Genomic DNA, 63,971 nt, shown 5'->3' on the forward strand with positions numbered 1-63,971 from the left:
AGTCTATGTGCCAGGTACTGTGTTCTGAATTAATGGTACAAAGATGAAAGGTAATGGAGAAGGCTCTTTGCAAATTACCTCTTTATCTCCTGCTTGGCAGAACCACCAGAAACAAGTCACACACAATATACCACGGAATACAAGCTTTAGGATTTGCATTCATAAAAGACCAGGAAAAGTAGATCCAAATGCATATTTGACAACAACTCAAAGGAATTCCTTTCTTCTGAATTTTTTCTCCCCTAAAATCTCCAGAAACTATCAGTCTTTAAACTCCTAATTTGTTAAACTAAGGATTTTTTTTTTTTGCTCCCTCTTCCTCTTGGTTCTTCCTCTCTTCATTTTCGTCCACACCACATGCTCCTGAACCTTCCTCAAGATTGTAACTACCTCAGAGATGTCATCTTTCACATCCATGACATTTTTCCAAATCAGCCAGTTGATTTTATCCTTCCATATCTACATCTGCTCTCCTGACTTGGAGTCACAAACAACTAAAATATTTTTTTGGAAATGTTAGAACCCCTTTGGGAGGTGATGAAGGCAATGAGGTTAAGTGAGCACAGCTAAAATCCTCTTCAAGGTAAACTAAAGGAAAAGGCTGAGAATACTTACACAATTTGAACAATTATAATTAAATATTAACTGAAATTTTAAACATTTACTACATGCAGAGACCTAGGTGGAGTACTTTTTTAAGGATTTACTTATTTATTTGAAAGTCAGAGTTACACAGAGAGAAATAGAGGTAGAGAGAGATCTTCCATCTGCTGGTTTACTCCCCAGATGGCAGCAACAGCTCTCAGTGGGCCAGGCCAGAGACAGGAATTTCTTCCAGGTCACCCATGTGGGTGGCAAGGACCCATGTACTTGGGCTATCTTCCACTGCTTTTCCTAGGCCATCAACAGGGAGCAGGATCAGAATTAGAGCAGCTGGAACATGAACTGGTGTCCACATGGTATGCTGGCAATGCAGGCACTGGCTTTACCTACTATGCCATAATGCCAGCCCTTGCAGAGTACTCTTACAAGGATTCTTTTCATTTATTGAAGTAGCCTTTTTGAGATAATTATTATTTGTATTGTAGCTAGAAAGTAGATGAGGTGTAGAAATTAAACATTGCCCCAGATTGCAAAACCAGAAAGATGTGAAGCCAGAACTAGGATCCAAATCTGCCTGACTTGGGAATCGTTAACCTTCTCACAGATTTATTAGTCCATGACAACCATAACTTGCCTATTTCTTCCTATTATCCTCCAAAATATATCCTAATGTTTCTGAATTTTTTCTAGTTAGAAAATATCAGGAAACTTAAAGCACTTAGAACATCACGGTGTACAAAAGCACATACATGGTGTCAGCACACTGTCACCACTTGTCCATCTGACTTATGTCTATGGCAGTACCATTTAAATTGTTTAAGCCTTCCAGTGGATTCCCACTGTCTGTAGTTCACATTCTTTTTAATTATCTGGCCCCTAAATCTCTAACACAATATTCTACTAACTCCCTATAACCAAGAATCAGCTCCAAACTTCTATACTTATTAGTCCCTGGATATACATTTACATTCCTTACTCGTAAGTGAAATATGAACAGCCTTTAAAATATAAAATGGCCTCATCCTTATTCACTAATTCACTATTTATAATGTATCTAAAATTATGATATATTAATCAAAACAATGAAATCCATTTTATAATTAGATGTAGTTAAAAGATGAATAACATTCACTGTTAGTAAGCTTAAGGGAAAATAGGCACTGTCCTCCACTGACAACCATGTGGGAGACTTCAACCAAGTTCTGGGCTCATAGCTTTGACCTGGTCTGGCTATTATGGGCAGCTGGAGAGTGAACCAGAAGATGTAAGACCAGAAGATGGACAATTCTCTCTCTCTCTCTCTCATTCTTTGTCACTCTGCCTTTCAAGTATATGCGAAAAACATTTTAAAAATTTCTGACATTTAAAAAATACATAGGATATTCTATATTCACAGAAAATGCAACATAATATATAAGTGTAAAGACTATGAAACTCTTACTAGAGGGGCCGGTGCTGTGGCGCAGCAGGTTAATGCCCTGGCCTGCAGTGCCAGCATCCCATATGAGCGCCGGTTAGAGACCCGGCTGCTCCACTTCTGATCCAGCTCTCTGGTATGGCTTTGGAAAGCAATAGAAGATGGCCCAAGTCCTTGGGCCCCTGCACCCACATGGAAGACCCGGAAGACGCTCCTGGCTGCAGGCTTCAGATCGACGAAAATCCGGCCATTGCAGCCAATTGGGGAGTGGACCATTGGATGAAAGACCTCTCTCTCTCTCGCTCTCTCTCTCTCTCTCTGCCTGTCCTCTCTCTAATTCTGACTTTCAAATAAATAAATACATCTTTTAAAAAAAAAGGAACTTACTAGAATAGTAACTTAAAGATTGTTAATTCTTTAAAGGGGGTACAGAGCCTATATACAGGGGGTTAGAATTGCTCCAACAGGTGGCATAATCAATCTTTTAAATATTACTGTAAGTCACAGTAATAAAAAGAACAAGCTGTGGAAAACATGTATGGTTATATCTAATTTACATAAAATATATAAATATTTATTACTTAGAATATTCACATGTAATTTTAACAGTTATCTCTAGGAAATGTAACAGGGAGAGCTAACGTCTGTGTTTTAAAATTGATCAGGAGGATAATGAGGAGAAAGAAAGAAAGTAGGAGAGTAATAAAAGGGGAAGGAGTTTCCTCCACTGAGATTTTATCCATTCCATTTCTTCATGACTTGGTTTAAGGTTTTCTTTCCAGTGGGAGATTCAATGTATTTGGCTCTTAGCAAAATCATTCTTGAAATTTTAGACCCTGGAATGGCAGGTTTTGCAGATGTGTTTATCATGATATATATTCTATTTACTGAAAGATTAACTATTCAAAAGTATCAGCATCACATTATTCACCATTACAAAGAGACGCTTAAAGAAGATGCTATTTTGAGAAACACAAACTTTATTTGAGTACCACAGTCTTTTTTTAAAGATTTATTTTTATTTGAAAGTCAGAGTTATACAGAGAAGGAGAGAGAGAGAGAGAAAAAGAGAGAGAGAGAGAGATATTCCATCCGTTGGTTCACTCCCCAATTGGCTGCAATAGCCAGAGCTGCACCGATCCAAAACCAGGAGCCAGGTGCTTCTCCCGGGTCTCCCTCATGGCTGCAGGGGCTCAAGGACTTGGGCCATTTTCTACTGTTTTCCTAGGCCATAGTAGAGAGCTGGATTGGAAGTGGAGCAGCCAGGTCTCGAACCAGCACCCATACAAGATGCTGGCACTGCAGGCAGCAGCTTTACCCACTATACCACAGCGCCGGCCCCTCCGCCTTTCAAATAAATAAATCAACCTTCAAAAACAACAACATTCAGATTGAATAACTGAAGACTTTCGTGTTATTTGAAAATAGTTACTTCTTTCAGGAAACAAAGCTCCGTTGTAAAACTTGATAAAATTCTCATTTTAACATCTAAAAAGTGATTCTATCCAGCAACATTAGTCCAGAACCCCCTCATCCACTGCTATATTATTTCCTGGGAAAAAAAAAAAAAAAAGCTGCCCTGCACTCTTGTGGTAGCCTCTGTCCTGAGTAGCAAACAATCTTAACAGTATAAAGATGATCTAAAATGTATTTGCCACTACATTCAGACTTCCTGTACTTTTCCTCGATGTTTGGGAAAGAAAGGGTATTGTTTCATGTATATGAAAAGTATACCTCCTAGTGCTAACCAGAAGGACTTGAATAAGGGTGTATTTTCCATTCTGCATTCATAGTTGTATAGTTGATGATGGTCTTAACACAGAAATGGCTCTGACATGTGCCAAACATTTTCTTCATTGAGAACTAAGAATTAATAATATTAATTTAGTATAATAAATTTATAATAACATTAAGAAAACTTAGATTTATATTTTATTAGACTTCAGGCAACTACTATATACATTCCAGCATCTCTAAGATAAAACATTATGTCTCAATTATTAAATTATTGTGGATAGATTGGAGGTTTGGTTTCTTTCTAATTCAGAATAAAATATATAAAGGCTTTAGGGGTTGTCCATTGATTTTCTAGTATAACTGTGCCTTGTGCACCACCTAGAGGTAATCTGTAAAAATCTTATTATATTGAATACAAATACTTGTATTGGTTACAGAGACAAATTGCACAATCGCACCACGAGAGTGATAAAGTAGAAATTATTCCATTTGCCTAAAATGATTTTCATATATTCCTACTGGAATATGGCTGCCAGTCATATATAGATGAAGTCAGATATTCCATGGACTCCAACATAAATACCTAACAGTTGCAATTACTTAAAAATTTTACTGGAATATAATTTAACCTCTATTTTCCATTAGTAGCTTGAAGAGCCGTCAATTAGATTTCTTCTATCACTAAACTATAACATTATTTAAAATTAATTTATAACATTTGTGTTTTTAATAAATAGCTTAAACAATAAGAAAAACTTTTCATTCCCTTGTTTTCCATATAAAAAACAAAGGCTATGTTACTGAGAAAAAAACTGAAACATAGATTAGAAAAACTTCCAAGACACCAGTGTCGTGGCTTAGCAGGTTAAGCTATTACCTGCAACTTTAGCATCCTATATGGGTGCTGGCTCAAATACCGCTACATCACTTCCAATCCAGCTCCTTGCTAATGCTCCTGGGTAGGGAGCAGAAGATGGCTCAACTATTTGGTTCCCTGCCACACACATGGGTGAGAGAGAGGGAAAGAAAGAGAGATCTCTCATCTTCTGGTTCACTTCCCAAATCCCACAGTAGCTGGAACTGGGCCAAGCAGAAGCCAGGAGCCTGGAATTCAGTCAGGGTCTCCCATGTGTGTGGCAAGATCCCAACTACCTGAGCTGTCATCTACTGTCTCTCAGTGAGAATGTTAATAAAAAACTGGAAACAGGAACAAACCTGGGACTTGAAGCCAGACACTGCTATATGGGATACAGGTATCCTAAGTGGTACCTTATCCACTATGCCAAAAACCTGATTTAAGACCTTTCTTTTGAATAAGATTAATTACTATGAGAAAGAATATAATGAGAAAAGATAAATATAAACAAATAAAATAAACTTAACTCTGATTAAGTGCTTTCAATAGAGCATAGGAAACAGTAAAAAGCCTCATCTTTCAAAAATTATGCTAGCGGCCCAACACCATGGCTCAGTTGGCTGGTCTTCCACCTGCGGAGCTGGAACCCTGGGTTCTAGTCCCAGTTGGGACGCCGGATGCTAGTCCCGGTTGCTCATCTTCCAGTCCAGCTTTCTGCTGTGGCCCAGGAGGGCAGCAGAGGATGGCCCAGGTGCTTAGATCCCTGTACCCACATGGGAGACCGGGAGGAGGTACCTGGCTCCTGGCTTCGGATCCAGCGCAGCGCCGGCCGGCCGTGGTGGGCATTGGGGGAGTGAACCAGTGGAAGGAAGACCTTTCTCTCTCTCTCTCTCTCTGTCTAACTCTGCCTCTGCCTGTCAAAAAAAAAAAAATGCTAGAAAGTAATAAAAAGTATTATTAGAAAGTTGAATATCTGCCATAAAGACAAAATTTCATTTGAAAATTTTTTTCACAGAAGGTAGTAAACCATTACTTTAACCCACTTAATTAGATACATGCCATGAAACCAAGAAAGATATTTGGAAAAAAAAAATCTAGTGATGAAGATCAATTCCTTTCTTGTCCCTTTTTTTGCCTTTTTTTTTTTTTTGTTGTTGTTGTTGTTGTTGTTAATTAAACATTTTGGTTTGGAAGATTTCCTTTTTTTTTTTTTTTGAGGTTTATTTATTTTATTTCAAAGGCAGAGTTAGAGAGAGAGAAAGAGAGAGGGAAAGAGAGAGAAGTCTTCCACCTGCAGATTCACTCCCCAAATAGCCACAATGTCTAGGGCTGGGCCAGACACATGGGTAGCAGGGGTCCAAGCACTAGGGCCATCTTCTGCTCTCCCAGGTACATTAGCAGTGAGTCATACTGGAAGAGGAGCAGCCAGGACTCAAAGTGGTGCCCATATGAGATGGGCTTAAACCCTCTGTGCCATCGCACCAGCCCTTTTATTGTCCACTTTCTGTCTCTTGCTGTTCTGGTGTCCGATGTCATCCTGGGATGCACGTCACTGCTCTTCCGAGGAGAACCAGTATTTTCTGATATTTTCCTTTTCCTTGGTTTATTCTTTCGTTTTGCTGGAATATATCTGAAAAGAGTTTCACTTGAAAGTATTGTGGTAGCAAAACTTTCTGATTGCTTACATGCTTGATGTGACTTATTTTTTCTGCCCTCACATTTGATGGATGACTTATTGTATATAGATTTCTAGGTGGAAAAAAGTTCCCCTAGATTTTTAACAACATTATTCCACTCTTTCTCATCATCTGGTCCTACTGATCATTTTGATGATAGTGTATGGGTTTTTTTTTTTAATTTGTTTTTATCTCTACACTGGAAAATTTAAATATGTTCTCTATATTTGTTATTTTGAGGTTTTATAATGACACGTCCAGTGTATGTTTTTATTTTATTCATTGAGCCAGACATACCATGGGCTCTCTCAACCTGCAGACATGCATGAAGAAGTACTTCAGCTGTAGAAGATGTCTTCCAATATTTACTTACTGCTGTCACTTCTCTTTTATTATCTCTACTCTCTTTTGATGTTGGACATCTTGAAGTAATTTTCCGTGTCTCATTTTCTCTTGTATTTTTCATTACTTCTTTTATAATTATATTATTCTGAGTTAGTTTTTAGTATTCACATTTTAATTTCCAAGAACACATTTGCTTTCTGGTTTTACTTTTTTATAGCATCCTGTTCTTTTGCCCTTGTTTATTTTAAGTATTCAATATATATCTTCTCAAATATCTCTGAGAATACAATAAGATATATTTTTAAAAGATTATCTATTTGAAAGAGTTACAGAGAGAAGAGAGAGAGGGAGGGGGAGAGGGAGAGGGAAAAAGAGAGAGAGAGGGAGAGAGAGAGAGAGTGAGAAAGAGATATCTTCCTTGTGTTGGTTTACTGCAAGGGCCAGGGGTGGGCCAGGCTGAAGCCAATAGCCAGGAGCTTCTTCCGGGTCTCCCACGTGGGTGCAGGGGCCCAACCTCTTGGGCCATCTTCACTGCCTTTCCAGGCATATTGGAAGGAGCTGGAGAAGTGGAGTAGCCAGGACTCAAACTGGCACCCATATGGGATGCTGGCATTGCAGGCAGTTGCTTAACCCACTATGCCACAACCCTAGCCCCTAGATACTGTTTTTTAAAAGATCACTTTGTTGATGAATTAACTCTATTTTTAGTGAGTTTCTGTAACATGAAGTTATTGCACTGGCAAGTTTTGTTTTAAAGTGTGTGGGTAGGGAGTTAAATGTTATAATTTTGGACCTTAAATGTCAGAGTTCCAACTCCCACACAAGCTGCCCTACTTTTCTAAAGAATTTAAACTTTATAGAGAAGAATGGCTGCCTATCCTTCTTTCCTTTCCTCCTTCCCTCCCTTCCTACCTCTTCCCCCTGGGTTGGGATGGGGATAATTACTAGTGATTGGATCTTTTGAGAAAGTGGTTGGCTGAGGGAGGTGAATGGAGGAGGATGCAACATATGTTGTCTGAAATTTTTAATTAATCTCTCCTTTTTTAGCTTGTACCTAATTTCCAGTCTTCCTTGTCGTTGGCACTTCAAAGTTCTCAATCCTTCGGATTCTGCCAGGCAGACTAGCTTTCTACTTCTGCCCTTTCTGTGTGTGTATTTTATGGCATCTTCCTTTGTCGTACTTTATCAATCGCTAATTTATCATGTTTTCACTTTTCTAAAAATTTGCTGACATCATTTCTTGAGCCTCTTTCTGTCGAGACCTTTCTGTTCTGTTTTTATTGTTGGTTTATACCACTTTTGTGTATACCTCCATTGTCATTTTCCTTGGTAATGGGGAAAGAGAGGAGACTGACACTCTCTTTCATCTACAATTTTTTTCTTGGGATAAAGATTACAAATATCTTTTTTCATTCTTATACATACTGATCTCTTCATTCATTCAAGAAATGTTTATGTCCTTAGCTCTACACCACGCACAGAGAATATACTTAAGAGAAAAAAATGGAATGTTTCTATTCATGAGGATTCCCATAGGGAAGATAAGAAAAGGGACAGACTAATCTCAGGTGATGGGCTGAGAAAATGAATTTGATATGACATCTAAAGAAAAACCAAAAAGTCTGTTAGTGAGTGACATAGGTGAAAGTGGGAAAAGGAGCTATAAATCTCTTAATTTTCATTCTTTACCCTTCTTATAATTGTATTTGTTAAACAATGGATAAGTATGGCTTTGAAAACAAAATATTGCTTATTTAAAATAACTTTAAAATATCAATTCTAAATCTTAGAGATATCACACTTAAATGTATACAATAAAATGTTAAGGCCTGGCATGAAGCTCAGAAAATCCATATCAAATCTAATTGAGTTAAAGGATTAAAAGTGAGTTCTGTTCAGCCAAATTTTTATCCCTCTTTTATAATCCAAACAAAAATGTTTAGATATTCTATATGCTCTTATCTACTGTGTTCCTTTGTTTTTCTCCTTCAATTTTCATTTACCTCCTTTCCTTTTCCTTGTCCATTGTCTTCTCTAACTCTATACTTGCAGCCTTTGCTTGTCCATGTTGGAGTCAGGTAATACTCAATGTATTGGTGACCACGGAAGTAGAATTTCAGAAATGTATATAAGATAATCATTGTAAATAATTGTAAGTTATTAGTACTAAAACAGTATTTTTACACTTTGTGTTTCTGTGTGGGTGCAAACTGATGAAATCTTTACTTAGTATATACTGAATCGATCTTCTGTATATAAAGATAATTGAAAATGAAAAAAAAACTTGGTGTTAAATTGGAAATTGCATAGAAAATTAATCAATTTTTTAAAAATATCATGTCTTTAATGTGCTGTACACTGTTATTTAGTGCTATAACTAGTACTCCAACAGTATTTTTTCACTTTGTGTTGCTATGTGGGGGCAAACTCTTGAAATCTTTACTTAATATATACTAAACTGATCTTCTGTATATAAAGAGAATTGAAAATGAATCTTGATGTGAATGGAAGGGAAGAGGGAGTGGGAAAGGGGATGGTTGCGGGTGGGAGGGAAGTTATGGGGGGGGGAGCCATTGTAATCCATAAACTGTACTTTGGAAATTTATATTCATTAAATAAAAGTTTAAAAAAATTGTAAGTTATTAACTTTATATTATAATGCTGCATGTATTTCCTAATATCTCATTGGACTCTTAAGATTGCATTTTTTTAATTTAGTGAAATAATTTTTTAAAATATTTAAGTAAATGTGAATCATACTTTATGAATATTCCAGAATCCTATCACCCTGATGAATCACTGAAATAACTGAGATAAATAATGTACCTTTAACATCATTCACATACTTTTTTAAAAACCATAACTTTCAATAGAAGCACTTATTGTGTATTCATGTTTTATTATTAATTAAAACACATTGATATTAACAAAGGGGAGAAAAGCAGAGCCTAGGGAATCCAACTCTCTGAATTAAATTTAGTGATGTAATTTCCCTAAGAACTAGAAATCATAATACTAGGAAAGCGGAACAAAGGAAATTAATCATATTAAATTCCATTTTGAGCCCTCTGAATACCAGATTCAGATTCTTTAGTATAAATTTCTCTAAGAAGGTCTTTTTCTACATGCATTTGCACTTCCCAGCAATAACTGGCATGAACAGCAGAGGGAGCTGCAGGCACAGGCAAAATTATTTCAGTGCCATCTAACCAAGCTTGGGCTTACTCGCATGCATACATGAAACTCCTTACAGTGAGGGTGCAGCAAAGCATATTGATTTAAATAATTGGGATCTTTCTTTATTCTAAAAAGTTCTATGAAAACGTCAAAATATATTCTAAGCGGCCATTCTTTTTTTTTGTTGTTGTTGTTTTTGACAGGCAGAGTGGATAGTGAGAGAGAGACAGAGAGAAAGGTCTTCCTTTGCCATTGTTTCACCCTCCAATGGCCGCCGCGGCCGGCATACCGCGCTAATCCGAAGCCAGGAGCCAGGTGCTTCTCCTAGTCTCCCATGGGGTGCAGGGCCCAAGCACCAGCCGCGACGGCCATTGGAGGGTGAACCAACGGCAAAGGAAGACCTTTCTCTCTATCTCTCTCTCTCTCTCACTATCCACTGCCTGTCAAAAATAAAAATAATTAATTACTTAATTAATAAAAAAAAAAAAAACAATGCAGAGAACTGGTTAAGCCACTATGGAAGTCAGTCTGGAGATTCCTCAGAAACCTGTATAACCCTACCATTCAACCCAGCCATCCCACTCCTTGGAATTTACCCAAAGGAAATTAAATTGGCAAACAAAAAAGCGGCCTGCACCTTAATGTTTATTGCTGCTCAATTCACAATAGCTAAGACCTGGAATCAACCTAAATGCCCATCAACAGTAGACTGGATAAAGAAATTATGGGATATGTACTCTATAGAATACTATACAGCAGTAAAAAACAATGAAATTCAGTCATTTGCAACAAAATGGAGGAATCTGGAAAGCATTATACTCAGTGAAATAAGCCAGTCCCAAAGGGACAAATATCATATATTCTCCCTGATCGGTGATAACTAACTGAGCACCAAAAAGGAAATCTGTTCAAGTGAAATGGACACTATGAGAAACGGTGACTTGATCAGCCCTTGCCCTGACTGTTGATGAACAACTTAATACATTATCCTTCTTAGTATTTTTTTTGTCTGTTCTACTTAATACTATTGGTTTAATTCTGTAATTAATACAGTTATTCTTAAGTATTGAAACTTAACTGAAAAGTGATCCCTGTTAAATATAAGAGTGGGAATAAGAGAGGGAAGAGATGTACAATTTAGGACATGCTCAAGCTGACTTGACCCAAATGGTAGAGTTAGAAACATACCAGAGGATTCCAATTCAATCCCATCAAGGTTGCATGTACCAATGCCATCTTACTAGTCCATTTGATCAATTTCTGTTCACAATTGATCATAATTATAGGACTAAGAATCAAAGGGATCACATAAACAAGACTAGTGTCTGAAAATACTAACCGATAGAATAAAAAAGGGAGAGAACGATCCAACATGGGAAGTGGGATACACAGCAGACTCATAGAATGGCGGATGTCCTAAACAGCACTCTGGCCTCAGAATCAGCCCTTAAGGCATTCAGATCCAGCTGAAAAGCCCATGAGAGTATTTTAGGCATGGAAACCCAAGACACTCTGGCAAAAAAAAAAAAAAAAAAAAAAAAAAAAAAAAAAAAAAAAAAAAACAAAACCTAAATGAAAGATCTCTGTGAGTGAGATCCCAGTGGAAAGAACAGGTCATCAAAGGAGGTACCTTTCTCTGAAGGGAGGAGAGAACTTCCACTTTGACTATGACCTTGTCTAAATATGATAAGAGTCGGTGAACTCAAAAGGTTTCCATAGCTTTGGCAACTCATGACAAGAGCCTAGGGTGATTACTGATGCCATAAACAAGAGTGTCAATTTGTTAAGTCAACAACAAGAGTCACTGTGCACTTACTCCTCATGTAGGATCTCTGTCCTTAATGTGCTGTACATTGTGATTTAATGCTATAACTAGTACTCAAACAGTATTTTTCACTTTGTGATTCTGTGTTGGTGCAAACTGTTGAAATCTTTACTTAATATATACTAAATCAATCTTCTGTATATAAAGAGAATTGAAAATGAATCTTGATGTGAATGGAAGGGGAGAGAGAGTAGGAAAGGGGGTGGTTGCAGGTGGGAGGGAAGTTATGGGGGGGGGGAGCCATTGTAATCCATAAGCTGTACTTTGGAAATTTATATGCATTAAATAAAAGTTAAAAAAAATGCAGAGAAGGTTCCTAAGGGAGTTAAGAGTGAATCAAGACGTGAGCCATTCAGATGTTGTTGCAGTTACTGCCTAGATCATGGATGGGATCCATCAGCAAATGCTAGGATAGGAATGGATTACAACAAAGAGTCAATTTAAGCATAATCTCTATTTTACTGTTCTTGCTAGTAATTTTATACAGTAGAACACTATGCTAAGATAGTCTTGTATACCAATAATTTTGATGACCTATGATATTAGTTGTAAGTGTCTTTGTCTTCCTACCTTGGTACCAGTGATTTATATGGAATCTATAGTTTGAATATATTTTAATGACTTTCAATATCAGTTCTTTTTGACTTCCTGGTTTGACCCAGAGAAATACCAATAAGTTTCACGTACTCCCATGTGTTTCAAAAGACTAAAGGCAGTGAGATGAAACTCAGCACCAAAAGCTATGCAAAGTGACTTGTGGGAAAGGAATGTAAAGAAAACACTGGATGTTTTGTCTAGAGCATAATAATTAGGACAGATAATTAAAGTTCTGGTTTTCAAATGTTTGAATTGCAAAAAAAGGAAATTTTGATGTGCTGTTTCAATTTTCAGTAGTAGATAAACATGTATATAGAACTAATTAAAATTGACCTATTTGGGTTTTTAAAAAATAATAATATATGTACAAGATTGAGGTCATATTCAGTTCTGTGATTTTTTTGTTGTTGTTGCTGTGGTTGTTACTATGAGGGTAAAGGGGCAAATCAAATATCCTAAGTTCTTTTTATGGAGAGTTTTATAATCACTGCAGCCTACTCTGATCTTTCATTTTGCACTGTTCCCACTAATATTTACTCATTTTCTAATTATTTTGAATATATTTATATCAAGCCTTCATTAAATAATAAGGTCCCTTTAGTAGGGACCACAAATATTGTACATTTGTTTTATTTGTCCATGGGACTTATATGATTGAGGATACCAAGAAGGCACTCAAAGAACCAACCCAACAACGTATTCCATATCTCAGAAGTGAAGATGTGAGGAGCCAGATGAAACCACTACCTGTGGTGCTGGTGACCCATATGGCGCTGCTCTGCTTCTGATACAGCTCTCTGCTGTGGCCTGGGAAGGCAGTGGAAGGTGGCCCAAATCCTTGGGCCCCTGTACCCACGTAGGAGACCCAGAGGAGGCTCTTGTCTCCTGGCTTCAGATTGGCTCAGCTTCAGCCATTGTGGCCATCTGGGGAGTGAACCAACGAATGCAAGACTTCTCCCTCTCTCTGCCTCTGTCTCTAACTCCACCTTTCAAATAAATAAATAAATCTTGGGGGGGGGGGGGGAATAGAAGAAGTGAAGATGCGAACAGCATGAAATGTAAGCCTCGCACATTAGTTAATGGACAGTGAAAATTACAAACAAGGCTCAGAAGATATCTGAGAACTGTTTAAATAAACATTATTTTACTGTTTCAGTTATTTAATAATACCAGGGAACATTTATTGGACATGTGCTTTTTTTTTAAGATTTTATTTATTCATTTGAGAAGCAGTCAGAGACAGGGACAGGGAGAGCCAGAGAGAAAGGTCTTCCATCTGCTGGTTCACACCCTAAATGTCGCAACAGCCAGACTTGGGCTGATTTGAAGCCAGGAGCCAGGAGCTTCCTCTGGGTCTCCCACAAGGGTACAGTGGCCCAAGCATTTGGGGCATCTTCCACTGCTTTTCCAGGCCATAAGCAGACAGTTGGATCAGAAGAGGAGCAGCCAGAACATGAACTGGCGCCCATACAGGATGCTGGTGCTGCAGGCGAAGACTTATTCTGCTAAGCCAAGTGCCAGCCCCAGACATCTACTATTACATAACTATTTAGTCACAATAAATTCTTATTTAAAATTTTACAACAATCTTATGAAGTATTATAAATGAGGAGGCTCACAAAGACCCACAGCACACTGTTGTATGTGTGTGCGTGTGTGTGTTAAGATTTATTAATTTGAATGGCAGAGTGATAGAGAGATGAGAGACAGACAAAAAAAGAGATCTTTCATCTACTAGTTTACTCCCCAAACGGCTCTAATGGCCATGCCTGATGTAGGCCAAAATCAGGATCCAGGAATTACAACCTGGTCTCCCATGTGGGTGGCAGGGGCCCAAGCTGGGACACCCTCCACTGTCTTCTTCAGCATATTAGCAAGAAGCTCCCTTAGTAGCAGAGTAGCTGGGACTCAAACCAATCTTCCAACATGGGATGAAGACATCACAAACAGTGATTACACCTGCTGTGCCACAGTGCCAGCCCAGACAATCCACTGTTACTAATAATAGGGCCACTGTTCAAATATTTCTCTGTCAAACTACAAGCTCTTCTATTATATTTTCCACCAATATCAATATAGATACAATTTTCATTTTTAGGTTAAATATGTGTATTATATAAACAGAAAAATTACACAAACACAAATACAGTAAGAATAAGAAAAAACAAAATACACATTAGTATTAGCTAAGCCAATCTAGGATGACCTATTAAATCTCAAAAATAAGTTGATTTAAAAGTTTGGAATTCTGCAAATTTATTTTAAAGTCCCAAAACATTAACACTGACCTTTTTCAATGGAGAAACAAAAGCTTTTTTATAGGTGGTATGGAAATTATTGGACAAGTGTTTATTATTGAGGAAATCAAAGTTCATAATAACAAAGTACTTTCATTTCTATTACATGTTCTTGTTATTCAAACATTTATTTATTTATTTAAAAGTGTTACAGATAGAGAGGGAGAAAGAGAAGTTTTCCATCTGCTGGTTCACCCCCTGATGGCCACAGTAGCCAATGCTGAGCCAGGCCAAAGCCAGGAGCCAGGAGCTTTATCCAGTTCTCCCATGTGGGTACCAGGGCCCTAGCACCCGGGCCATCTTCCGCTTCTTTTCCCAGGCCAGTAGCAAGAAGTTGGATTGGAAGTAGAGCAGCCAGGACTCAAACTGGCACTCATATGGGTTGCTGGTGTCGCAGGCTGCAGCTTAGTGTGCTATGCCACAACACCAGCATCAGAATGTTTTTTTTCTCTTCTTACTAATCGACTCAGGAGTTAAGACTAGGGTACTTGGGTATTAAAAAAAAAGACTAGGGTACTTAATTAAGGTCCATTTTCTCAAAATAGCATCTTCTTTACGCTTCTTACAGTAATGGTGGATAATGTGATGCTGATACTTTTTGAATAGTCCATCTTTTAGTAAACAGAATATATATATATATCATGATAAACACATTTGGAGAACCTACTATTCCAGGGTCCAGTATTCTGAGGATGATTTTACTAAATCCCAAATACATAGTGTTAAATAATGAATAAAATACCTTTAGAGTTCAGCATACTATTGAGATCTCCCATTGGAAAGAAATCCTTAAACCAAGTCATAAAGAAACGGAATGGATGAAAACTCAGAGGAGGAAACTCCTTCTCCTTTTATTTATTTCCCCCTTTGTTTCTTTCTCCACATTATCCTCCTTATCAGTTTTAAATTTTTTTAAGAAATACATACTAACACAAGCATTAGCTGTCCCTGTCACACTTACATGTTCTTAAGGATTGTCCTACATCCTTTCTTGACACCTGTAAGAAATCATTTCTGTGCTAACTTAGGAGCATGCATTTATGTCAAATCCAGTAGTGAGCTCTGGTTATTAACTTAGTTATCAGAGTGTTATATTAAAATCTACTCATTTTATTCATTTTTTGAAAAATATTTACTGAGCTCCTGTAATACTCCAAGTTCATATCTAGAATTTTGAGTTACATCAGTGAAAAAATAAAGATCCCTGCCTCTGATCTAAAAACAGAAAAGGGATTGGAGGTGCCCCACTGCATTTACATAATCAAATTTTAAATAGGCTCATTGGTGGAGCTGGTGTTGTGCCACAGTGAGAGCTGGATGGAGTTTCTGGCTTCAGCCTGGTCCAGCCTCAGCTGTTGTGGCCATTTGGGGAGTGAACCAGTGGATGCAAGATCTCTTTCTCTCTCTGTTACTATGTCTCTCAAATAAATAAGATAAAAAATCTTTAAAAAATTATACTCGTTAGTTTAGTCTCATAGAAGACATTTGAATAAAGACTTAGAAAAGTTATCTCTGAGAAGACAGGCAAAGAGCATCCCAGGTAGAGGAGGTGTCAGTGCAAAGGCCTTATAGCAAAGTGTTCTTGACTACAGCAAGAAGTCCAGTACATCTAGAAAGAAATGACAGTGATAAGAGATGAGCTGAGGTGAGAGGTGGGTGTAGGGGGTTGGGAGACAGGTTACACTTATAGGCATTGAAAGGACTTTTGATTTTACTTGGTAGGAGATGGGGACACTTTATAGGGTTTGGAAAATAGGGATGACATTTTCTGATGTATATTTGCGATTAAAAGCAAACAGCATAAAACCATGCAATTATCTATTAAATGATCATTTAAAATCAACCATCTGCAAAGGGGAAAATATGGTTTAGCATTCAAAACATCAACGTTCAGTTTTTTTTTTTTTTCCTTTAGGTATCAAATGCATATTGCATGTGTGACAAACATCACATGGATAACCTTAGTTTTATATACAGAAATAATTATCTATTCACCTAGGCTTAGAATAATGCCTAATATCTTCTCTTTAATTTTTGGTTATTAAAGTAACTGGTACTAATAGTCACTAAAATGTGTTTATAAGTTTACCCAATCATTATAAATCAACCAGATTTGTGAACAATTTTGATTATAACTGCTTTATTCTGCAGAGCACTTGAACTTTTTGGATGACCAGCAGTTTTGGTTCAGTAGAAGGTCATGAAGTTCCTGCAATGGGTATGTTAGGAGTATCAGCTTCAGGGCCTCCAGTAGTACCAGTGTGCAAAACAGAAAGTGTGACTAGCTTGACCCAGGGCTAGGAGAAGGAGTCTGACTTCAGATTAGATGGGAGTGGCCAGCAGATTCACTTGCTGCAGGTCTATCCAGCCTAATACTGATATCCAAAAAAGGGCAGCTAAGGAACCCATAGGCTCACCTAGTCTATCACTTTGCAAAGGCTGTCATGACATAATATAACTGGTTGCCTTAAACAAGTTTATTTGCTCGCATTTCTGGAGTCTAGAAGTTCAAGACCAAGGAGCCAGTAGGTCTGCTTTCTTCAGAGGCCTTTGTCAACAACTTGCAGATAGCTGCCTTCTGCCCATTTCCTCACACTCTAACCCCTCAGCCTGTGTGTTTCCCTGACCTAATCTCTTCTTAGAAGAATGCCAGTCATACTAAATAGGTCACCCCACAATCTCATTTCATCTCAATTACATCCTAAAAGTCCTTATCTCCAGATACAGTCACATTCTCAGGTACTGAGGGGGGCTTGTGATTTTAATATAAGAATTCTGAGGGAACACAAATCATCCGATAACAACTAGCATCAAAATCCAAATGATCTATCTGGTGAAACAAGATTCAGCACCAGAATATGCAGTTACCTAACTCAGCAGTAGGCAAAGCAGGGGAACCAAAATGTGTTTGTGTTTGTGTGTGTTTTTATTATGGATTTTGAAATTTTAAAATAATATTAAAAGGGTAATTATGGGAAAGGCATATTGAACTTTAGTACTGAGCTTTCTTATGATAACAGAATCTTAATTTTTAACTGACCTCTTGCCTACCTGGGGAGACCCTAGGTAAAAGCTTGGGAGCAGCACATCCAAGTGGGTTGGTATCAGAGGCAGGGCTCTACACTAGTATGCAAACTGGAGTACAAATCAGAAAAGTATGACTGCAGGCTAGCTTTAGATTCGAGAGCACTAAAGAGAGACAGAAGAGGAGGCTGCCTCTTAAGACTGGGATGCCACGCACTCATTAGAGGCATCAGATACAAGAGACTTGGAATGCCAGATTTGACTTATTTAGGGTTATCACAGAGTGGGTTGAAAGACATAGTCTTCCATGTGGAGAAGTTTCTGAATTAAAACTATGAATCTACGAGAATGTAATCAAACGTCTTTGGGTCTGGATTTCAACTGATATTTTTGTAAACTGTAGGTCCTTTCTCACAGCTGCGTAGGACCAGAGATAGGCGCTGATAACATTAATTCAGTGAAAAATAAATTAGAACTAAAGTAGTCCAAAAGCTTCACATAACGTATTTTCAGTCATAATGCTCAAAAAGTCACATATAGTAAAATATAGTCTTCTGGCTTTGCATTAATGTGCTATGAATATACCAAAGAATAAATACATATCCTTTCATTTCTATCCAGGAGTCAAATCTTCCTTGAAAACTAAATATTAGATTATTTTCTGTCAAGCTTAAACATTTGCCATTGTCATAGAAGCATGATGTTGACATTTCTGGTTGCTAGGAGACTCATGGTGTTGGATACATATACAATAGCATTCTGTTAGCTCAAGCATGGTGCTTTTTAATCCGCAGCACTCTCCTTTTATATTCTGGTAAAATAACGAAAAGTACAGACTTAGCATGCAAATTATATATGAAAATCTGAATTTAGTGATACAGAAAAATAAAACCACTACTGTTTAAGAATATGTACCTAAAGATTTTCTGTAGCAGCTTTCAGAATAAAAATAAAGCCTTGAAACAAACTGGATGCCCACCTGTACCAGAATGATTGAATATATCATACTGCATAAATATATATTTACAAATATATATAAAACATGGAATGCCATGGGTTCATTAAAAAGGAATAAATTATATCTATGCCAGTTGACTTGAAAGAATTTTCACATGTTGTCTAGTACAGAAAGCAAAATGCATAAAATCCTGTATATGTACCAGTGTTCATAACAGCATTGTTTACAGTAACCAGAGGTTGCTGCAAGTGTCCACTGACAGATGAATGGATAAACAAAATGTGGTATATATGTAAATATATATGTACATACATACATACACAAAAACATGTTATTGAGCTATAAAAAGGAAGGACAGGGGCTGGCACTGTGGTTCAGAGGGTTAAAACCCCAGCCTGAGGTGCCAGTATCCTGTATGGGTGCTGGTTTAAGTCCCGGCTGCTCCACTTCCAATCCAGCTCCCTGCTAATGCACCTGGGAAAGCAGCGATAATGGCCCAATCCTTGGGCCCTGCATCTATCCAGAAGAAGTTCCTGGCTCCTGGCTTTGGATCAACTCAGCTCTGGTCACTGCAGCAATTACAGGATTGACACAGCATATAGAAGACCTCTCTATCTCAACCTCTCTTTGTAACTCTATCTTTCAAATAAATAAAATAAATCTTTTTTTAAAAAGTAAGGATATTATGGCACATGTGAGACCATAGATGAACCTTAAAGAAATTATACTAATTGAAATAAGTCAGTTATGAAAAAACAAATCCTGTGTGATCCTACACATATGAGTTACCTAAAGTAGTTAAATTCATAAAGACATAAAGTAAAATGATGGTTGCCAGGATCTGGGGAAGACATAAATGAGTAGTTTTTGTTTAATGAGTATGGAGTATCATATTTGCAAGATGAAAAGAGTACCAAAGATTGGCTGCATAAAAAACATTGTAACTGTACTTAACTTGACTAAACTGTATCCTCAAAAATGGTTAAGATGATAAACTTTATGTTATGTATATTTTACCGCAATTAAAAATACCTTTTTAAAATTGGGAAAATATATAAAAACAAAAATATGCCAATAAACCTTTTATATTTATATTTGTATAGGATTATCAGTTATGGACAAAATTTGGAAGGCTGTCATCAGGTTATCAAATGGTTTACTTTGTATAAACATGCAATGGAAGGATGGTAGGTGGTTCAAGTAGATCAAGAACATAAATGATACACATCCTATGTGGAAGCAATGGGAGCTCTGCACAAGCAATGCTGGAATATCTTTATTAGCCATAGTTGTTATCAAATATATTGAAGTATATCACTACTTACTAATGCCAGTAAGGTCATATAAAATATGTATATTATATTATAATATACAAGGTCATATATAAGAATCTACAACATAGCACTGAAACTAAATTCACAGTTCAATGACAACATCTATTTTGTTGTATCGATTTCAAGAATTTGGCCGGATTTATACTCTTGAGAACTAATCTGATTACTTACCATGATCAAATTATTTTGGTAGCTTCAAAGAGCTAGGTGACCATCATGTTGTCTCTCTCCACACCTCATCTCCAGGTAGAATACTACAATGAACATAAATCTCAGGTGAAATTCTATCATAGATACAAACTTATATTAGGAAAGAAGCACAAAAGTTGTTTTCCTGCTCTATAAGTCTGATGAAGTATGTTGCCAAGATGTCCCCGCATTTTAAGAGCAGGTTTCAGCTAACTTTCAAGGTAGTAAGTTGACAAAATCTGGCAGTACTAACTTATACTCTAGAAAAAAATGGGTCTCTGCTTTAAGCCCAGCATTTTAGAGAGGCTTGAGTAACATAAACATACATTTTTAAAGATAAATGTATTATGGAACAAATTGGCACCTGTGTCACTTGTGATCCAACACTCTGTGTTGGCGCAGTACAACCCTAAACGTCACTCAAGTGACTAAGGGCTTTAGGAAAATGTTTCTCTTGCACCCTTGAAACACAAAGTTTATGGGTTGTGGTACTTTCTACCTATGTCAGAAATAGAAACTGCTTCAGAGTAAGAGTTTTCTTAAAATACTTACTATAATTGGATTACATATTTAAAGTATATAATTTGATTGTATTTTCAAAATATTAAATTCAAATGTAAAACATGTACATAATTTTAAATTTATAATGCTTTGTACTGATTTTTAATTTTATGACAATTATGAATATCATATTACTTAAAATATGTGAATATTAAATTTTCAATGTTTAACATTACTTTTAAATAACATTTTAGAAAATATAATCAAATTTGGTTTTTAATTTGAAACATTTTTAATACTTATATAATTATCAACAGACAGCAACTATGCGACAGTCTTGATGATGACAATCTATTAAATTTGCTGATATAAGAGCAAGAAAAAATGCTACAGAATAAACATGACTTGTTAATTATGTATTTTATTAGTCATTTAAAACATCACTGCTCCTAATTAAATCTGATTTTCTCCAATATTTTGTCAACCTGGTGTCTTATGAAAATCGTGCTTTTATAAATATCTTTTAACATCGTTATGATGAACACATATTTGTCAAGGAAGCAGAATAGCCTATATTACATTTAAGAATTTGTCAACTTGATTGCTGATCTTTAAAAGAAATAAAATGGTATGTAGGTCTCCATTCCTTATGTTTCCCCTGAAAATTCCCTGAACACAAGATCTTTGAAAATCCTGAGATTAGGGTATCTTCTGAAGGGAACAGGCTCCAGGTCAGGATAGAGTAATTACTTCAGTAATAATGTAGAAAGCCAACATACCGTTTTAGTCAACACATATATCTTTAATTTTTTTCAATTCACCAAGGAAAAATCATTTTGACGTCCACTTATTAACAAAACTTTTAGTGTTGGCACAAAAAAAGAAAAATTAAGATAAGGTCTTCAAAGGTTATACCTTTGATAGTCTTTCAAATGCTAACTCATCACCCCTGGAATATGCATTCTTAACAAAAGAATTTCAAATGTTAACAAACTACACTTATGGTGCAAATTACAACCAATTATCACACAATATAAAGTTGCTTCAATAGTACTATGTTAAAGGAAATTATGGCAAATGTAACAATCACCATATGAAAGACCTTTACAAATCCAGAGTTCTATTAATAACAAGTAATTTTTAATGTATCCTAGTAAGGCCAACTTTGATCTGAAAGATGAGAAACCATTCAGCACTATCCTAGAAACAAATTTCAAGGAAATGGCAGTTATACCTTATATTTGACTTCTACTGTCCTCATTGCACTGTGAGCCCACACAGAAAAGTCATCATTTCTCTGTATAGCTGGCACCTAGATGCTCCTTACAGTACTTGGAAAAACTTTAAAGAGGTTGGAGATGCTGCAGCCCTTGCTACCACTCCCTATGTCCCCCTCAGGTCATGACACATCAATGGCAATGCCTACCTCCTGAAGCCAATATCTCCAATCTAATATTCAAGATATGGGTAGAATTCTACAGTCAAACCATATAATTCAGCTCATTTAATCTCTGAGGTGGCTCTAAAATATTCCTGTTATCAGATGATTCAACTAAAATGATCTTTTAAACACCATTCTCTCAAAAGATGAACTCCAAACACTCGTATCTTGACTAATACCTCCATGTTAGAACAAGACCAATCCCAGGGGGATGGAAATTAGAGCCCTAACACAATTTTAGTCTAGTGGAAGTAAAAGAAGGCTTATATTGCAGGCCATTTTTGCTAATCTATTACACTTTTCTAATGCTTTTAGCTCTTTTCAAGCCTTGAGGTTTTTTTCTTATCAACAACCCTCTGCAAGCATCAGGGCCTTCACCAGGACCTTGAGCTGTGGAATATACACACTTCAATTTATCAGCCAGCTGCTGGAGGGCCTATTCTCTGCTTCCAGAAAGGCTAAAAAACTACATTAAATGTTTTAGAAAACTCAGGTACATTAGCTGCTATAGAAAAATCTTGCTTAGTTTCAAAAAGCTCTACTTCCTGTCCAATGTCAATACTTAGAAGAGGCTGGAGCTAAGAGTGACTAATCATCCTGGTTGGCCTAGGGCTGACAGAGTACCTGGGACATGTAGAACTTGTGGCTATAAAGCTGGAACATCATCACCAGAACTTGGTGACTGTTTGGATTCAAGCAAGTTTGGCATAGAGTCTAAGGTGAATGTGCTGCAGTTCCAGGCTAAGCTTGGCACACTAACATATTTCCCTAAGTTTCTCTGGCTGATAATTTTTACATGTAAGTTAAAACCTTAGAAAAAGGAAGGTTCTTCTTTGATTTTCTTAAAAAAAAAATTAAGAAATTAACTTTCACAGCCTTCTAACTCCCCACTTACTCAAAGACCTCTACCCTGAGGTCTACAAGAATTTTGCTATGGTTATTTGTTTAGAGGATACAATTACTTCAAAGCTGGACCTCTACAACATTCTATTAACATCTGACATTTCCAAGTTTCTGGTATTTCCTCAGTACTGATAGTTCCTTAAACATATGCCTGAGTTGAGTTATCCTTGAGCTCTCCTTGTCATTTCCTTCTCTTGCATTTAAAAAGGTTACAATAATTGAGGCAGTAAGTTGTAAGGGTTTCCATATTATTAGGTACAGTTATTTGTTCGTCAAGGGCTTTTAAAAATTGAAATTGTTCATTTAACAAACATTTATTGAGTAGTTCCTATGTTATTAACACTGTATTGCCAGCGCCGTGGCTCAACAGGCTAATCCTCCACCTAGCAGCGCCGGCACACCGGGTTCTAGTCCCGGTCGGGGCACCGGATTCTGCCCCAGTTGCCCCTCTTCCAGGCCAGCTCTCTGCTATGGCCCGGGAGTGCAGTGGAGGATGGCCCAAGTCATTGGGCCCTGCACCCCATGAGAGACCAGGATAAGCACCTGGCTCCTGGCACCGGATCAGCGCGGTGCGCAGGCCACAGCGCGCCAACCGCGGTGGCCATTGGAGGGTGAACCAACGGCAAAGGGAGAACTTTCTCTCTGTCTCTCTCACTGTCCACTCTGCCTGTCAAAAAAAAAAAAAAAAAAAAAAAACCACTGTATTAGGTGCCAAGGATACAAGGATGAATGATGAAAACAATTTGCCAGTCAACTAAGGTTGCTGAGAAATAAATGAGCAAATGCAATGTAGCAAATATTATGAAACACTAGTTCCAAAAGCTAGGAGAGCAAACCGAAGGAACATCTAATCCAGATTTGGGATAACAGAAGACTAGATGTATAGTTAATACTTATTTGTTCACATATTGATTAATTCAACAAATACTGACAACTGAAGCACTGTGATAGCTCCTATAGATAAATGAATACAAATATGACATAGTCTTTGTGTCAAGGAAGCTTCATAGTGCAGTATAACAAAATTCATGTAAATAAATAATTACAATATGTTGTAATAAGTGCCATTCTAAATGTTACCAAGGAAGGTTTCACAAGACATGACTTCTATATGGACTTGTACCCAACTCTGAAGTTTAAAGAGGAACTGGGGGATAATGAGGAAAAGAGAGGGCTCTCCGGGCAGAGAAAAGAGTTTGTGGAAATATACAATGTGAAGGAACATGAACAGTAACTACAGTAAGCATATCAAGAGTGGCAAATGGTAAGGTTTGCAAAGAATGGTAGAAAATGACTGGAATGATATGTGGCATTAGATCACTGAAAATCTTTTATGCCATTTTATGGGGTTTCAACTTGTTCTAGAGATTACCTAGTTTTAAGCCAGGAAATGACCTTTTAGACTTGTTCTGGAAAGAAATCTATAAAGAATGTGAAGGTGTTAAGGGCCAGCGCTGTGGTGCAGTGGGTTAAAACCCTGGCCTGAAGCACCGGCATTCCATATGAGTGTCGGTTCTAGTCCAGACTGCTCCTCTTCCGATCCAGCTCTCTGCTATGGCCTGGGAAAGCAGCAGAAGATGGCCTAAGTCTTTGGGCCCCTGCACCCACGTGGGAAACCCGGAGGAAACTCCTGGCTCCGGATTGGCGCAGCTCTGAACGTTGCAGTCATCTGGGGAGTGAACCATTGGATGGAAGACTTCTCTGTCTCTACCTCTCTCTGTAACTCTTTCAAATAAATAAAATAAATCTTTAACCAAAAAAAAAAAAAAAAAGGAGAAGAAGAATGTGAAGGTGTGCTGGAGGAAAAAGCAATACTGTACACTATGAAGTTACCAAATATTTTCACATACATTTTATATATGAGGAACTAGAGATGTAAAGTGATGTAAAGTTATCTAAGATACCCCATGTCATTCCAAATGTGAAGAAAAGCAACACCTTGCCCAGATAGAAAGTAGGTAGTAACAGCTATGCATTTTACCTTTAGCATCAGTCTTCCTGTTCTTGAAAATAATCTTAGAAAAGCTAATTCTGGATGCACTGTTGAATCTGGCTATTTTTGCATAATTAATTGGATATATTTGGAACAATTGACAGCCAATGATTCGAAACACCTTCAGCTGGTTGCTGTGAGGATTAAATGATATGACATATATAAGTTTACAAACATTAGTTGCTGTATCACATATATCCCTCCCTCTATCTTCAGCAAAAAGCCTAATGTTGAACATAATGGCTCTATTCAATAAATATTTTCACATTAGAATTTCTGTATATTCTATTTATTACTGTATTATATTACGTAGATCCAGGAAATAAACCAATCCAAGGCTGAATTTTGTATAAAATTGTCATTTCCGGCTTGTGTACATATTTTTATTTTAATATTTTTATTTACTATGCATGAAAATGTCCATGGTCTAAACTAAGATCTACTCATTAATATTTCCCCCACTATATCAATCTATCTAAGCAAATAAGACTACATTTGTAAAGTACATCCAAGAAAAATTTTTTTGCGGAAACGCTTTTAGCCCAGAAGTTTAGATGCCGGTGTTCCTTATTAGAGTTCCTGGATTCTAAACCCAGCTACGGCTCCTAATTCCAGTTTCCTGCTAATGCAGATACTGGGAAGCAGCAATGAGTGCTCAAGTAACTGAGTGCTTGCCACCAATAGAAGACCTGTACCGAGTTCCGAGCTACAGCTTTTCTTTGTCTGTCCTGGCCAATGCGGGCATTTGGGAGTGAACCAGAGGACTGAAGCTCTGTCTTTCTGCCTCTCATTATTAAAGAATCTCAAAACGGAAAGTTATTTAATTAAAATAGCATAAATAGGAATAATTCTTTTTATGCTGGGCATATAGTAGGCACTTGCTGGGCGAATTTAGCAACGGGATTCAGTTCCTGGCTTTAAAATAATACATATTCATTAATGAGTTATCTAAACTGTTCTTTTTGATGAAACAGGCTATTTTCTTCTAAGGAAAACGTAAGTTTTCATTTCGTTAAGTTTCATTTCAGGGCCTACCATATCATGCCCGAAGGCTGCTCTCTCCTTCCCCGCCCCACGAATTATTCCTTCCGCTACACTGGCGTAAACCACACCTTGTCTTCCAAACCTATGACTCAAAAGCCTCCAAAGACTTCTGTAGCCTCCAGCCACAAGCTACCAAACCAAGCTATCTCCACGTGAAACAACCAAACACTGTCTTCTGAGCCCAAACTCCGATACAGCGAAGGCTCCCGTATAAAAGGCGAATGAGAAGGCAGCGCCCCCTTTTGCTCCCACCCCTCCAAGACTCAGCATCCAATCATTTTTCAGTGTGATGCGGCTGGCGTCTGGGATTGGCCAGGACCTGGACCAGCGCGCGCCCGGTGCGGCAGGCGGAGCACAGGGAGCCCCGTCCGTCACGTGCGGCCGCCCGGCTTCCCGGCTTCGCAGCGCGCCTGGCGGGGCAGGGGGGGGCGGGGCCCGACAGCTGCTGCGCCTGCGTTGTGGGCGTTCTCCGGGAGCAGCTGCCGCCGCCGCCGCCGCCACCGTCGCCACCGTCGCCGCCGCCTTTGCTACCGCTGCGTTCGGGTGTAGAATTTGGAATCCCTGCACCTCGTTAACAATGAAGCAGAGTTCGAACGTGCCGGCTTTTCTCAGCAAGCTGTGGACGCTTGTGGAGGAAGCCCACACTAACGAGTTCATCACCTGGAGCCAGGTAGGGTCGGAGCACGGCGGCCTCCGAACCCCCGAACTAACCGTCTCTTCCCTGTCGCTCTCTGCCGCGGGATGGTCTCTCGCGGCCTGCGGCTGGATGCGCTCGGCCGGGCGCGCGGGTGGCGGTGTGACGCGGGGCCTTGGCGTTCGGCCTCGCCGGGGACCCCCTGTATTGTTCGCGCGGGGAGCCGCGGGGGCCGGGCCGGCGCCGCGCGTCTCAGGCCGCGGTGGGGGAGGGGCGGCGCGCGGGGCGGCGCGGCGCAGGCGGCCCCGTAACGGTCCGGCCCGGTCAGCGTTCGGAACCAGCCCGGCAGAGCCAGGCAGCCGGCGAGCGGAGGGCGCGGAAGCCACGTTATTGCACACTCATCCTCCGCGCGGGGAACGAAGCGGGAGAGGAGCGGGAGCCCCGGGCCGGTATCGTCCACGCGGGGATTTGTCGGAGGAAATCTTTACCCTGGTGACACGGGCGCGCGCTGCACACACGCACTCAGCTTTGTATCTGGGATTTTTGATGAGGAGGGCAGTCAGGGAAGTGGGCATGTGTTCAAACGCATGTTAGTTTATCCGTAGGTTTTTTAAAATGTTACGTAGAAAATGACAGACTAGGCTTTGGAGATTGTGAGCCATTTGTATAAATGGATTTTTATGATCATTGTGTTAAAAAGTGCTAATAGACGGGTGTTCGATAGCTTAGTAGCTAAAATGAATCACTGAACTTCACTAGTTACCAGCCGAGTGGTATATAGATGCCCTGATTGCTGGTTTGATCCCAACTCTGCTTCTAAATAAAGGTGACCTTAGTTGAGCCCCTGATCTTGTCTTGCCCAAGTTTCATCATCAAAACGTCCATAGGTTGCCTAGGTGACCTCAGGATTCCCTCCTACTTCCAATTACAAAGATTCTAAGAATGAGTACATCTTATAATGCGTTTGCATTATGATACTTCTAGGCTGTTGGAATAATTTTTTTGAAGGGGACTGGGTTCTTTTATTGTCGAGGAGCCCTTGTTGGTGTGTGTGGGGGGAGGTATTTTCATCTATGGAGTTCTTGAGAAGGGTAAGTGAAAACTACCTGCATAATGCTTGGCACCTGTTAAGTGCTGAGTAAATGTTATCTACCCTCCTCCCTTTGATTTCTCTCCTTTTCCTGTTACAAGGAACTTTCAGTTTTATTTGTCGTAACAGGGAGCACAATATTGAGTACATGAAGTTTAATTTGAAAGGTTTAATTTTCTTGTGATCAGTGTTATCAAGTGGGTTATCTTTTTACTCAGACATAACCTCACCCCCCAGATATGTGTGTATTGAGTTGATGAGTTCTGTACAGTTGTTCAAAGAAAGGTAAAAATAAGGGAGCCAGCCACTAGCTTGTCCTTAAAATAAACAGATGTCTCATGCTTTTCATCACTCAGAAGGATTAAAACTTGACAAGGATGGATCGGCACAGACTTACTAAGCCACGTATTCATGTTAGAGATTGACTAAGATTCTCTCCTCACTCCAGCTGACTTTATCAAACCTTTTTAGCCCGGATGGATCTTGTTTTTATTACCTAGAAATGGTTCTTAGATATATTGATAATTGGTTTTGATGTCAATGACAGATCCCATGAATTCTAGTAGCCAAAATATTTTATCAATATTCCTACTTTCTGGGCAGTATCAAGTATAGGGCATTTTATACCAATCTGCATTATTTTATGCATTGTAAGCCAAACAAGTTATTCATCTTTCTCACCCCATTATTAAGTCTAATCATATGTTTTAAACTACCCATTTTCTAATATGCCAACAGGACAATCAAAATGTAAAACTCAGGTCAGTATGCCAGAGGTACAGATGTTTAATAAATGTTTAATGAAGCAGTGATATCCCTGGAAAATACAGTGAGGGTAGTAGGAATGATAAAGGTAAGACTGTTTTTGAAAAAAATGTTGGAGATCATCTAGTTTTTAGTCTCATCCTTGTATAGATAAGGATTTGAGGGTTGGACAGGATAGGTTACTAGTACATAATTACACAACTAGCCCAGATTGGAGAAAGGACTCTGACATAGATTTCTCAGCTTCCAGGTCAGTCTCACACCTTAAGCATTAAACTTAACACAGCTTGGCACCATATTTAGTTTTATATCAAGATGTTGCCCTCCACAAGTTGGAATAGTTCTGGATAAATGTCTAGGGCCAGGCCTAGGTGGTTACGGCAACTATCTTGCTTTTGCTCTTCCACAGATTTTTCTGGAAGCAGTGCAAGGTAAAACTTTAATTAAACAAGGATGTTAGGTGGAAAAAGAATAAGTTACTCTCAGGTTTTAAAAGTTGCTATTTATGGTTATTTCTGGTTTTCTTCAAACTTGTTGTGGTGAACTTCTGTTGAGGTAATTTAGTATTATCTGAGTGAAAATCGTATTAAGACCTTTTAGAAGAAGCAGATGTTTTGGGAACCAGACAATTTTTTATGCATTTTTTTTACTGGTGGAAAATAATTTATTCCTCTAGCTTGAGTATAAAGCAAGGGAAGAAAAACCCTTACCAGATACATTTTGGAAAGCTTGGTTTAATATTCCTAAAACTTATATAACTTTATAGTTTTCCATGAAACTTGTCATATGCCAAAATTGAAAAGTGAAATATCTTCATTCTCATAATTAGATACTCTGATCAAATTTATTCTCAAGGTGTTATTGACTATAAAATTGTCCTTAGAGCGATTGTCTTTAAAAAATATTGTACATGTTACATTTCAAATTTTTCTATATTCACCCACAAAACAAAACAACAAGCTTTATGCCTTCCTTCCCTCTCCCATTAAAAAAAAAATCCCAATAATTTCAACATTTTATATAGTTACTGTTGGCTCTGGTAGGCAATACATTGCCAGAATCAAGGACAGAAATGGTACTGTCAGAGAACCTAATAGCCTAAAGCAGTTTTAAATGTAACAAGGGCCTAAAGAGATGACACATGTTTAGCTTGGAAGCAACTGGGGAAACTTGATACTCGGAGACAAGAGGTTGTGGAGGTTAAATAGAAGTTCTTGCCATTGATGGTGAAGAACATTCTTTACTGTTAGTGAAAATTTAGTGTATTTTGATGTGAATTACTATAATAAAAGAAAGAAGAGCTAAAAGATCATTGTTTTGTTATGTTCTTACCCTTGTCTATTCTTCAGATTATTTAATAAGACCAAGTGATTTCCACCAAACACCTCATACCCATCTGTCCCCATTTTTTCTTTTTTGTGTCCTTTGGCATTCTCTACTTTCTTTCCCTCCCAAGTCAGCAGAGATGAATCAGGAAGAGGGAGAGGTAGCAAAAGCAGAATTTCCCCAGTGTTTTCTAGCTGTTTTGGATGAATTTGAGTGGTAGTCTTCTTAGATTTACCAGTGCAGTAGTGCTGTTTTGAATATCACAGGAACCACTGTATTATTCCCATATCCCCAAATGAAAGCAAGAATAAGTATGTTCAAATAGAGATAAAATACAGTGGAGATGGATCTGTAGAAAGGTTGAAAGACTGACTTACAGTTTATTTATGTACATAAGAGAATGAACTGAAGACTAAGAAGCACTGGTTGGTGGTAAACTTCTATAAGAAGTTATAGATTGACTATTGAAGTTTCTATTCTGAAAATGTTTTAAAGTAATGTGGCTGAAATTAGATTATTAGTAAGAATATTTTGAGATTAACTTGGGCAGTACCAACCAACTGTTACTACTCTTTGGTAGCTTGGAAACATTTATGGGTAAGGTTTAAGGAGAAGGTGGGTAGCTATTTCCTACCCCACTCAGTAGTGGCTTTCTTTCCCTTGTCAAATGTTTAGAGAGAAGGGGATGTTGTGTGTTACATTCCTTAAGCCTTGCAGTTTTAGATGGCAGGTGGAATTTTTTTCACTCAGGTTTTCCACTTGAATATAGACTGAAGGACTGAAGGAGCCATAAGTAAAGACACGGAATGATAAGAGTGATTGTGGAGTATATATATGAAAGAGAGCATAGTCAAGAGCTATTCACTCTTCCATTTGATATAACCCAAGAGTTGAAATTCTAAAAATGTAATTTGGTCCATTTGGCCAAAGATTCATTTAGTAAATTAGTCACAGAGACTTGAATTTGTTCTGAAATCTTTTATGACAAGTGTGTGACATACTAGGAGTTTGTTCAGTAGTGAACCAAAGTGCCTACTTTTATGGAACGTATTATATTCTAGTGGAGGATACTGGACTGTTAACCAAAAAGCAAGAAAATGCAAGTAATATATATTCAGTTAGTGGTAAATGCTCTAAGGAAAATAAGAGTAAACAAAGTATCTAGATTTGGATCCAAGCAAGACAGAAGCCACACGGTATTTTTTCTTTTCTTTTCTTTTCTTTTTTTTTTAATATTTATTTATTTGAAAGGCAGAGTTAGAGATCAATCAGTCTTTCATCTGATGGTTCACTCCCCAGATGGCCACAACAGCCTGGGGTGGGCCATACCTAAGCTAGGAGCCTGGAACTCAATCTGGGGTCTCCCACATGGATGTCAGGGGTTCAACCACTTTGGCCATCTGCTGTTTTCCCAGATGCATTAGCAGGGAGCTGGATTGGAATTGGAACAACCAGGACTCAAACTGGTGTCTCAAGCAGTGGCTTAACCTGCTGCACTATGACGCTCTTTCCAACCACACAGTATTTTCAAGGGAATTTTTTTTTTTTAAGATTTGAAAGGCAGAGGCAGAGAGAGAAACAGAGGTCTTCCATCTGCTGGTTCACTCCCTATATGGCCGCAGCAGCTGGAACTGTGCCAATCTGAAGCAAGGAACCAGGAGCTTCTTCCATGTGGGTGCAGGCGCCCAAGGTCTTGGGTCATCTTCTGCTGCTTTCCCAGGCTATAGCAGAGAGCTGGATTGGAAGTGGAGCAGACGGGACTTGAACCGGTGCTCATATGGGATGCTGGCACTGCAGGTGGTAGCTTTACCCACTACACCACAGCGCTGACCCCCCAAACAGGGAAATTTTAATAGGCTTACTACGTCAAAGAAATCGGAGTAAAGAAACTAAAGAATATAAGTATTAATTTTAAAGAACATCCACTACCAGGTCTGAGATACAGTGTCCAGGTAAGAACTCTTTATCTCAGTGCTAAGTTTTATCCCAATCTAGTTGGAGTGAATATGGGCATGTCTCACTGAATGCTAGGGCTGTCGATGCACTTTACCTCCAGAGCCTACTGGAATTTGTTCCTTTAAAATTTGCTAAGATATATGCCTTTTAGGGCAGGAGTTGGCAATGGACCAGCCCATGGACTAGCTGTTTTATAAATAAAGTTTAATTGGAGTATAGCCATGCCCAGGCTATTTACATATTACATATTGCTGCTTTTTTTTTTTCCTTTTCAAAAATGGAGTTATGAGCTTGTAATCTACAATCCTAAAATATTTACTCTGTGGTCTTTAAGAAAAAGTTTGTCAAGCCCTGCTCTAGAGTGCTCTGGAAAACTGTTCTTGGGGAGATATCTTGTAAACCTTCCCAGGGAGAAAGTGTGCCAGCAAAACCTGGTAGTCATTGAGCACTTCTGACTGCCCTGCATTGTGAGACCTGGGTACTGAGAACCTCCAGAAGCCTGCCAAGGACACACTGGAACCAGGAAGAACAACTTCCTCTAGTGATTTCTCTCTGGTATCCCCTGCTGATGAAGATTAACATCATAGCAAATAGAAAAGAAAGATAGAGGATCCAGCTCCATGTTGGCAGAACAAACAAATAAATTTGGAGCAGTAGTTGATAACTGGCATGTAAGCTGTCTGGGTTTTGTAAATATGTTTTAGGTAGGCTGAGAAGGAAAGCCTCCCTGAGAAGGGGGCGTTTTTGAGCAAAGACTTGAATGATTAAAAAGGATGGGCCAGCGGCATTCTGTGGCATAGTGATTAAGCTGCTGCTTGGGATGCCCACATCCTATATTAGAGTGCAGATTTTGAGTTCCAACTCTTGATCCAGTTTTCTCCTAATGCACCTAGATTGAAGAAGATTCTGGCCCAAGTACTTGGGTCCCTGACACTCACTGAAGGAAAGCTGGATGGAGTTCCTGGCTCTTGGCTTCTGCCTGCCCCAGCTGTTGGAGGAATTGTGGAGTGAACCAGTGGATGGAAAATAGTTCTTTATCTTTCCTTCTTCCCTGTACCTTCTCCATCTCCCTGTCTTCCTGCCTCTCAAATAAGTAAACATAAAGAAATAAAGATGGATGCCAAGGTGTAATGCCAAATGTAAAGGCCTTAAGTATTCCATGTTGAAGGAAGCAAGAATGCTAATGTGGGTCTGTAGAGAATGGGAATGTGAGAAGGGAGGTAGGCCGAATGGCATAGGGCCTGAGAGCAGTGATAAGAAGTTTGAAAATCTATAAAACTATCAGGGTTTCCCAGAATGATATTGAAGATAATGATGGCTGAGATAGGGTAGTAACAGTATAAATTTGAGAAGTAGTCAGATTTAATATCTATTTTGAAAGCAGAGTTGCAGGACTTGCTAATAATTGGCTGTATTTAGAGGAGGGACAAAGAATAATTAAGAGTGACTCATAGATTTGGCATGATCAACAAGATGAATCCTTTTGCTGAGATGGGGAAGATTAGGAGAAGTGCAGCTTTGTTTAGCTCTGTTTAGCCATATACATTATGAAATTAAACTTTGAAGTTAAAAATGGATCACTAGTGTTACTAACTGAGCATCCCTAATTCAAAAATCTAAAATGCTCAAAACTGAATCTTGAATGCTAACAAGACACTAAAAGCTTTTGGATTTTAGAGCATTTTGGATTTCAGCTTTTGGGAGTAGTGATGCTCAACTAAGTAAAGTCAATACAGATACTCCAAAATCTGAAATACTTCTGAAACACCTTACTAGTTGAAGCATTCAGATAAGGGATACTAATTTGTATTTGAAAATCGTTTCATTTTTTTACAGTTGATTGACCATACTTAGTCATATGGCTACACCTAATTTCAAAAGGGTTGAGCAATACAGTGCTTAGAATATTTTTGAATATTTCTGAACACCCTAAGTTCCATATTTTAAGATGTCCAAGTGGAAATATTTAATAGATTGTTGGGTCTGAGACTTTGAATTTAAGGGTGTGTTTGGAGTTTGTAAATGATAAAGCCATGGGACTGAGTGAAATCATGTAGGAAGATAAAAGGAACTGAAGATGCAGATGAAGGTTATTGAGAAAGGAGAAACATTAAGGGAGTGAAATTGTAAAAGTTAATGGCAGAAAATGGTTCAAGAAAGAGATAATCAACTGTGTCATATGCTATTATGAATATTCTTGTATGAGTGTACTTCTGGTATATATATATAGGAGTTTCTCTGAGGTCTGTGTACCCATATAAATTGCTAGAAAATAGTGTATGAAGTGTTTAACCCTAAGACACTATAAATTGTTTTTCCAAAAAGGTCAAACCAGCTTAGTCTTCTGTTACCCATGCATTACTAGCTACATTAGAAATATAGTTTTTGCATATTGATAATAAGTCAGTGAGCTAATAATTTTACTGATTTGGATTTTTGGATTCCCTAAATGTATCCCCATAGCAGCTGTGGATGACAGTTGTTTCTTTTTTTTTTCCCCCTTTCTGAACATCAGGCCTTCAGTTCGTTTTCTTTCTGCAGAGACTAAGACCTCAAGAGTGTTGGAAAAAAAGCAGTGACTAATGGATTTTTGTCTTGTTCTTAATTTTAAGAGGAAATATTTTTAATGTTTTTCCCTTCAGTTTCTGTTAATATTGAGAATTTTTAACTATTTTTATTTCAAACTTAGCTAGGTAGTGGGCGAAAGGGAAAGAGTAGAAAATAGTTTTGAAATGGACATTTTGAAAGTGTAGAAAAATATTGAATTAAAATACATTGTATAAAATGTAAACAATTACACATTGAAGTTGAAATTTGAGGTAGAGCCAGAGGTATAGATGTGATACTGATATAAATAAAATCAATAATGCTGATGTGGTGGAGATTGTCTAAGCGAGTGTGGAACCTTTTTTTGCTAAGGGCTATTTGGATATTTATAACATCATTTGCAGGTCGTACAAAATTTCAACTTAAAAACTAGCAGGCTATAGATTTATCGAATTTCAGTCTCTTATGCAGTTGGCTTGGTAGGAACAAATAATTTCGCAGGCCTTAAACAGCCTGTAGGCCAGATGTTCCTTACTCCTGGGGCTCTAAGGAAATAATACAGGAGGTGCCATGATCAACAATAAAAATCTAAAAATAAAAAAAAATGCCTACCTTTTATGAGTAGAAGAAAACTTAAAGGAAGTATGAGAGAAAGGAGACCCAGTAGCCTCAAAATCTAGAGAGTAGAACCGAAAAGAAGGAAATTGTGAATAGTACTAAGGTTCTGTAGACAGATACAGGAAGACCAGGACTGAAAAGAGGAATAAATTTGTCATTTTTGTCTTTTTAAATGGTGTCAGTAGAGTGTGGAAACTAAACCTAGTTTTTAGCAAGAGTAAATGGATGGTCCTTTTGGAGAAGAATTTGAAATAACTAGTGAATTTCACAATTAAGGAAACTGAATAGGTAGATTGAAAGGGAAGTAAGGTAGGGTAGAAGGAAAGTTTTTTTTGTTTTGTTTTGTTTTTTTTTTTTTTTTTTTTTTTTTAGAAAGGAAAGGATGTGTGCATTTTTAGTTTTGGTATTTATCTAACTGCTAACATGGACATATCAATCTAATAAGGAAAATCATTATTTATTTTGTTGTACATTTTTTCAGTTATGAGAGAGACCATATGCTTCTAAATTTCACATTGAGTTTTTCACCAAACAAAACTGTGTACTTATTAGTATGCAAGTAGAGAACAATAGAGATAAGAAGCTAGCAGATAGGAAGCTAGCAGTCTCCATGAATAAATTTGTTAATTTTTATTTGTATGTCTTACAGATTCAGTTATGTTATTTTTCCAAAAGCTTGGTTGTAAAGATGAGGTAGCATTGAGCTTTTGTTTTTGCCTGCCAAGTGCAAAGTTAATTAAATAAAGCTTTTCTCTCCGGATTTCACTCCCTGATTTGAATGCCATCCTTATTTGTTACCTCTTAAATATTCAAGTAGATTTTCTTCTGTCCTCTGTTCTGTCCATTCATCTATTTAATTACCTCTTTATTAATGCTAAACTTTTTTTTTTTTTTTTAAGATTTGTTTATCTACTTGAAAGGCAGAATTAGAGAGAGACAGAGACAGAAACACAAACAGAGGGAAAGAGATCTTTCATCCCCTGGTCATTCCCCAAAAGGCCACAATATTCAGAGCTAGGCCAGGCCAGAACCAGGAGCCTGGAAGTGGTCTCCCACATTGATGGGAGGGGCCCAAGTTCTCAGGCTGTCTTCTGCAGCTTTCCCAGGTACATAAGTAGGGAGCTGGATCAGAAATGGAGCAGCCAGGACTTGAACTGGTGCTCTTATGGGATCCTGTGCCACAAGGCTGGCCCAATACAAACTCTTTTAAACACTAATTTTATCAGTATAAAATAGAGTTAACATTCCTTCCCATTGTTTTCAGCATTTTTTTTTATTATTCTGTAATTTCTTTCACAAATATTCATAAGCTTAAGTTCCTAATATTTAGCCCTGATAGCATCTCTTTATTTCTACTCTAAAAATCTTTTTTTAATTTAAGAGAATTGAGAGCTTTACAGCACTGCATTTGTATTCTTTATATCTGTCTGCATTTTTAATATTTTCTTAAAGGTTCTGTATAATGGGTACTTCAGAAAGTTGTGGAAATGAACTTAAAAGATGTTTATCTTGGTGAAAAAGATTGAAATCAATGCATAGTTTTTTAATATGTGCTTTCTCCAAGCTTTTTGAAGTATTCTTATATTTTTTAAATGTTATTTATTTATTTATTTTTTAAATTTTTGACAGGCAGAGTGGACAGTAGAGGGAGACAGAGAGAAAGGTCTTCCTTTTTGCCGTTGGCTCACCCTCCAATGGCCACCGCGGTAGGCACGCTGCGGCCTGCGCTCCGATGGCAAGAGCCAGGTGCTTCTCCTGGTCTCCCATGGGGTGCAGGGCCCAAGCACTTGGGCCATCCTCCACTGCACTCCCTGGCCACAGCAGAGAGCTGGCCTGGAAGAGGGGCAACCGGGACAGGATCGGTGCCCCGACCGGGACTAGAACCCGGTGTGCCGGCGCCGCAAGGTGGAGGATTAGCCTGTTAAGCCACGGCGCCGGCACTAAATGTTATTTTTACATACTTTCCATTTTTCTATTAGTATCTTTTCAATTTTAATTTCAATTTGTTTTTTAAAGTTGTGGCAAAATATACTTAATGTAAAATTACCATTGTAACTGTAGGTATCCAAAAATGGCATTAAGTACATTGACGTTATACAGTTATCACTACCATCTAGCCTCTGAATGTTTTTCATCTTTTTTGGATTGTAACTTCACATCCGTGCTTTGTTTTACAGTTCTTATTTCACCTACCATATTATTTTCAAGGTTCATGGGAGTTGTAGTTTGTGTTAAAATTTCTTCCCTTTGTAACCCTGAGTAACATTTTTAAGTTTATGCTACATTTTGTTTACCCATTCATCTGTTAGTAGACACTTCAGTTGCTTTCATCTCTTGGTTATTGTGAATTATGCTGCTATAAAAAAGGGCTGAAAATATGTGTTCAAAGCCCTGCTTTCATATTTTTGATTAATCAAATCTATTTACAACTGGAATTTCTGAGTCATAGGAGGAACCCCCATACTGTTTTCCACAGCAGCCATACTGTTTTACGTCTTGTCTAACAATGTGCAACAGTCCTGGTTTCTCCATATTTGTTTTTTTTATTTTTGGTAATCATTGATTTTGAGTGTCTTTCCATGTGCTTATTGCCATTTGTATATATTCTTTGGAGAAATGCGTACTTGTTCTTTGCTCATTTTTTAATCAGGCTGTTTTTTTACTGCTTATTTTAAATTGTAGGTCTTTTATGAACATACCTATTGTGAATATTACGCGATTTGCAAATCTTTTCTCACACTCTGTGGATTACATTTCCATGCTATTCATCATGTTCTTTGAACAAATGTTTTAAAATTTTATTTAGTCATATTTGACAATTTTTTGCTTTGAATGCCTATACTTTTGGTTTCGAATCCAAGAAAGTAATGCCAAATCCAGTGTCATGAAGCTTTTCTTCTGATTTTCTAAAGTTTAGCTCTTATATTTACTTCTTTCATATATTTTGAGTTAACTTTATATATGGTATCGGGTAAGAGTCCAACTTCATTCTTTTGCATATGGATATTCACTTCGCCCTGCACCATTATATTGAAAGGACTGTCCTTTCCCTGTTAAATAGTTTTGATGTGTTCTTGTCAAAAATCCTTTGACAGAGGTTATTTCTGGGCTGTGTTATTCCATTTATCGATATGTCTGTCCTTTTGTCAGTACCATTCTGTTCTATTACTGTATTTTTGTAGAAAGTTTCTAATTGTCTTTTTTTTATGGAAAAATACTAATGACTTTTAATTTAATATAGCCAGCTATTTTAATGAATTCTCTTACAGGTTTTCATCTAGTTGTACAAAGATACATTATATATACTGCAAATAATAAGCTGATTCCTCTTAAAATTTATTTTTATCTAATTGTATGAGCTTTAAAACAATGTTAAGTAATTACACTGGCTAGATATGATATTTTTCTTGTTTCTGATTAATGGAAATTTCTCTAATATTTCACCATAAAATATGATTAGCTTTTGATTTGAGACATACTCCTGAACTTTGAAGTTAACATCAAAATCTTAATTGCACTTTGACAATTAATTGTAGTTTGTTTCTTTTTGCCATCATCAGGAATAGAATGCTGGTCTGAGGATATCATGAAATGAGTGTCCAGGACAGGTTTGGGGTTTATATAATCTTAGTATGTTAGAAGACATTGACTAATTGGCTTTTTCTTTGTTTGTTTTCAGAATGGCCAAAGTTTTCTGGTCTTGGATGAACAGAGATTTGCAAAAGAAATTCTTCCAAAATACTTCAAGCACAATAACATGGCAAGCTTTGTGAGGCAACTGAATATGTGTGAGTATGGGAAGCAGTTTAATTGGAGTGCTGTTATTAACCACTGTTAAAATCAGTTTTTCTCTTAAGATGATAAATATATTCCATACGAGTTCCTGTAATTTTTGACTTTGTTATTTTGTCATCTGAATTTTAAATCTTTTTCAGATGGTTTCCGTAAAGTTGTACATATTGACTCAGGTATTGTAAAGCAGGAAAGAGATGGTCCTGTTGAATTTCAGCATCCTTACTTCAAACAAGGCCAGGATGACTTGTTGGAGAACATTAAAAGGAAGGTAAGCTATTGTTAACACGAGTTAATTTAGTATATTATCATTTAGTATACTCTACCAGGAGTTTTATGTCAGCTGTTAAAATTAAGAACTGCAGAAAGACACAGGTGCTGCTGTTGGGATGAATTAACTAATAAAGTGTGATTATTTTCTCTTCTTCCCATCCACTTTATAAAACTGAACTGAGGGCTCTGGCTTCAGACACTTTCTGGAGGAAAGAAAAGTATGTTCTTACTAGGGTGAAGAGTCACCCATTGTAATGTGGTAGTTGATTTTTTCTAAGTTAGCTGAAAACAACTTTCTGCTATAAAATATCAGCTCTCTGGAGGGCTTTTTCTGTATTTCACTATTGTATAGCCCATGACCAGAGTAAGTCTCTTGTATATATTAGGAATTTAGTAATACATTTTTGAATGAATGGTATCTTTTGCTTAAAAAAGAATTAATTCATAAAAGGCAGGCAGACCATGAAAGAAATGGTCCTGCGTTCAGCTGTTGCATACGTTTAAATAAATGTGGAATGTTGTAATAAAGAGGCAGGGGAAAATTACAGGTAATTTGGCAGAAGGGAAGAAAAATAGAGATCCTAAGATGTTCTTGCTTGTGAGAACTTCTGCACATTGGGGGAAAAAGTAAACTGATTATTCCTTGCTTCCTCTCCCATTAAACTATAAAGTTTATTCTTTCCCTGAAGTTCCATCCTGAGGTTTTTGGAACCAGATCTCACTTAATGAACAGATAGAAGAACCTCTTATAATAGGGAAGCTTTGCATTGCAGTCATGGATGTTTAGTAATTGTTTTTCTAAATTTGCCTTCAAAAGGTTTCATCTTCAAAACCAGAAGAAAATAAAATTCGTCAGGAGGATTTAACAAAAATTATTAGTAGTGCTCAGAAGGTTCAAATCAAACAAGAAACTATTGAGTCCAGGCTTTCTGAATTAAAAAGGTAATTATTTCCAAATGTTTTTCTAATATGGCAGGTGGATGTGTGTTAGGGTTTGCAGGCTGTGTGTTGTGTTTGTATATATTTATTTTATTTATTTGAAAGCAGGGGTGGAAGAGCTATCTCCCCTCAGCTGGTTCACTCCCCAGATACAACAGCTGGGGTTGGGCCAGGCCAAAGCCAGGAGCTAGTAACTCAACTGGAGTTTCCCACATGGGTGGCAGTTACCCAAGTACTTGGGCCAGGGTTATCATTAGCAGAAAGATGGAATTGCAGGTAGAGCTGAGGTGCAGGTGGGCCAACTAGTGTCTTAACTGCTATGCCAAGCACCCTCTCCAAAATAGATAGCTTCTTCCTGGGCTCCCACATGGGTGCAGGGGCCCAAGCACTTGGGCCATCTTCTACTGTTTTCCCAGGCCATAGCAGAGAGCTGGATTGGAAGTGGAGCAGCTGGGACTAGAACCAGCATCCGGATGCCGGTGCTTCAGGCCAGAGCGTTAACCCGTTGTGCCACAGCACCGGCCCCCAAAATCATATTTTTAAGTTGGTGTAGGAAATAGGATACTAAAGTTAATTTCCTGTTGTGTTAACACACCAATAAGGACATGCAAGCCATAAAATAACCTTATGTGGGGCAGGCATTTGACCTAGTAGTTGGGATATCTGCATCCCATACTGGAATGCCTGGGTTTGATGGCCAACTCCCAACTTCTGCTTCCAGCTTCCTACCAGTGCTGACTTGGGGGAAGTAGTGGTGATGGCTAAAGTAATTGGATTCCAGACTCCCATGTGGGAGACCCAGATTAGTTTCCCAGTTCCTGTCTTTTGCCTGGGCCAGCCTCAGCTGTTGCAGTCATTTGGGGAATGAACAAATGGTTTTCTTTCTTTCTTTTTTTGAATCTTACATATTACCCATCCTTTCTGTTTATGACAGTTCAAGATTCCTCTGCGTGGCCTACCTCTTAGGAATAAATAGAGCACAGAAAAATAGGAAAAGATTTGAGAGAGTTGCCCTATCAGATACTTATTTCACATAGATTGTGGAAGTGTTATACAAACATTTTATCTACAGAAAAGACATTTTTCTTTTTTACTGCATTTGTTAGTAGTGTGCTTGCCACCGTAATAACTTATATAGAATAGATGTATATTATTTTTCTTGGTAAGTAGCTGGGCTTTTCCCTTAAAGTCCCATGAATAATTATTTTATGTATTTTTATCTTCTATTTCAAATGTGAGCCATTAGTTATTCTTTACTCACATGTTTTTATTAAAAGTTTAACCTTGGACTTTTATTCCATTTTTGAATTAGCCTTGCACTTTTCCTATTTTGGGTATTTTATTTAACCATTTATGCTTTTCACTATATTTATCTTGTGCTTATTATCTGCTCTTTGACACAATTCTTTGAATCTCAAGTTTAACCCTTAATGAAAGGGAGTCCCAGGCCATCCTTTTAAGTCTGAAATGTAACCATCTTCTATGTATTTTTAGTAGGCAAGTAGCATCTTTAAATAGGAATCAGAAAAATTATGGTAATTCAAGAAGAATTAAAGTGTCTATTTTAATACTTCTGTATATAAGTCCACAGTTCCCTATATAAGTCCACAGTTCCCTTGGTAATAGTTCCGATCTAGGAAGGTGGCTTTTGTAGAGATGTAACAAAAAGTAGGAAATTAAAGCATTTAATACATATATTGTCTTGCATGCCTTCTCAGCGTTATCAACACTGCTGACATTTAATAACAGTACAGTTTCAAGTAAACATGGTGAATGAAGGAAAAGAAGCTGTTACTGCTGATAATATTATTTGTCATATGATTGGTTATACAAACATTTTAATAGTTTGTGTTTGAGAAAAATCTGCTCATGGCAAATATATATACAAAAATTTGAGAATCAGGTCCACACCCATGTAGAAGTTAGGCAATTCCCTTTTCTTGACAATCCGGTTCATTACTTTTTATTTAAAAATTAAACTTTCAACTATAGCTAAGGTGGTTTCAGAATCGACAGATGTTAGGTTATCTTGGGTAAATCCCCTCAATTCTATGCATCTCAGTGTCATCTTCTATAAAATACAGAGAATGATTCCTTTCTTGGCAGTTTTTAGAGAATCACCTAAAAGCTAGTAGAGTACCTGGAGTGTAGTAAGTGTTGGGTGAGTGTCACTGCCTTTCTTCCTATAGTGTTTCAGGAGGACTGAATTCACTTGCCAGCTGCATTTGAAAGGTTAACTTAGTATTTAAATGAAAAGTAATGAGCTAGATTGTCAAATGTTGTAAATTGCCTTCTACTGTATGGATGTAGGTTTATGTCTTAAGCTTTTGTATATATATTGCCAGGAGTAGCAGATACTACATATATTGAAGAAGGAATGATTCTCAAGTTGTGTCAGGTTACCATTTGGTTCAATTACATTTGAACAAAAGTTTTCCAGATCTTTTAAAACTATACAGAATAGTCTATTAAACACCAGTATAGTTAAGTTTTCTAGTATTCTTAATTACAGATATTGAGGCCTGGTTTTCTGACTGAATCTTTTTGTTTAATTTTTTAAACCATTATAATACAGTGAGAATGAATCCCTTTGGAAGGAGGTGTCAGAATTAAGAGCAAAACATGCACAACAGCAACAAGTTATTCGAAAGGTAAAAAGCCCCTTTCCTATGACAATATGCTGCATTTGTTCAATGAATTTGTAACCCAAAAGAGTTTCTTTTGGATAGTCACTGATTGACCCTGGCTTCTTATGTATTGAGTACACACATGAAAGTAAAACTGTGAAATCAAATTAGGCCAAAGTGTTTTAAGACGAGTCTTCAAAAAGTTCATGGAAAATGCATTGCTGTCAAATTTTTTTGCATCGAAATGTACTTCTTTTAATTTCACTTTTTTTTTTTTTTTTTTTTTTTTGACAGGCAGAGTGGACAGTGAGAGAGAGACAGAGAGAAAGGTCTTCCTTTTGCCGTTGGTTCACCCTCCAATGGCCGCCGTTGCGATGGCAGGAGCCAGGTGCTTCTCCTGGTCTCCCATGGGGTGCAGGGCCCAAGCACTTGGGCCATCCTCCACTGCACTCCCTGGCCACAGCAGAGAGCTAGCCTGGAAGAGGGGCAACCGGGACAGGATCGGTGCCCGGACCGGGACTAGAACCCGGTGTGCCGGCGCCGCAAGGCGGAGGATTAGCCTGTTAAGCCACGGCGCTGGCTAATTTCACTTTCTACAAACCTTCTAAAGTACTTCCGTATCTTTGTTTCTTAACAAAAAGCAATTCCTCACTAGCTAAAAATGATCTTTCCATATTCCTAGATAATGTCTCAGTAGCCTTTGACAAATGATCTTTAGCCTCATCCAACAACTTTAAGATACTTTATTCTTAGGAGCATGATTAATTAATACATTATTATTAGTTTTTTTCCATTTTGATTTATAAAACATAACCTTACTGTACGTGTGTGTTTTTTTAGAAAACTGTAATAGGTATAATTATGTCCCAGATGATAAATTGAAATTTTTCAAACCGTTTGAACAAATTATGAGTTCAAAATATGATGTATCAGTATATGCCATTATTAGTCTTGGCAGAAAAGCAGTTGATATATTGTAAAATGAACCTTGATTTTAGCATCTGAGCTAAGAATTGATGGAGAAATTTGAATCCTTCCGTTATATTCTGTAGTTATTTGATTTTTGCTTATGAGCTTTCATTTATTAATAAAAGGTGAAACATTAAAGTAGTAATTAAGACAGTTATTTTTTGCTCATGTGTAAACTAGACTCTAGGTTTAAGCCACAAGTTTTTTTGGGAGTTGGGGGAGCTTCAGCTTGTTCCTGCTCAGAAGGCCCTTGAGCTAAAAATAGGGCTATGACTGATAGGATCTGGGTCTAGCAGAGCAGGCTTAGAGCAGAGATGAATAGCAGCTACAGCCTTTGGCCTAACATCAAAAACAGATAAGCCTCTTTTTTTTTTTTTTAAACACCAGCATGTATGTGAAGGTTGAATGTAGAAGAATCCAATTCAAGATGCTTAGTCCAAATACATATATTTTAAAACTTCTGTTAGCTTACTCTAATGCACAACCTTGTAAAGAATATTTTATTTTAAATGATATATGTACCTGTGTGTACTTTATGGGAAAAAAAATGTTGATTTTCAGAAAACATTGCTTTGGTTAAATATTGAAATGCTCCTTATGTTACAGATTTTTGTTTTCTGAAAGCAATGATTATTGGTAAATGGTTATTACATTTGAATTTTTCATGAATACTCAAATTTGAATTTGATTCTGTGTTTTGTGGTGAATGAATTTTACATCATGACAACAAGCAGTGATTTTTTTCTCTGCTCCTAAAATTGATTCTTAACTTTACCATTTACTGTTTATTCTTGAATTGAGAATAATAAGTGTGAAGTACCAGTTATAATACTTGTTAGGTACAGACATTAGATGCTATAAATGTTATATCTCTCATCTTAAGTGAAAAAAAAAATACCCTGATTAACATGATGCAAAAAGTGTTAGAACTGATACACAGAATGAATTTCAGAAAAAATTTAGCCAGTGATTCATGTTCTTATAAATTCAATCACTAATGTTTTGAGAAATTTGTGATAACATTTGTAAATAAAAAAAGTTAAAATTCAATTGTTCTCCAGATGAAAATCTTTACATCGCTGTCAGCATTTTATTTTGAATAAACAGTTTAGTGGCTAACCTTCTTTTTATGATAAATTCTAATAGTGTGTAAGTCTTCAGTTAAAATGTGTCCATCTTTGTCCATTGAAAATTGATACTGATTATAAAGCAGAACATTAGTAGCCTATCTTGGAAGGAATGCAGCATTAGTATTACAGTTTAATAATTATATTTTATAAAACTTACAAGCAAGTCTTTTCCACAGAATCTATAAAAGTACTCCATTTACTTTTGGCTTTAACTCAGTCTCTCAGTGATATTCTGTTCTTCAAAGTTTACTCTGATTTTCACTTTTTGTACCATTTTTAGGTAGGACATTGTTTACGTTATGATAGGCATTTTACAATATAATTCCAAGGCATACTCTTAAAACCACTAGTGGTTCTTAGACTCAAATCAGTGTTACCTGGAAGGCTTGCTAAAACACACAATTGTTGGGTCTCATTTTCAGAATTTCAGATTCAGCAGTTCTGTGTTGGGCCTGAGAATTTGAATATTAACAAATTCCTAATCCAGCACTGCTAAAACATGGACCACATTCTAATAAATGTTGCTATAAAATATGGAAGACTTGTTTGCATACCTTGATACGTTCCATAGGGTTTCCTATAAATTTAATCAAATGTTGATGGTTAAATCAGCTTCCATTGATTTTCAGCAGGAAGCCTTGACAGATGTGTCTCAACAGTAATCTTTATGAAATCAGTCAAAAGCTTTTTTTAATGTGAAATTTTATTATTTTTTCCTTAGAAAATTGGCAGTTGCTTTTGCCTGTAATTGTACTACTTGATGTAAGAGAAATGTTGGCTGTCAAACACTACTTTTCTCATATGCATATCATAATGTAATCTTCTTGAAAGTATTTTAAATAAAACAGTTGGGATCTGTACATGCAAGCAAGTTTGCTGCTTATCATCAAAACAAATAACTGCCGAGAAGTTAGTATGTTTCTTTAGACATCAATTACAAGATGTATACAAATTCCAAACATTAATATGTGAGAAATTATATGAGTTTGAAGAGAGTGATATATGTCTGAATTACTTTGATAAGATGCTTTAAATTTAGAGTGAAGAAAGAGGCTGTGATGGAATAATTTTTATTTTTATTTTCCTTTCAGATTGTCCAGTTTATTGTTACATTGGTTCAGAATAACCAACTTGTGAGTTTGAAACGTAAAAGGTAAGTTTTTACAATAAAACATTTTTACCTATTGTAGACAATCAGACGTTATAATATGTAATTATGAATGAATGGCCCACATCTGCTCAGTTTTCCCAAAATAGCCTTCCTTGTTAAAGTATACCTTAACATCTCAAGATCCCTTACCCAAATGCTTGGGACCAGAAGTGTTCTGGAATATTTGCATGTACCTAATGAGATATCTTGGGGTTGAGACTTAATGTCTAAATATAAAATCCATTTATATTTCATATGCAGCTTATACACAGCCTGATATTTTTACACAATGTTTTTAATATTATATATGGAACAAAGCTTGTATATTACAATTGAAAGGGCTAGGATGATCCTTTTTCACTTTGAGACCTTGAATAAGCCATGTGTGTGCCCACATTTTCACCATGACCTGTCACATGAGGTTAGAAGGAATTTCCCATTTGTCCCACCTTTAGACGTTTGGATTCTTAGAGTCGAAATGATCAACCTGTATTTCCTACTGCTGTCATCCTGCTGATACTTTTGAGAGATAAGGATAACCTAATTGGTCACTCTATGGACATACAGTTAATAAAGAATCCATTTTTCATTAACAGTATTAAAATAATAATAATACAATTAAGAGACCTGATTAAGAGAGATTTTAAAAAGAGGCCATAAGTTGGAAAAACTCAAAAAAATTTTTTTAACTATTTAATACATTTCACAAAGAGTTTTATAGTGCACTAGGCAGTGAAGTATATTTGGATGAGTAGTTTATTGTATATTTAGAACAAAAGTAGTATAGAAAAATTAGAGACCTCTAGGGATGGGCATTTGTGGTACAGCAGGTTAAGGTGCTGCCCACATCCTGTATTGGACTAGCACTTCTAGTCCCAGCTACTCTGCTTCCAAACCAGCTCCATGCTGTGGGGACTGGGAAGCAGCAGATGATGACTGAAGTACTTGAATTCCTGCCACCTACATGGGAGACCTGGATGGAGTTCCTGGCCTCGGCTCAGCTCTTCTCAGCCCAGCCCTGGCTATTGCAGCCGTTTGAGGAGTGAACTAGCGGTTGGAAGATCTCACCCTTTCACTGTGCCTGTCAAATAAATAGAGAAAATAAATAAATAAAAAATAAATAATAGTCCTAGATGGGCTTAACTTCCAGTTTCTTTTCTTAAGGTATATCATTGTAAAGACTTAATTGTATGGCCTTACTGAAACTTTTAATTATTGAAGTGAATTTATACTTGAGCAAATTATTGGAAGCAGTTAAATTGCTTGTATGTTTGCTTCGCTGAACTGCATGAATATTCTTTTGATTTTCAGGCCTCTACTGCTAAACACTAATGGAGCCCCAAAGAAGAATCTGTTTCAGCATATAGTCAAAGAACCAACTGATAATCACCATCACAAAGTAATTTTTTTTAAAAATTAGTTTCTTTTACATTTATTGTCTTAAACTAAATTTTTATGGCAGTATTGAATGCAGAAAAGTCCAGTGAATAATAATCCAAGTGCTCATCCCCAGCTTTATTAAATCATTGCAAATATAGTCCCAGTTGCCTTTTGCCAGGTTTGTTTCTCCTCCTGTCTCCCAGTATTTTCCCTAGAGGTAGTCATTATATTGAATCAGTATTTACCATTACTGCAGCCATTTTGTATGTGTGACTCTAGGAATAATATTTGGTATTATTTTCTATATATCTGAACTTTCTATAGATGATAATATTTTGAATGTATCACTTTACAGTGTGACATTTTTACTTGGTATTGCTCTTGTTATTTACTAGAGATTTCATTAATTTATTTCTGTGCCATATAATAATTTAACAAGATGTAATTATGATAGTGTGATGTAATTAGCATTCTTTTATTGTTTATTTTCTTTACAGCTTTTATGATAAATATGCAGACTAGAATACTTTTTATTCTAACAATTATAAAGTATTTTTGTTTACCTTCAGTTTTTGTCACAGATTAATTTTTCAAATTATATGCAGTTACAAACTAGTTCAGAGTCCAGACTTTTATTGTCTCATAAGCATTATTACTTTCAAATTTTTGCATTCTAAATATTGCTTGAGATTTATAATGGAAATGTCAAGATATTTTTCTCTGATAGATCAAACTCTACATCTGATTTCCCTTTGTGTTTGTAAATCATTAAGCATACTTATTTTTTAGGATTGAAGGCTTATATAAGTGAGTGAATATTTTTAAATTTAACTGCATTTATACATTTTAAAGTACATCATTGCTTTCTGTATTACTAGTCTTGAAATTATATATTTTTGAATTATAATGATATTCATTTGCTTTAAAGAGTTGAACTTTTTTTAAATTAATGTAGTTCTGGCCTGAATACAGTTGTATTTTAATTTAAAAAATTGCTAAAAATCAGGCTGACATTTAACTCTGAAATTGTTGACTTTTTTTTTCTTCTAGTGAATAAGAGTAGAACATTTCAAAGCAGAGTAGCTTACATGAATTAAATTCCCATCAGCGTAGTGGTCTAGTTATTTCTGGTTATGCTTAAGATTTCTGGTGAAGTCCTATGACTTTTAACTCTCTAGGTATAAAAAATACTTTCAAATTTGAAGATCTTTATATTCTTAGGCATGCCATACTCAGTATCCCTTACTATAAAATTATTAAGCAGAGGCCAGCACTGTGGTGTAACAGGTAAAGCCACCACTTTGGTGCTGGCAATCCCATGTGTGTGCTGGTTCGAGTCTGGTATGCTCCATTTCCAATCCAGCTCCCTGCTAATGTGCTTGAGAAAGCAGCATACAATGGCATAAGTGCTTGGGCTCCTGCACCCATGTGTGAGACCTGGAAAAAGCTCCTGCCTGCTTTCTTTGGCCTGGGCTGGTTCTAGCAGTTGTAGCCATTTGGGGAGTAAAACAACAGATGGAAGATCTGTCTCTCTTTCTCTGTGTCCCTGTCTCTCTGTAACTCTGCCTGTCAAATAAATAAAGTAGAAAATAGAATGCAGAGAATATACCTCATGTGAGTTGGTGGTGCTAATACCAGTTAATACATAAGTCCCATGAGGGCAGAAGACAGGCCTGTTCTGCTTACCGTTGTAGCCCTATGATTTAGTAAATGATAGATGCCCTGTTGTGAAATGATATGTTGTTTTGTAGTTACTATGATTTTGGTTTTTAGATATATTTTTCTCCTTCACTATTTAGGTTCCACACAGTAGGACTGAAGGCTTAAAGCCAAGAGAGCGGATTTCAGATGATATCATTATTTATGATGTTACTGATGATAATGCAGATGAAGAAAATATCCCAGTTATTCCAGAAACTAATGAGGATGTTATTTCTGATCCTTCCAGGTAAGGAGTTTGTGAGATAAAAGTTTATGAAAATATTTGTCATTTTTCTTTGTAAAAAGCTAAATTTGTAAAATTTTTCTTTGTAAACAAGTTAAAGCACTGTTGTTAAACATATTTATTCCATTTTTAAATTATTAAACTAAATAGTGATAATTAAGCCAAGTTATTCAGCCAGATAAAGCCATCCCTACTCTTTCCCCTTGAGCAAAGAAGTAATGAGAATTATTTGATGTTTTTATTTTAGAGTTAAATACTTTTCTTTCTTTTTTTTTTTTTTTTTTTGTGGTCGTTTATATATGAAGTGTCAATATTTTTGATTAAGCGACCTGCCCAAGAAATTAAAAATGTGGTTGGAAGGAGAGTTTCCATTGAGACTGAGTAAATGCAGTAGATTTATTGAGTTTGTCTGAAACGTAATGGATTTTTCTTTCTCATATCACTAATCTAGCTGTAATCAGTACCCTGATATTGTCATTGTTGAAGATGACAATGAAGATGAATATGCGCCTGTCATTCAGAGTGGAGAGCAGAGTGAACAAGCCAGAGAATCCGTGAGTTCAGGCAGTGATGGCACTAGCCCTCTCATGTCTAGTGCCATCCAGCTAAATGGCTCATCTAGTCTGACCACAGAAGATCCTGTAACCATGATGGATTCCATCTTGAATGATAACATCAATCTTTTGGGAAAGTGAGTACTCATCTAAATGTGTCTAAAATTAAATTTGCTTTATTCACTTCACTTTCTGTTTCTGTTTGAGTGATATTCCTTTTCATTGCTAAACCTGTGTATCCTCTCTTGGTCAGGATTGAGCTATGTAATGAAAGGAATTTAATCATCCCAAGAATAGTCTTGGAATTTTCCTGGCAGTTCCTTGGATTTCTTTAATAAAATACTTGTTTTGAGTGTCCATAAGGTGCTTGTTATTTTGTGTATTTCTGTTTGTGTCAGCACTGTGAAATAATATAATGTCTCCTAAGGAACTTAATAGCACAAAGAAAACTGGTAGTTAATAGTAATATAAATGATGAGATTAAGCTCTTTATTTTAAAAAAAATTTTATTTAAAAGAATTAAACAGAGGGAGGGAGAGACATACAGAGAGAACTTCCATCTGGTTTACTCCCCAAGTGGCTGCAACGGCTAGGGTTGGGCCAGGCCAAAGGCAGGAGCCAGGGGCTTCATCTGGGTGTCCCATGGTGAGTGCAGGGGTCCAGGGACTTGAGTCATCCTCTGCTGCTTTCCCAGGCACCTTAACATGGAGCTGGATTGGAAGTGAAGCAGCCAGGACTCAAAACTCATGTCCATATAGGATGCTGGCACTGTGCCACAGCGCCACCCTGAGATTAAACATTTTATAATAGTATAGAAGAAAAAGGTAAATTAGGCTGTGTTGTTGCAGAACCTTTTTTCAGGAAATACGAAGTTTTCTGTAAAGGATATGAGTTCAGATTTTCAAGCATTTCAAATTCTGACTACATTCTTGAGAACTGGTAAAGATTTAGTAATAACTAGGAATATTTTGCTTAGCAAGGTTGCAAATGGTGATTAACGAAACCTAATATTTGATCCTTTTATGAAATCTTTTGTTTCTTAGGGTTGAACTGTTGGATTATCTTGACAGTATTGATTGCAGTTTGGAGGACTTCCAAGCCATGCTCTCAGGAAGACAGTTTAGCATAGACCCAGATCTACTGGTTGATGTAGGTACTTTGTCTAATATTTGCTGTACTGGTAATTTACTTATGTATAATATTTAAATATCAATACAGCTTTTTTGAATTTTAATTTTTTTTAAATGAATGTTTTTATTTATCAAAAAGAATGAAACAGATTGATTTGGAATATTGAAGGAGTGTGATGACTGCTTGCCTCTGAGTGGCAGTTCAGTTAATCGCCTCAGAATAGCATACAATTCTGTTTAATATTCATATTAATTCTAGGTCTTGTCTGGACTTGTTGCTTTGTTATGTTTTGCTCCAGAATAAATTGTTACTGAATAGAGATCCTTGGAAATTAGTTGTAGCCAGGAAACAGCATAGAGATACTTTCTGATACTTTGAGAATTAGCATTTTTCACTCAAATTTTTTTATGTATGCTATTTTTAATAGTTTCATATCTCCTAGGTCCTATGTTTTCCCTGCTCAAGTTACCACCATCATCTCTATAAACGTAACTAATATTATCTGGACTTAAATCCTTATTTACCATTTCTGGCACTTACCACCTTTCCTGCTGTCTTCCCTCTTGTACTTGCTGCTGCATCCTTCCTTACCTAAAGCTTCCTAGATGGTCTGTTCCCACTCAGATGAATCTTGTTCTTATCTCTTTTATTCTGAAAAAGTTTTGTTGCCCCTCTGTTTATTTCCTGCCTTATAATGTAATGCAGATTCTCTCACATGAAAGAGATTCTATAGCCTTTTTGTTTGTTTGTTTGTTTATTTGAGAGGTAGAGTTACAGACAGTGAGAGGGAGAGACAGAGAGAAAGATCTTCCTTCTGTTGGTTCACTCCCCAAATGTCTGCTACGGCCAGAGCTGCGCCCGTCTGAAGCCAGGCTGAAGCCGGGAGCCAGGAGCCTCCTTCCGGCCTCCCATGTGGGTGCAGGGGCCCAAGGACTTGGACCATCTTCTATTGCTTTCCCAGGCCATAGCAGAGAGCTGGACTGGAAGAGGAGCAGCCAGGACTAGAACTGGCACCCATATGGGATGCCAGCGCCGCAGGTGGAGGTACTGCGCCACAGCACTGGCCCCAGAGATTCTATAGTCTTAACCCTTTTAAGGGCCTCTCAGTGAGGCAAAAAGGCATTTGTACCTTCATACTCTTCAATCTCATTTCATTAGTTTTTCATCTTCTCTACTTCTCATCAATCTTTGTCAGATGGATGGATTTCACTTTTGAAAGATTTTGTTTCGATGCTGACCTTTGTTAATCATCTTAAGTAAATTGAGCATTCATGTTGATGACATACTTCAACTTATTAACAGTAAGCTGACAGCCTTCCTTGATTCAATTAACCTTTGTCCCTACTCTGAATCCAGGAAACTTTCAGGGTATCTGTTCCTTAGATCATTAAGAATTAATTAAAATCTCATAATCCTGGCCACCTATAAATCCAACTAGACCATTTTAACTTTGGAATGTTTAATGCACTTAATCTGTCCTGAAGACCTTACCTAGCCAACTGCTTCCTATTCACAGAGAATAATTGACTGTGCCCTGGTTCTCCTATAAGCCATATCCTGTTTTGGAAAAAGTACTTACTTCTGCTCTCAAGCAAATTTGTGGTCCTGTCCTCTGCCTCTATTTCTTTTCTATTTTTTCTATCTAAAAAACAAGTATTTTTTCTCTCTGTCTCTCTCACTGTCTAACTATGTCAAAAAAAAAAAAAAAAGTATTTTGACTTCTTGCTCTTCTCATTTACCCTTCTGTTTCTCTAACTGCTTCATTATAAAACTTTAGAAATAAATACCCATCTCTTTTTTATTCATTTTCTTTTGAAACCCTGTATTTTCTTGCTTGATACTCTGATCCTAAGTTACCTCCATCGTCTTGGTTTTTTCATACTAAGTAGACTATGTGTGACTTTTTTTCTTAATCCATTGAGCTAGTGGAAGGGGATTTTGAATTAGATCCAGGTTCCATTTTGGCTCATGCTGCTTCCTAGCATGTTATTAACTTTGGAAAAGATAACCTCTCTTGCCCAGTTCTCCATCTGTTAAATGTGGCTAATGCGTAACACGAAGGGCTGTTGCAGAAATTCAAAATAGTTCACGCTGTTGTTATTCTACAACAGAAGTTTTTTTGTTGTTGATTTTGGAGGCACTGTGCTCTTTGCTATCCTGTCTAACCATTCTGTTTTCTTTAATAGCTTTCTTTTTTCCTGCTGTCTCCTACTTCTGGACATTCACCAAAGCACCGAATCTTTTTCCCCCTTAATTTTTCTACCTCCTTCTCTCTTTTTTTTTTCAATTCCTTCTCTGTTTAGAGATTTTTGGTTAGCAGGTTTGTGCTGAAATTTGTATCTAGCTTTTAATATTTCTTTTAGTCTTTTTTTTTTTTTTGAAAGCAGAGTTACAGAGAGCCAGAGGCAGAGAAAGAGGTCTTCCATCCAGTGATTCACTCCCTAAGTGCCCACAATGGCCAGAGCTGAAGAGCTGAGCTGATCCAAAGCCAGGAGTAGGGAGCTTCCATCCAGGTCTCCCACGTGAGTGGAGGGGCCCAAACACTTGGGCCATCTTCTACTGTTTTCCCAGGCCATAGTAGAGAGCTGGATTGGAAGTAAAGCAGTTGACCCTCAAACTGGCACCCATATGGGATGCTGGCACTGCAGGCAGAGGCTTTACCCACTACGCCACAGCACTGGCCCCAGCTTTTAACATTTTTAAAGGTAAAATTTAATTCTGATCCTGTGCCTTTGGAGTTGTCATTTAGATATTACCTTAGATTACTTAATTCCATGCTTTGCTTTGTTTCTTAAAGTAGCAACTCTTTGTGATAAATATGTGTATAAGTGTATTGAAGAGTTCATAGCTTTTCCGTGCAGAGTTCAATCCTGAGTAACCTGGAGTGGAGTCAGCTGGGAGAGGTTTGGTCTTAGAATTCTACAGCTGTGTCAGTTCCTCATCTATGATAAAGCTTTTCTGCCTAACACTATATGTGTGCTGGGGATATATGTAAAATATCCCTGAGGCAATGAGTGGGTAAGGGAACACAGAGAGGAAGAGAGGAGCACCACCCTCAAAATCTAGTTAAGTCCTCTGAGACTTTAACAGATGAACTAGCAGAAATTAGTAATCATGTGTAACTGTGTCCTCTTCAAGGGATCAATAAGTGATATAAGGAGAAGGAGGATATCAAAAGGAAAGGAAGATCTAGAAATAAATATTTAGAGGACTACCATGAAATGTGGAACTTTAAGGAGAGTAATTGTCTTGAGAGTGGAGGACTCTATTTTTGGCTTGATTACATTTCTTTCCATCCTGTGAACCACTTGATGTGCTCATTTTCATAAAATGCTAACTGAATGACTACTTCTTTGTAGTCATTTCTCAAGGCTTTCGTTGTCAATAGGATGCACCCTCATCAACTGACTGGCCTTGCTCTACTTTTTTGTATATAATTTGCTATTAAACTTAGAACTTCTACACTATTTGGAATGGTCTAACCCATTCATAGAACATACCCTATCTTTTCTATTGTTGCTAATACTGTACTTATGAACTTTTCCCTCCATCCTCTCCTTTCCCAAGTTCTAACCATTCTCCAGGGACTAGTACACGTCACATAACTTTATCGGGCTCTTTTTGTTTCATTGTGTGTTTCTGTGTGTGCTTTCCTACCTTCTAATTTTCTTGATTTCTTAGTACTTTGAAGGCCCAATATCTTTTTACTGTATTTTATCAGAACCTGTGTTGCTATTTGATGTTGTCTTATCTGGCTTTTTAAACTGTAAGCTCCTGGAGAGCAGGAATAGCATCTTCACCTTGTATTCTTCATGATGTCATTATTTCTTAAATGCTCAGTAAATCCCTGTGGCATAGATGACTTTGACATCTTAAACTAAAGCTGTGTCTATACGCTGGCTAGGATTGCAGTAAGTGGTGGTGTTAGCATTTACAACTTAAGATGAGATAAAAGAACCAACAAGTAGATGTGCAGTTTTGTCAGGGGATTCTGTTTAAGATGTGGTTAACAGCCCCTGTCATAGAGTAGATACTATAGAAATTTTTCATGTGATTAGCATGTATTTAGAGACTTTGTGTCAGGGCATGTTACTCAGTGTTAGCTGTCAGGTAAGGACAAAGGCATATAGAGAGAAAAAATAAAGGAAATTAAATTGAATAGAGAGTAATGGAAAGGGAAGATAGGGAGAAACCACTATTTATGGCAAGTGGTTTACCTCACTGTTTGATAGAGAAAATCTTACAACATGAAATTTCATCTAATGCACGGGCTAACTTGCTCTGCTTTCGTTTATTTGTTTTTCTTTCTGCTTTCCTGGTTTCCTCTTCCAAACTGGTTTTATTGTGTTAAAACTTCCAAGTGTAGGAGCTACATCTCTTCACCCAACGTGGTTGTATAAAAATTTTGAACACACAATTTCTTTTTAATATTTTTTAAACTTATCATCTTTCTTGTTTGGTCTTTCAGCTTTTCACTAGTTCTGTGCAGATGAATCCCACAGATTACATCAATAATACAAAAGTAAGTTTTAATTCATGTTGCTCAGGACCCATAGCTGTAAAAATCTGAAAAAAGTCCTAGAAAGTAGAAGGCAATATCACTCCCAATTTAAAAAAGCATTTTATATTCTGAGCTAATATGTGTGATCAAGATAGTAAAAGTCTAGATGAAGAATTAGCTGGTTATGGGTGCATCATTGCCCAATTCTGCTGGCATTTGTGGGATTAAGTACCAGTGTAAAATTGATTTCTTCTGGTGCTGGGAGATCAACTGACTAAACTTGGCATGTTCAGGTATGTCACTGAAATAAATTATTAAAATAATGTTTTATATGCTGCAGTTTACATTTTATTCCTTGTATAAATAACATTTTTATTGAAAATTTACTCATACCCATATCTTTTAAATTCCTAATTTTATTAGCATATAGTAAAAACTCAAGAATTTCTGCTAATTGGAGGGAAGGAGAGTTGGAACAGTGATACATGGAGTTAGAAATTTTTTACTTTTTTAAGTAATAAGAATTTTTGTTAAAATTTCAAATTATAGAGATCCATTTGGGACTACCAAGTTTTGACAAGATTCTTTCTAATTTTTAATGAGTAGTAAGAACAATTCAAGTTGTCAGAGCAAATGTTTATAATTTTGTTACTTTGTGCAGGTTATTGCTCAAATAAGTATATATTCCACTTATATTTATAGCAAATTATTTTATTTATTTATTTATTTATTTTGGACAGGCAGAGTGGACAGTGAGAGAGAGAGAGAGACAGAGAGAAAACTTCCTTTTGCTGTTGGTTCACCCTCCAATGGCCACTGCGGCTGGCGTCCTGCGGCCAGCGCATCATGCTGATCCGAAGGCAGGAGCCAGGTGCTTCTCCTGGTCTCCCATGCGGGTGCAGGGCCCAAGGACTTGGGCTATCCTCCACTGCACTCCCGGGCCATAGCAGAGAGCTGGCCTGGAAGAGGGGCAACCGGGACAGAATCTGGTGCCCCGACCGGGACTAGAACCCAGGGTGCCAGCGCCACAAGGCGGAGGATTAGCCTATTGAGCCGCAGCGCCGGCCTATAGCAGATTATTAGTAACCCTTGTTTTCTGTTGAATACAATGGCAAATCAAGTCCAAATTAGTGAAATCAGAATTTTGATTCTTGTTTTTTATAGTCTAAAATGGGCACGTCTCAAATAAATGTGAGTGGTTAGGGTGAGAGGGTTGACTTTTCCTCACTGTTGTCTTGGCATCAGGAGAGCCCGACTAGATTTTCTACATTTTTCAGAGTTAGGGTAGCTCAAAGTTTAAGGAACTTAAGAATTTTTGAATTAGCAACATGATTATACACTTAATATTGGGTGATTTATATTGAGGTTGGCATAATTTTTCTTAGAAAGGTCTGCTAGAAAATATTTTTGGTTTTGCAGGCCCACTGCTTTCCTATTATAACTATGCAGTTCTGCTGTTGTAGTGTAAAAGCAGATAGTACATAAAAATCTTCAGCTGTGTTCCAATGAAACTTTATTTACAGACAGGCAATATGCTGAATTTGGCATGTGGACTTTAGTTTGGATAATATAAGATTATGTGGACCACTCAGCTCTGTGGAAATACAATCATACTATTAATTGTAGAAGACCTTGAATTCATATGTTAAGACTTATATGTTCACTTAGTGAATTTGCTTTATTGTTTACTTATTGCTAGACATTGTATCATCTTCATTCTTGGATCATCTTATTTCAGAAACCAATAACTTGAATACACTTTTTAGAAACAGCAGTCAAACCATCAAATTGCATACTGTTCTGTAATACTGTGGAAAAATTAGAAACTCACTTTTATCATTCTGGATCCAGAATAATGTTTTCAAATAATTGTCATTTCCTCAGTCATTCCATTATTGCTCATGACATGGATTATAACACTTTGCTCTTAAATCAGGATGCCTTATACTACTCAGTACACAATTAAGTGGCCACTGCTCATGACTAACAATTTGCATGGTAAATGAAATCCATGTTATCCTGCTTCTCATGTCTTAAAGTAACAACAGTGAGGTCCTTGGGAAATACCTATTTTAGAAAGTGTTAAGATTTAGATGAGATTTCATTGTTTATGTGTATAATGTGAATACTAAATGAAATATTTTAATATAACTTTTGGAAGTCTTTAAATTCTTACTGTATCTTGATGCCATTATCTCCTCTGAATCCTAGAAACTTGCACTCTTCATTTTATGATGACTATTGGAAATTATAGGAATTAGTATACAGATTTTATTATACCATATATACTTTACCTAGATGCAGGTATTTGGGACTTATAGCTATTCAGGAGAAATTATGAAACTCTGCACCTCAGTTTGAACATCATTGAAATAAGCACTGAAGAACTTAACAACATTGAAGATTTAACTCCCCTACCATAATCAGATGTAAGGAGAAAAGACAGTGATTGAAAGAGGTGTTTTAAATGATAGAAAACAATTGGAAGAGCCCCAAGAAGGACAGGAAGAGACACCATACCAGCTTTCAGGCTTCTAAGGATGAGGATAAATAGTTTTAAGGACAATACTGTCCTCCTGACATACTATAAATATGTTTGGCTTGTGCTAAATACTGTGTTTATTAGTGAAGAAAAATGTGTAATACATTTTTAAATCAAAATGTTAAAATGAATTTAATTGCTTAAAGAGTTAATCATCTCTCAATTAGCACTTTTTTAAAAAAAGATTTATTTGAAAGGCAGAGTTTACAGAGAGAGAGATGGTTCACTCTCCAAATGGCCGCAATGGCCAGAGCTGTGCTGGTCAGGAGCCAGGAGCTTCTTCTGGGTATCCCATGTGGGGTGCAGGGGCCCAAAGGACTTGGGGCCATTTTCTGCTACTTTACCAGGCACATTAGCGGAGAGCTGGAATAACCAGGACTTGAATCGGCACCCAGATGGGATGCCAGCATCGCAGGCGGCTTTGTTGGCTACACCATAACGCCAGCCCCTTCAATTAACATTTTTAAACCAGTTGTCTTTGATTCATTTCAATCTTCTACTCTTGACAAATTCTGTGTACACTATTGAAATACAACCCTCCTTTTAACACTGTAATCCCAGTTGAGATTCCTTGATGACAACAAAAGTGTTCTTATCCAGTCTTGTTCTACTTAAATCTTTCTCTAGATCATCTTTCCATTTTTTCCCTTCCTATATATTTCAGGTAACATACCAATATTTACATATTATATTAATTTTTTTATATTTTCAGGAACTTACATGAAACAAATATTTTTTTTCTTTTAGTCTGAGAATAAAGGATTAGAAACTACCAAGAACAATGTAGTTCAGCAAGTTTCAGAAGAGGGAAGAAAATCTAAATCCAAACCAGGTAGGTATAGTTGTAATATTAGTTTCTGCAGGTTTTTTTACAAGTCACACATAGAAACTAATGCAAGTCAAAAGAAGTCGTGTCATATGTAATAATTGAAACAGAATATACTGGCTTCGTGTTTTTTTAAAGATTATTTATTTGAAAGTCAGAGTTACACAGAGAGAGAGAGAGAGGTCTTCCATCTGATGGTTCACTTCCCAATTGGCTGCAATGGCCGGAGCTGTGCCAATCTGAAGCCAGGAGCCAGGAACTTCTCTGGGTCTCCCACAAAGGTGCAGGGGCCCAAGGACCTGGGGCCATCTTCCACTGCTTTCTCAGGCCATAGCAGAGAGCTGAATTGGAAGTGGAGCAGCCGGGTCTCGAACCGGCGCCCATATGGGATGCCAGTGCTTCAGGCCAGGGCATTAACCCACTGCACCACAGCGCTGGCCCCAATATACTAGCTTCATTTCCATGCACAAAGTCTCAAGGTTCTAACATATAGAAAAAATTGAATTGGTGAAGTAATAGTTCTTGAATTCATGGAGTTGTTTGGAGATTAGAATGAACTTTATTTCCTTTTTTTTTTTTTTTTTTTTTTTTTTTTAATATTTATTTGTGAGGCAGAAAGAGGGAGAGGGAGACAGAGATGGACAGAGCTCTCCTGTCTGCTGGTATACTCCCCAGCTCTAGCTGGGTTAGGCAGAAGCCAGGATCCAGGTACTCAATCTAGGTCTTCCATGTGATTGACAGAACCTAATCTCTTGAGCTATCACCATTGCCTCCCAAGTTCTGAGTTGATAGGAATCTGGATTCAGGAGGCAGAACCAGGATTCAAACCAGGCACTCATATAGGATGTCATGGTACACTAATTGGTATCTTAATCGTTAGGGTGAATGCTCATTTCTTAAGTGTTGAGTAAAGGACTAACTGACTTGAACATTTTAAAGTTTACTGACGCACAATATCACGTCATGTCTTGTTTGGCTATATAAAATGTGGTGATTTTACATATATATGTGTGTGTGTAAGTGTGTATATATTATATATATATACATACACACACTCAGGATATATATGTATCCTGTTTCCATTTTTTGTCTTTAAATTCTGTATAAGCTGGTGATAAAATGTTTTTTCTGATTTTTATAGATAAGCAGCTTATCCAGTACACTGCCTTTCCACTTCTTGCATTCCTTGATGGGAACCCTGCTTCTGCTGTTGAACAGGGAAGTACAACAGCATCATCAGAAGTTATGTCCTCTGTAGATAAACCCATAGAAGTTGATGAGCTTCTGGATAGCAGCCTGGACCAAGAACCAACCCAAAGTAAGCTTGTTCGCCTGGAGCCATTGACTGAGGCTGAAGCTAGTGAAGCTACACTGTTTTATTTATGTGAACTTGCTCCTGCACCTCTGGATAGTGATATGCCACTTTTAGATAGCTAAATCCTCAAGAAGTGGACTCTACTTGTATATATTCATCAAAATGATGAACTATTTATTTTAAAGTATCATTTGGTACTTTTTTTTTTGTAAATTGCTTTGTTTGTTCAATCAGATACTGTGGAATAAAAGCACCTTTTGCTTTTCTCACTAGCCACACACTCTTGGCAAAGCTTTCAGATGTTATTCTGCTGCGTAGGTATACAAGATTTAATGCACATTATTGCGTATCTTCAAGTTGGATTTAAATGTCCGTTTTTTTCCAATTGTAGTTAAGTGGAATTTTTTTCACAAAATATCCATTAACCCCAGTTCAACTTTTGTTTGTTTTATTTGTTTGATGCTGTCTGTTTGCATTCAGTGGAAATCACTAGAACTGAATGGTAGAACTCCTAAGGCTTTCTCTATTCCAGTTACCTTTATTAATATTTTTCACTTGGTTTATTTTAAAACTGGGAACATAAAGTGCCTGTATCTTGTAAAACTTCATGTGTCTCTAGGCTCAGAGAACTTCATTTATGTTCAGAGAATTTCATTTATGTTCATAAGGGAAGGCAAAGTGTACACAGTACTTACTGTCATGGTTTCAGCTCCATATACATTGAAAGAAGGTGGGGATGGGATGGAGTCAACCCTATCCACTTAGTTGGACTAGTTTTAAGTTCAAGTTTGTGTTTTTTTGAACCATATTCTTTAGTAAAATAAATATGAATGTTGAATACTAGTGTCTGTTATGTTCCTTCTTTGGAGCTGATACCTACAAGAAATAATTTTTCTGTTTGATGGAAGCGGGTGGCTACTGACCCTTTAAAAACAAAATGGGGACAGCATTATGGTGTAGCTGGTAAAGCCACCATCTGCAATGCTGGCTCCTGTCTGGGTGCCAGGTTGTGTCCCTGCTGCTCCACTTCCAATCCAGCTCCCTGATAATGGCCTGGGGAAAGCCATGGAGGATGCCCAAGTGTTTGAGCCCCCACTACCCACATGGGAGACCTGATGAAGCTCCTGTCTTCAGCTTGGCTCAGCCCTGGCCATTTGGGCCATCTGGGGAGTGAACCAGTGGATAACAGATTGGTCTTTGTGTCTCTTCCTCTCTTTGTAACTCTTTCAACTAAATAAATTAATCTTTAGGAAAAAAAAATTACTTCAAGAGGCAGGGTGAAAAAGAGGGAGAGACACAGAACTTCCATCTGGTTCTCTCCTCAAATGCCCATAATAGCCAAGGCTGGACCAAGCCAAAACCAGGAACCCAGAGCCCCAGCTGGGTCTCCCACATGGGTGGCAACAGGGACCCAAGTACCTGGGTCATCATCCACTGCCTTCTCAGGTGCATAAGCAGGAAGCTGGATTGGAAGCATAGTGTCTGGGACTTCAACTGGCACTGCAGTATGGGATATGAGCATTATAAGTGGTGGCTTAACCCAGTGCACCACGACTGTTCTACTATTTTTAATATGAATGACCCCAAGATCTTTGTGCCTTTTCTCAAAAAATAAACCAAATATTTCAATAAGGAGAGGATATAATCTCTGAATTTTAATATATTTAAGAGTTCTTCGTTGAAGAAATTACACTGACTCCATTTGTTTCTGAAAAGAACTGGCAGATGTTTCTCATCCCACTTGAGGGGAATGTTACACAGTTTTTCCCATGAGAGAAGGTAATAAATTGCCTTCTCCCTTTGGAAGAGTTGTTCACAAGAATTGTAGAGGCTTAAATGCAAGGTGAGGGCATTTTATTGTTTTATATCTTGAAGATTCCACTTTTTTTTTTTTAAGGAGTTGTTTTATTTACCCTTCCCTGTTACTTTTTTTTTTTTTTATAAATATTTATTTATTTATTTGAGAGGTAGAGTTACAGACAGCGAGAAAGGTCTTCCCTCCATTGGTTCACTCCCCAAATGGCTGCAATAGCTGGAGCTGCAACGATCAGAAACCAGGAGATTCTTACCAGTCTCCCACGCAGGTGCAGGGGCCCAAGCACTTGGGCCATCCTCCATTGCTTTCTCAGGCCATAGCAGAGAGCTGGATTGGAAGAGGAGCAGCCGAAACTAGAACCATCGCCCATATGGGATGCTGGCACCACAGATGGAGGATTAACCTACTGCACCATGGCACTAGCACCAAAGATTCCGCTTTCACACAGAGGGTTGGAAGCACTTCAGTTTGTATCTGAATATTGTGTAGGACAATTTCAAAATTTCAAGAAAGGCCTCTGTTTCTTGAGGCCTTAGAATTTTTCCTCAATGATATGTAGATCCAAAGTAAGGAGTAGCACAAAGAGATAGGATTATTTAGATCATAAAGTACTTGGCTCCAACAGTGAGATCCTGGTGAATTATTAAAGATCCAAGGAGTTTTCTGCATGAGTTAAAGAGGATACTTTCCTAAAGGTTATTAAGTTTAGAAGAATTTAGAAACTGAAGAGAGAAGAGACATTTTTTTCTTTCTCTTCCTTTTGTCACTGTGAGATATGATCAAGCTTCTTTTCCCTTGTGGCATTTTGATGCCCTGAAGCACTCTAATAAACTGAAAAACATTTTTTGGAGAGAGGAGTTGGCATTTGATACAGTGATTAAGACACTGCTTAGAATGCTGACATCATATATTGGGGTGTCTAGGTATGGGGCACAGCTCTGCTTCTAGTCCAGCTCAGTGTACCTTGGGATGCAGCAGGTGATAGCTCAAATATTTGGGTTCCTGCCAATGCTTGAGAGACATGGACTGAATTCCAGATTTCTGGCTTCAGCCTAACCCAGTCTCCGCTGTTTTGGGTGTTTGAAAAATGTTTTTTTTTTTTTTTTCTCTGTTCCTTTCAAATAATAAAATAAATGAAACACTTTAAACTGAAAAACATAGCTGTTAAATTTACATTTAAGATTTTTGACCTTAAAAATAGTTGAAAGGAATTTAGGATATTGTCAATTAAATCATTTTTTTTTTTTAAAGGATTTATTTATTTGAAAGGCAAAGTTACAGAGGGGTGGAGCAGAGAGAAAGATGGCTTCCATTTGCTGGTTTATTCCCCAAATGGCTGCAATGGCTGGAGCTGGGCCAAGCTGAAGCCAGAAGTCTGGAACTCTGTCCTAGTCTCTTAGATGGGTAGTAGGGGCCCCCAAGCACTTGACCGTCCTGTGCCTTCCCTTGCACATTATCAGGAAGTTGAATTGGAAGTGGAACAGCCAGGACTCATATTACTCAAATGGGATACTGGCATCACAGGCAGCCTCTTAGTAACCTGCTGTACCACAATGCTATTCCCAATACTGCTGTTTCAAAATATTATATATTTTAAATGTAATTTAAGGAATCTAAATATCAGTGCTTTAACTTCCATCCTTATCCATTCCACTCATTTTTATGATGCATGAAAGTTTTACATAGATAAATCTGTCACATTTCTCTTCAACTAAATTTAAAATTGTTTCCTCTATAGAATTCTAAGCCTTTAAAAAGTTTATCTTGTTATAAACATAGAGTTGACTTAGATAGTATTTCCTCTACCATGCAGCTGTATTTTTTTTTTTTTAATCTTTGCAAATAAGGTAGCTGTTTGCTGAGTTCCAGTACATTTAACAGAAACAATGTAGGTCTGACGTGATAACTCCCTCATGTAGTTCTTGATACCATTTACCTCTCCACTGACTGGATGCAAAGGAGTATGTAGCTTCCAAGTATATACTCATAAAGGAAGTAACTTGGCTTTCTGAATTACTGTTTAGGGGAAAACCACCCATCAAGTCCTGGATGAACATTTTAGACTGCAAGTAATGAGAGAATACATTTTTTACCTTCTGCTTCTTATTTGGGGTTGATCTGTTCAGCTTTTGGTGTTCACTCTTACAAAACAGTCAAATTTTTATGATATATTATTAAACATAAGTAAAAATTGTGAGAATTATACCTCCTAGTGGGATAAACAGGTC

At 37.3% G+C, this 63,971-nt stretch overlaps 1 protein-coding gene across 2 annotated transcripts; it reads left to right on the plus strand.

Moving 5' to 3' along the window:
• Nucleotides 1–26,395: 26,395 nt before the first annotated feature.
• HSF2 (heat shock transcription factor 2) lies at nucleotides 26,396–60,744 on the plus strand. 2 transcript variants are annotated; one of them, XM_062186703.1, is made up of 13 exons: nucleotides 26,396–26,587; nucleotides 38,533–38,641; nucleotides 38,789–38,916; nucleotides 39,736–39,860; nucleotides 42,433–42,508; nucleotides 45,675–45,736; nucleotides 47,045–47,132; nucleotides 48,913–49,061; nucleotides 49,510–49,749; nucleotides 50,656–50,761; nucleotides 55,212–55,265; nucleotides 58,534–58,618; nucleotides 59,754–60,743. In XM_062186703.1, the coding sequence occupies exons 1-13, from the start codon at nucleotides 26,495–26,497 to the stop codon at nucleotides 60,047–60,049; spliced, it is 1,611 nt and encodes a 536-aa protein (XP_062042687.1). In that variant the 5' UTR covers nucleotides 26,396–26,494; the 3' UTR covers nucleotides 60,050–60,743. The 2 variants fall into 2 exon arrangements, with proteins under 2 accessions (XP_062042687.1, XP_062042688.1); XM_062186704.1 differs by lacking the exon at nucleotides 55,212–55,265 and having other exon boundaries at nucleotides 59,754–60,744.
• Nucleotides 60,745–63,971: the final 3,227 nt, after the last annotated feature.

Source organism: Lepus europaeus, chromosome 3 (genome assembly GCF_033115175.1).
Source record: "Lepus europaeus isolate LE1 chromosome 3, mLepTim1.pri, whole genome shotgun sequence".
In the NCBI taxonomy this organism is placed as follows: Eukaryota; Metazoa; Chordata; class Mammalia; order Lagomorpha; family Leporidae; genus Lepus; species Lepus europaeus.

What these genes read in the sequence shown, in the direction of transcription:
- HSF2 (XM_062186703.1), top strand. Translation starts at nt 26,495, where the DNA reads ATGAAGCAGAGTTCGAACGTGCCGGCTTTTCTCAGCAAGCTGTGGACG. An exon ending in TGTGAGGCAACTGAATATGT is followed by an intron (nt 38,642 to 38,788) that starts GTGAGTATGGGA and finishes AATCTTTTTCAG; the next exon opens with ATGGTTTCCGTAAAGTTGTA. An exon ending in GTTATTTCTGATCCTTCCAG is followed by an intron (nt 49,062 to 49,509) that starts GTAAGGAGTTTG and finishes TCACTAATCTAG; the next exon opens with CTGTAATCAGTACCCTGATA.